At 45.9% G+C, this 61,282-nt stretch overlaps 1 protein-coding gene and 2 non-coding genes across 5 annotated transcripts; 2 read left to right on the forward strand and 1 right to left on the reverse strand.

Moving 5' to 3' along the window:
* Positions 1–4,650: 4,650 nt before the first annotated feature.
* Positions 4,651–22,612, forward strand: COMMD7 (COMM domain containing 7). Of its 3 annotated transcripts, none has more exons than XM_019748520.2 (9): positions 4,651–5,045; positions 10,943–10,996; positions 11,096–11,198; positions 19,757–19,813; positions 19,895–19,932; positions 20,410–20,500; positions 20,813–20,862; positions 21,248–21,296; positions 21,873–22,612. In XM_019748520.2, the coding sequence occupies exons 1-9, from the start codon at positions 4,962–4,964 to the stop codon at positions 21,947–21,949; spliced, it is 603 nt and encodes a 200-aa protein (XP_019604079.1). In that variant the 5' UTR covers positions 4,651–4,961; the 3' UTR covers positions 21,950–22,612. The 3 variants fall into 3 exon arrangements, with proteins under 3 accessions (XP_019604079.1, XP_019604081.1, XP_019604080.1); XM_019748521.2 differs by having other exon boundaries at positions 4,861–5,045; positions 10,946–10,996; positions 21,873–22,098; XM_019748522.2 differs by lacking the exon at positions 21,248–21,296 and having other exon boundaries at positions 4,858–5,045.
* TRNAK-CUU (transfer RNA lysine (anticodon CUU)) lies at positions 7,029–7,102 on the reverse strand. Its single transcript has one exon. It is a non-coding gene; the product is annotated as a tRNA-Lys (tRNA).
* A 1,113-nt stretch (positions 22,613–23,725) lies between the features above and the next one.
* TRNAT-UGU (transfer RNA threonine (anticodon UGU)) lies at positions 23,726–23,799 on the forward strand. The gene has a single exon. It is a non-coding gene; the product is annotated as a tRNA-Thr (tRNA).
* Positions 23,800–61,282: the final 37,483 nt, after the last annotated feature.

Genomic DNA, 61,282 nt, shown 5'->3' on the forward strand with positions numbered 1-61,282 from the left:
ATGCATAGTAGGTGTTCAATAAAGACATGTTGCATGAATAGACAAATGTATCCACAAGGCTGACTTCAAAATCTTCCTGGGCCATTTGGCAACTCCCACCCAAATGGACGGTACTGACCTAGCAATTCCATTCCAAGACCGAGTAACTCCATTCATAAGATAATCGGTATATGTAGGCACGTTCCCTCTAGCATTGTTTGTAATAGTGAAAACGTGGGAAACCCTAAGTATCCATCAATAAGAGCCTGGTTAAATTAGATAGGACTTATCCACACAGTGAAACACTATGCCCCTGTGAGAAGAGCTAGCAAGTCTGTAAATGCTGATAGGGAGAGAGCTCCAAGACAGACTGCTAAATGAAAAGGCAAGATGGTGTAAATAGTGTAAATAGTGTAAACAGTGTATGTCCATCATTCAAAAAAAAAAAAAAGGAGAAAGAAGTCTAATCGGCCATTCTAGAGTGACCCTGACAGCACAAGTGTTCTTACCTGCTCCTAACCAGCAAGTGACTTTGGGTAACACCTCTGCAAGTCCCATATCCCCTCCTACAAAAAAACAAGGATAAGAAGAAGTCCTCCCTGTGGAGTTACTGAGAGGATTAAAGGAGGAAAAAACATGGAAATGGCCAGCACCTCTCTCAAAGTGAATACTCAAAGACATATTAGTTAAAATAGAAAATTATTTTCCTTATGACAGGATGGGAACAAAGATCATTTACTTTTTTTTAAATCCCTTTAAAAATGTATTCTGTAATAAATTCAAATTTACAAAAAAGTTGCAAGAGTAATACAAAGAACACCTGTATATTATTTTACCCAGAGTCACCAATCGTTAACATGTACCATATTTACACTACCCCCTCATTTTTTTCTTGAACCATTTTATCCCCCTTTACTTAAATACATTCAGCATGTATTTCTTAAGAATAAAGACATTCTCTTATATAACAAGTACAATGATCAAATTCAGGAATTGAACATTGATACAATATTCCTGTCTAGGCTATAGTTGTGTTCAAATTTCATTAATTGTCCCATTATCTTTTTTTTCTTGTGGTGAAAAAAAAATAACTCCACATAACATAAAATTTACCATTGTAACCGTTTCTAAATGTACAGTTCAGTAAAGTACATTCACATTGTTGTGCCAGTATCTTTTATAGCAATTGTTTACCACCATCTGGGATCACACATTACATTTAGTTAGCTTGTCTGTTTAAATTTATTTTAATCTGGAAAAATTCCCCATTCTTCCTTTGTTGATGACTTGTATGACATAGATGTTTTAAAGAGTCTAAGCCAACTGTAATTTTGCATTTTTGTTACATGCTTTTATAATAAAGGAGCTAATATTGAATGTATGATTAGGATAATCAATGGAAACATTGAAAATATCCATCGTATTTTTTCCCCAGATTTTAGTAAAAGAGGACCTGGAGTTTGTCCCTTCTGTTAAAATGCCCTTGGGTAACATGAAGGATCCTTCTGTATCTCGACTGTTTATTTCAATGTCAATCTCCTAGCTGTGAGACTGTACTATAGCTTTGCAAGATGGGATCCCTGCATCGAGAGAAACTGAGTAATGGGGACAGGGATCTCTCCGTATGATTTCTTACAACTGTAATGGAATCTACAATTATCTCAAAATAAAAAGTTTAAATTTTAAAAAATGCCCTTTAGCATTTCAGAGCATGAAGGGTCAACCTTTCTCCTACAGAGAACCTGGCCCCTTGGGGAAATTCCCAGCAGGAATCCTTGTGCCTGAGAAAGGACTTAATGAACTCCTTTCACTTGCAGGGGTTGGGGGAAGGGGCCTCCTTTGCTTTCTACAGGGACATTTTAAAATGAATGAAGGGAGTAAGGTCCCTCATTAGGGCTGAAATGGGAGCTGCTGGGGGCGGGGGTCTCTAGAAGGGAGGCCTGGCCCCAGGTCTGCATTTCCTGCTACAAAGTTATCACATTAACAGTAATCACCACTTCTTTCATCCAACGGTGAATTGTAAAGGAGAACATTGGAAAGACAATTTTTATCTATTGCCTTTGTTCGTTGCCAAGTTCTTAATAAAATTTAAAATTTGTAAAGGCCTAAATAGGCAACCATGGGGATTAAAAATGGGCATTATTATATTCTCGTTCAGTAGAATATTATGCTGCATTTTATGACGATGTTTTTGTAGCATTGATAATTGAAGCCAAGAATGGTGTCTGAGATTTTAAGGATTTCTTTTAGAGTACTTGGAATACCACTTGGGCATGTGGGTTGTTGGAGAGCAGGGTCAATCTGTTGCCAGGTCTCTGTTCAGGCTGAAATTCTTATTTCTAGGTGTTCTCAGATCAGTTATCGTCTAGCCTCTCCGTACCTTGAAAGTTTGTCCATCCTGGTGCTACTCTGAACCCAGAAACTCTGAACATAATATATCCTTTGACCCTTCTAGGAATTTCTCCAAAAAAAAAATAAAAAAAAAAAAATAAAATGTGGAAAAAGAGTTATGTACAGGGATGCTTTTTACCATGTTCTTTTTATAAGATTGAAAAAAAATAGAATAATGACAAACATTTTACTGAGCACTTACCATGGGCCAGTTGTTGTGCTAAGTGTTTTACAAGCAATGTCTCATTGCATCTTTTCAAGTAGGTTCTAGTATTGTCTCCATTTTTAAGGTAGAAAAAAGAAATGGAGGTTAGTGATTTGCCAGAAACAACATAATTAGTTAAGTGGGGGAGACAAATGTGTAAAGGACGGCAATAACACAATGTGATAAACATTAAAATAGAAATAATATGAGCAATAATAGGTAGGCAATGCAAAATATTAACATTACACACGTGTGTATTTGGACGTTTAAAATAAAGCCCAGCACATGATAGGCATTTAAAAATGATTGTTATCATTTGTACCTCAAACTTGAATGTGCCCAGAATCACCTGGAGATCTTGTTAAAAACAAACGTGGATCTTGAAACAGCAGGTCTAGGGTAGGCCTGAAAGTCTGCATTTGTAACAAGCTCCCAGGTAATGTCCTCGCTGCTGGTCCAAGGATCAGAGTTTAATAGTTTAGGATAGCCCTGAATATGTAAAAACAAAACAAATCAAGAAACCCCAATGACCTGTCTTATAGAAAAAGACTGGAAGACAATAGTTACTGTCTCACCACAGTGTTGGGCTGCACTTGCAAGTGAATTTCTTTCCCTTTCTCTGTTTTCTGTCACATAGGCTAATTAAATTCCACAAATATTTATTAAGTGCCACAGCACCCGTCACTAGGAGCAGAAATAAAGGAAATGCAGTGGTTTCCTCAAGGATGTTTAAAAAAAAAAGGTGAAATAATTTAAAAGAACACTGTCAATGGGTGCATTTTCTTTGTATATAAATTATACCTCAACAAATATAACACTTAAAGATATGAATAAATATAATGCCCTGACAGGGATCTTTTTTAAAAGGTTAAAAATATTTTAAAATAAAAATTCCTGGATGGTGAGTCAGGGGGTGTGAGTTCAGTCCATGTCTGCCAGTGACCCAAAGGTTTACTCTCTTCCAGGTACCTCGGACTTGGACAAGTGCCCTATACACATTCTCAAAGCCCTTTGTACTTCTTGCCATCAGTTAATTTCACTCACATGAATTTCACATATGTATGTGTGCCTTCCTGACTAAACTCACTTCTCCCAGGCCAGGCACTGCATCTGGTTTTGTCACTGTGGTGTCCCAACACTTGTCATGCATGGCATCTGCCCCACAGTAGGCACTCAATATTATCTGTTGCATGAATTAAATAATGACTAAAGGGGAGGAGCTTGGCCTCTGGGTAGAAGACATTCTGTTCATACCCTTCCAGAAGGGATTTTTACGTTAAGGGTAGAAAAGAGCACCTGTCTGAGAAAGCCAGCCCGTCCTCCCCATAACTCCCTGACCCCAGGTTTCAAGGCATCCTCATCATACCCTCAAGGCTGGGCACAGGGGTAGGTGAAGCTCTAGACTTGGGGATCTGGTTCTAGATTGCAGTTTTCTCATCTGTCCAATGGAGATCAGGGTAATACTTACCTGGGGAATTCAAGGGGTCCTTGGGAAGAGAGCATAGGGTTAAAGCGTTTCAGGGGCTGCAGTGATTATCACTGTCCCAATAATCTTCCCTCATTGACCTGACCACCGCCCTCCCTGGCACTGTCACAGTACTTGCACTTCATTGAGCCACTTTCCTCCACTGCAGAGGTTCTCAAAGTGTGGTCCCTGGGAAGTTGTTGGAAACGCAAATTCTCGGGGCTCCACTTCAGGCCTTTCTAATCAGATACTCTGAGGGTGGGGCCCACCAATCGGCGTTGAAGCAATCTCCCCAGGAGATGCTGATGCAAACCCAAGTTGGAGACCTAGTGCTCCTAGCAGCAGGACATTCGGCCTGCTGCTGTTCAATTCTCTATCCCCAGGTATCTAGAAGGCATGCAATAGGTATCTGCTGAATGCATAATAATGATGATAATGATAGCAGCTAGCGATTCATTGAGGATCTCCTGTGTGTCAGGCTATGTTCTAAACGTTTTAGGATAAGCCACCCAGGAGTTCATTTTAAGGATAGTGAAACGGGCTCAGAAAAGCCAAGCTGCGCCCAGAAGTGGGCAGGCGGGAGAACCCATGGGGAGTCCGGCGTTTGACCACTGTGCTCCCCAGGGACTGGGCCCAGCGGCTGCGGTGTAGGCGGCTCCGCCAGGGCGCCCGGCCCCGCGCACAGGGGCCGGCATGTGTCCGGGTGTCGGCGAGGGAGCCCCGCCTTCATAGCCCGGACTCCGCGCGTGTCCGCGGCTACACGAGGGTGCCCCGCCCCACACTCTAGCCGGCCGTGGGAGGAGCGCAGCGACGGCTGGGCGGCCCGTGGCGAAAGTGCGGCTGCGGAAGCGCAGCGAGGCGGGCAGCGGCCGAGGAGGAAGCAGGGGGAGGTGGCAGGAGCTGCGGGGCCGGGAGGACGCCATGGGCCGCCTGCACTGCACGCAGGACCCGGTACCCGAGGCTGTGGGCGGCGACATGCAGCAGCTGAACCAGCTGGGCGCACAGGTGGGCTCGGAGGCTGCGGAGCCAGGGCCCGAGGTGGTGCCGGAAGGGCTGAGGCGGGTCCTGGAGGGTTAGACCGAGGGCTGAGCAGCGTCCGGTACGCATTATGGCGTTAGGGGGATGCAGGGAGGGGCTGATGGAAATTAGGGTCTGCGGGAGAGTTTGGGGAGCCGAGGGGTGTCGGGAAGCCTAAGGGCAAGCTGAAGGGTCTCGGGGGTTTGGGGACCCAGAGGTGGGACTGGGGGACTTCCGGGAACGAGTAGAGTCTGACGGGTCTCAGAAGAGGGACAGAGGGGAGTTTTGACGAGGCTGAAGGGAGTTTGGGGAGCCAGGGAGGGACTGAGACGTGCAGTAGTAGGGAGGCCAAAGGGGTTTGGGGAGACGGAGGCGGGTCCTAGCATCCCGAGGAGATCGAGGGGAGCCTGGAGTGGGGGCAGGTAATGCGGGGGTCGGATGTGAGGGTCGGTAATAGCCAGGTTAGAGAGGGGCTCTGTGAACCTGAGGGCAGGGTCTGGGGCGATGCTAGTGATGACATCCACCCTCCCCTTTAGGGAAATACCTGGTAGTGCCCAAAGAAAGAAACCAAGTATACTCTACACACTGTAAGGCTTGGCTTTGATGATGGTGGAGCAGACAAAGCCGGTTTGTCCCATTTCAGGCCATGGGTGTCAACCTTGGAGGCTTCCTGTTCCTGTGCTGGTTGGGATACCCCTTTCATGCCACCAAAGCAGGCAAAATAAATAGATTTAAGTGACACTTCTCACCACCACTGCATAGGTGCATTTCTTTCCCTCCTGGTTGTCATTTCCCAGGAGGTGGGGGCCTTTGCTTTCATCTCCCACAACTTAAAACAGTAAGCCTCTCCCACAACTTACTGTTTTCTCATAAAGTAATGGTGACCGTAATTACAATGCCTGTCATGTTCTCAGGCTGCTGTGTCCAATAGAAATAAATTGCAAGCTATAAGTCTAATTTTCAATTTTCTAGCAGCCACATTTAAAAATGAAAAAGAAACAAGAAATTAATTTTTATGTTTTCTTTAATCCACTGTATCAAAATATCCTTTCAACTTGTAATCCGTATAAAAATATCAATGAGATATTTTACTTTTGGTACTAAGTTTACTGATTCTGGTGTGTATTTTACATTTATAGCGTATCTCAAATGAGACTAGCCCTTTTCAAGTGCACCACGGTACAGGACAGCGCAGTTCTAAGTGCTTTTCTGTGTATTAACTCATTGAGTCCTTGCAACCACTCTACAAGGTAGTATTATTATTCGCATTTTGCAGATGAGGAATCTGAATCACAGATTCAGCTGGTTAAATACAAGTAGCTGTCATTTATTGAGTATGCACTATGTGCCAGGCATTATTTTAGGTGCTGCATGAGTAACAACCCTAAAACTTAGGTGCTATTTATTCCCATTTTACAGATAAGAAAAATGGTTCAGGGAACTAAATAGACCTGTTTAAAGTCAGACAGCCCGGAAGTGGTAGAGCCAGGAGGAATTCAGGACCGGATGTCTGACTTCAGATCCTAAGGAATTAAACACACTAGAATGGAGCTTTGTGGATGATCTCCTGACCCAGGTAGCTTAGCTTTTACTTCTTTATGTGTTGGCGTTTTCTGGAAGACTTCCATTTAGAGAATAAAAAGGGTATTACTGCAAAAAGCCTTTAAGCATATACCTGAAACTAATATAATATTGTGTGCCTACTATAATAATTGTAATAATAATAATAAAACCTTTAAGCTAGGATTGTATGATCCTTAATGTTACTTCCAACTTGGAAGTCATGGAAAATATAAACCACTTCGACATCAGAGTTTGACTCATTTTTTAATCTTGAAATATACTCTAAACCTTTACCTTTGTGTTTTGTTTTTATTTAAACTTTTATTTGTTTAAGTGTGTTTTTCCTGGACCCATCAGCTCCAAGTCAAGTAGTTGTTTCCATCTAGTTGTGAAGGGCACAGCTCACAGTGGCCTATGTGGGGATCGAACCCACAACCTTGTTGTTAAGAGCACCACGCTCTAACCAACTGAGCTAACCCGCCGCCCCTACCTTTGCTTTTAATACAGAAAGCTTTTTCCTGATAAGCAACTTACCAGAATCCTTTGGGCCATTTTCTCCCCTTTTGCTAGGTGATCAAACCTCCCCAAGTACCAACTCTATTAGCTGAATTTATTTTGAAGTCTGAGGCCCACGCCTCAAAGAGAAAAATAATCATTGTATTAATGTTGGCATCACCATTTATTGCTCATTCAGTGGATATTTATCTGACTGCCTACTATACACCAACTAGCCAGTAAATCCAGTAACATTTATAGTCTTAATGGATATGGCCTATCTGCTAGGGCAGATCAGAAAAATGGAAACAAGATGCAGTATTAAGTGTATCTGCATGTGCTATCTGATGTCCTAGGTAATGTGGAGCCTTGAAAATTGGTGAGATTAAAAAATAATCACTTTTAGAATGGTTATGAGAGAGGAAATTCAGAAAAATATAAAGAAGAAAAATAATGGTCTACAATCCTCTCACCTAACTATAAATGAAAGCAATACACACACATTCGAAAATTCAAACAGTATCCAAAGGTATAAAATTAAAACACCTATTTCTTCTGGTCCAGAAATCATCATTTTAATAGTTTCTTGTATATCTATAGGGAAAAAGAAAAGTCTGCATCTGCCATCATATTTAGGTATCCTTTAAAATTTTTTTTTACATAAATGAATCTACCATAATTTATTGAACCACTGCCCTGTTAATAGATACTTAAGTTATTTTCAGTGTTGTTTTTTTTTTTAATGAACAGTGCTGTCAATGAACTGTTTTGTGTGAATGTGTCTGGGTTTACCTTTTTGAACATATCTGAAAGGTATACTTGCAATGGAATTACTAGGTCAAGGGGTATGATCATTTAAAAATTAGATACAGATTGCCAAATTGCCCTCCAGAAATGTCGCCCTAGTCTATCCTCTCATCAGCAGTACGTGAGCATATCTGTTTCCTTGTACTTTCACGAGCACTGATGTCATCGTACTTTTATTTTTGAAGATCTGATAAATGGAAAAATGGTATCTCCCTGTTTTACTGATTCGCATTTCTCTAGTCCGGAATGATCTTGAGCATCTTACGTTTACTAGTAAAAATGGTTAAGATTCTGATTTCACAAATAGTTGGGCAGGTGAGACAGCTATGCAAGTATAAAAGCAAAGAATGGGGGAAAGTGTGCAGGGAAGATTTTATTCAACAAATGCTTACTGTGCCCTTAACAATAATTAAGGTGCTGTGACCATACAGAGTCTTACAAGGAACCGTCTCTGCTAAGACTTGTTCCTGTTCCTTATCAAGATTGAAAATTCTAAGTGCCCCCAGGTGAGGTTCCAAGAGGGAAACTCAGAAATTCAGAATCTGAGTAGGTCCCTTTCATGATAGGAGTGGCCTAGTATCTTGGCCTGTGCTTTGAAGGACAAAGAAGATTTGGGAAAGTAGAGATAGGGATGGGGTTCTGTAACAAACTACTGACCAGATTAGCTTGAGGCCCCTCTAGAGAAGAGAGGTAGGGGGTGAGCTCTCACAAGGAGGTTAAGCCTGAATGCAAAGCTGGGGCCTGGAAATGCAAAAGCAGTTGGAGGGCTTCTTAGCTGCCCCATTATTTTAAAGGCCTTAGGTGGCATAGGAAATGCAGTTGGCCAAAGCTGGGACAGTTCCACAGATTTGCAGCAAAAAACAAACAGAAGGTGAAGAAATAAAACCTCACAAATAGTTTGAGGACACATTCTCAAGCCAGTCCTGACCACCTGTTCCTGTTTTTACTACTATGTAGAACCAGAAGTTAGGCCAGGCTAATACCCAATATCATAAATACTGCAGAAAGACAACGCCTGGATCAGCATTGGTTAAAATGTTTCAGGGGGATATTGGTGAAGTTTTGAGAAGGCAGACACTTCCATGCCGTTGGCTGGTGGGAGTGTAAATCTACACAACTTTTTTGCAACATTTTCTCAGAACTTAAAATGCATATATCCCTTGACCTAGGATACATTTTAAGAATTTATCTTATAGACGTATATGTCACAAAGAACTATATGGGAGGATATTCATTGCAGCATTGTTTATAATAACACCAACAAAATACACACTAATGTTGATCTCTAGGAGGATAAATTATGCTAACTATACAGTCCAATGCCCTGCAATTGTGACTTATATCTGCTCACTTGATTGATCTCTGTTAACAAATTGAGTTTAAAAAGGCAAGGTGCAGGAAGTGGGTTCAGTATAATCCCATTTGTATTTCAAAGAGATTAAATGAAGATAAAATGTTAGGAAAGCAACAGAGGTAGTCAGCAATAACTGCCTGTGGGGAGTGGGACTGAGCTGGGGGGGCCAGGGGGGAGAGAGACATTTTATTTTATAATCTCTTATGCTGGTTGCATTTTTTCAAAACCTTGCACTTATATTAGTTTTATATTTTTAAAGACTAGTTTTAAAACAATACATTTTAGAATAATGTGCCAGGGGGTTGTATGGAGTTTAGTGGGTCATAGCAAAAGGGATGGGTGTGTTTGACAGTCATATTACATGTACAACTTTGGGGACTTTGAGCTAAAGTATCTGCATGTCATTTTTTTTTTAATGTATTGCTTCAGAAAGGTGGATCAAATGATACAGTGACTCAATGGCCATGGTAATTGCTACCATTTGTTTAGCCTCTAGCCTGGCACTATGCTAGAGGCTTTGCATACCCCACCTTTAGTATGTTCTGGATGCTATGTATTATTACTTTTATTTACTCTATGGGGACTGAGACACAGAGAGGCGAAGTGACCTCCCCAAGGTCACTTGGGTGGTTAGTAGCAAAACACTGTTCACATCTGGGTGTTTTAAGCTCTTAAGTCCTGGCTCTCCCCACTGTGCCACACACTATCCGTTGGGAGGAAACGTGGGAAAGTAATGATACAAGTCTCAATCTGCTTGGGCTGCCATAACAAAACACCCCTGATTGGGCTGCTTTAACAACAGAAATTTATTTCTCACAGTTCTGGAGGCTGGTAAATCCAGATCAAGGTGCCAACAGGTTTACTTCCTGGTGAGAGCTCTCTTCCTGGCTTGCAGTTGGCTACCTTCTCATGTGTCTCACACGACATGTGTCTCAGAGCAGAAGCTCTGGTGGGGTCTTTTCCAGGGCACCAGTCCTATGGGATTAGGGTGCTATCTTTATGACCTCATTTAACCTTTGTTACTTCCGCATAGGCTCTATCCCTAAATACAGTAATGAATTCAAAATACAAATTTTGGGGGACACAAACATCCAGTCCATAACAATACAATATCAGAAAAGAGAAGACACACAAAATACACAAAAGAATAAGAGACTGTCCTAATACAATGTATAATAAAGTGTTAAACTTGACTACAACTGGGAGTGCCAAAAAAAATGTATACAAGTGGACACTTTGGTCAACGTTGCTCAAGCAGTAGTTCACCGTAATCAGAAGTGTCTGGATGCCGATGGTAACCACTTTGAGCACCTCTTGTGATTGCAGAAGTCAAACGTGACTTGTATTCATCTTTCGTTTTCGTATATATTGAGTATTACAATTTTAATACAGTGTTCCTTTCTTAAAATGTGTATACATTTTTTTGGCACCCTCTATATATCTCCCAAGTATCCCATTAAAACATCCAAGTTTTCCAGAAAATATAGTAACACAGATACATTGACACTGGTGGTGGATATTATGAATATTTGTAACTTTAAGATGATCAAAACAGGTGTGAACACCTGTGTTTTATTCTTTTCTTAAGGGTCTATAGTTGGATGGGACGTAGGAACACTGAGAAGGAGTAGAATTTCACTGATGTTCTGTGTTATTTTCTTCACAGCAGTTCTCAGCCCTGACAGAAGTGCTTTTCCACTTCCTCACTGAGCCAAAAGAGGTAAAGTATTTTGTGATAAGGAGAGTTCCCCAGTGTGAGTCCTCAGTCCTGAGATGCTTAAAAAGTGAAGACCTGGTGTGTGCTGTTCCCTCTCTGCAGGTGGAAAGGTTTCTGGCTCAGCTGTCTGAATTTGCCACCACCAATCAGATGAGTCTTGGTCCCCTCAGAAGCATTGTGAAAAGCCTCCTCCTGGTTCCAAATGGTGAGTAGCCTCCCTCAGCAGCCAAGGTCAGAGACATTAGTTAAACATTCCCTCAGTCCACAGAGTCGACAGGCGTGCTCTGGGCACTGAGCCAGAGCTTTCAGTAGTGAACCAGACGTAGGCGGGACTCCCAGTCTAGGGAGGAAGCCAGGTAAACAGATAACCCCAGTAGAGTGTAATAGATGTGCAGTTCAAAGTGCAGCCTGCATCCCGGCTGCAGTCTCCAAATTGTTATCTGGTCTTCCACGAAAAGCACAGAAATAGAGAGTAAGCATTTAGAAACTTTTATAGCAATTTGACAGTCTCTTGAACCTAATCATTTTTTTTTTTAAATGGGGCTTGGGTTGGCTGGGTTAGCTCAGTTGGTTAGAGTGTGGTGGTGCCGGTGGAACCAAGGTTGCCGGTTCGATCCCTGCATGGGCCACTGTGAGCTGCACCCGACTTAAAAAAAAAAATAAATGGGGCTTGTATTTTTTTTAATGTGATTAAAATATACGTAACATAAACTTTATTATTGTAACCATTTGGGGCTGGTAGTTTGTATGTGTTTTTTCACTTCCTGTTTCTAGGAATTAATTTTCATTGTATTTTACAAAAATATTGGTCCATGATGGATTGAAAATTAAAAAGATTAGTCTTTCACCACAGACGGTTGGAGAAACGGAGTTTGCCTAGAGCAGTCAGGAACTTTCTAGCAAGGGGGGATGTGATCACAAAGGTTGAGATGTAGGGATGTCCGTCATAGCACTGTTTATGATAGAGAAAAATTAGAAACAATCAAATTGCGAGGCAGCTAGAGATTGGTGTAAAGAACCTTGGTCCATTTTCACCAGGGGACATCCTGGTGGTCAAGAATTCACAGTTCTGAGTTAGATGGACCTGGGTGTGAATCCCAGTCTGTCACTTGATAAGTAGTGTGATTTTGGCCAGGTACCCATCTCTCCCAACCTCTAGCCACAACCCCTCCTTAGCAGTCCCCCACCCCCATCTCAGCTTTTGTGTGTGGTGTGTGTTGGGGGGGCTTGTTTTGAAGATTAATTGAGATAATGTAAATAAAATGCCTAGCACAGTATCTCAGTAAAAGATTGCTCTTATTTTCCAAATTATGTAGTAATTTTAAAAGATGCTGTTGAAGAAAATGTAATGATACAGAAAACCTTTCGCAATATATTGTTTAATAAATAAAAATAGTAATTTACAAAACTTTCTGCCACAGTCCTGTTTTTGTAAAAAAAAGAAAAAAGAAGAAAGAATGTTAACTGTGGCTATATCTGGGTGGTAGGCCTGCAGGCTGTTTTAATTTGTTTATTTTTGTCTATGTATTGGCTAAAAGTTGCTATAGAATTAATGTGGCAGTTTAATTAAAACTTCATTTTATTTAAAGAGAGAAGTGACATTTGAGCCCAGTCTTAAAGAATGAATAAATGTCGACCAGGCTGAGAGGAGATAAAACAGCGTCCCTGATGTGTACACTTTGAAAATCCATGATAAGCTCATCTTCCCAAGATTTCAACCCAACTGTGCACTAAAAGTTGGGGGCTTAATTTGTTTGTTCCTGTCCGGTGCCTTCCCGTATCCTAGTACAGATCCTGCGCTTGGCTCTGTCCTGTGCTCCAGAGGCTCTGGGGGTTTGAATCAGAAGATCCCTGAGGTTTCCATCTGTGAAATTTTATGGTCCTGTTTCTGTGATTCTTGCATTCTTTGCCCTCATGGCAAGTTAAAGGCATGTGAACTACCAGGCTGGATGGGAACGTGCAGTCTTTTTAACATAGGAATAAATTTTCATCGCAGACTTAACACCATGCAGAGCTATGGCGAGTCAAAGGTGGAAATTCCCTTTCACTGTCATCCCACTCTTGTCTCTAGAGATAATCACAATAAGTGTGGTCCTTTTGTATTTTTTACATACACTGGCAGACATTCACATGTACATTCATGTAGTTTTCTTTTTCATCAATGGTCGTAAACCACAGAATTGCTCTGTAGCTTGCATTTTTTCATCCCTGGTACATCATGGAGACCTCGTGACATCAGCTTTATTCTTCTGATGACTACAGTGTACCTTGGACTGAAAGTATCTTCTTTCAGTTAATCCATTTCCCATTGCTGGCCATCTCGGTTCTACTGTTTCACTCTTAGAAACAATGCCCCAGTGAACATCCGTAGGACAGTTGTGTACTCACCATATGTGAGCATTTCTGTAGGCTAGGTGCCCAGAGTGCAGAAGCAGCAGTCTTTATCCTCATGGTCTAGCCTATACCTGTGGGAATGGGTTTGTCTGCAGGTGGAGACCTGTCTTCCCAACAGCGTTGTGGACACTGATTTTCAGGAGACCTCTGTCTGGTGTCCTGGCCACCATTCTTTCCTGTCTTTCTCATCTCTGCTCCCCACCCCACTCCATCTTGTCAGACCGCCTTTAGCCCTTCCCAACCCCTGGGCCCCAGCCCCTGTGCTGCCTCTTTCTGAAAGCCTTCCTAAACCACTTCAGTCCACAGGGGCCCTCCTTCCTCTCAGCAACCAAGATACGATTGTTTTTATCTGCAGCTCTCATTTTGAACCATAATCATTTACTTCTCTATTGTTTATACTGCTTGTATTTGTCTTATCTCGTGGCTCTAGTAGATAGCTAGTTCCTTGAAGTCAGGGGTGGGTTTTCTACCACATTCTGAAGCCAGGATTACGAGTAAACTGATGCCATAGAGCAAGTGCTTAGTACATGCTGGGTGAGGTGAACTGAGTTTGGGAGATCCTGTGACCCTCCCAGGGAATGTCGGGTGTACATTTTCCAAGCAGGATTGATTATCAGTGTCTATAGAAGGTCATTTTCCATAGATTCAGAGAACACGGAGGAACTCATAGCATGCCAATCCAGACATGGCCTTTGCAGATTCACTGGATTTGAATGTTGGTCACATCACCTAATGTACTCAGTTGACCTTGGACAACCAGCCTCTTGGAGCCTCAATTTCTTATCTGAAAGATGGAGGAATAAGAGCAGTTTATGGTGGTGACATTAGGAATAAGTGAGTTAATATATGTAAAACACTTAAGACGGTGCTTGCTAAATTTACTTTATTTGTTGATAGTTTAGTTAGTTTCAGTCCCAAGCCTCCATATCAAATCATGAGCATTTGAATTCACCTCTTCACTATTTAATGCCCCAAAGCTTTTCAAGCTTTTCAAGTTCTAGAACTGAAGTCTCAGGTTCACTGTACTTCTCAGTTAACTCTCAACAGTTTCTGTTTATTTTACTGTTTGTTTTGTTTTGTTGTTGTTTTTTTTCCTCATGCAATCTGACTTTTCTCTTCCTGCAGAGTGAGTTTTCCTGCTTGAATTCTCCATTTCTTCTAGAGCGTCTCCTAAGCATCTGACATTGTAGCTTGTAAATCTCTGGGGACTCTTCCTCATCCCTTGGCCTGGTGTGTCATTTTCCTTCCAGTCCCAGAGGCTGCTTGTCCCAGAGCAAGTTCTTGGCCCTTCAGGCCTCGTTGCAGCAGTAACATCTCCACCTCTGTTCTCCAGTTCTGATTCCAGTTTGCCCTGGAGTACACTTCTACAGTACAGCTTGGAACTTGCTGCTTCTCTCAACTATTTACTTTGCATAATGAAGTCTGTAGTCCTTAATTTAGCGTTGAAGGCCTTTCCCAATCGAATCTGAAATGTAAGACCCTCCCTCATCTTCTTCCACATTCCTCATCCTGGTCCTGCCTCATCGCAGAAGCATAGCTTATAGGCTGAAGGGGCCTCAAGAACCCTCCAGATCAGTCTTGGAGATTCGCACACATTAACATATCTCATCTCTGAAAAATCCTGCAGTAAAGAAACCTGCTTAACCAGTATCTGTGAAACAGTTAATCATGGAACCTTTGGTTGTTTTTTTTTTTCCTTTTTTTTTTGCAGAGAGTCAGGTAAAAGCTTTGTAAAGTGCTGATCTAGTCTAATCTTTGTCTTGCAGATAAAGAAATAGAGTCCTAACAGAAGGGAAGTGACTTGCTTTAGATCTTACAGTGGAAAAGCCAGTGCTAGAACTTCCCTTGATTGGCTTAAAGCCCAATGGATTTTTTTTTTTTTTTTTTATGATTTTCTTTTACTATTTAGTATGTAATTCTTAAAAACACCTGACTTCAATCATTATCAACCCATGGCCAAATTGTTTCATCTATGTGCCATCCGCTTCTCATTGCTTTCCAAACTGGATTATTTTAAAGCAAGTCTAAATCTCTCAGACATCATATCACGATGAATGAATTCCTAAATACCTGGTTATGTATCGCTAAAAAATAAAGACTTTTTCAAACCCTTATCAAAGTACAATGCCATTGTCATATCTAAAATTAAAATATGCAGTCAGTGTTCAGATTTCCCCCTCATTTCATGCATTTTGTTTGTGTATAGTTGGCCCTCACATTGCATTTGGTTGCTGGGTGGCTCTTGTATGCTTACTTGTCACTATGGCTACTTAACAGCCTTGAGACCTTGAGCCAAGTCACTTAACCTCTTTTAGGGAGAAAGCAGATCTAATACCATGTTCCACCGAAAATAAGACTGGGTTTTATATTAAGTTTTGCTCCAAAAGACGCGTTAGGACTTATATTCAGGGGATGTCATCCTGAAAAATCATGCTAGGGCTTATTTTCCGGTTAGGTCTTATTTTCGGGGAAACATGGTATTAGTAGCTCATACACTGTTATAAGGACGGAGAAAGAAAATAAATGTGAAGTGCTCATTTCACTAATTGGTAGCTGTGCCACTGCTAATATGATTGTCATTATCATTATGAGTTGTCTCCTGGACAAGATTACAGATAACTTGACTGTAGGGTCACTTTGTAAGCCTGGTTTTATTTTAATGCTTAGCAAGATGTCTGGTCCTTGTGGGTGCTCACAAACTGATTTTTAAGAAAAAAGTTTTTTAAGAAAAAATGATGGACTTTATAAACCATCCCAGATGGTTATCTGTGTTTAAAGAAGCACATTCTCAAATTTCACCAAATGACATGTTCTGGTGACTCCAGCCCTGGAGTTTACAGTTTTCTGTCTGGTATGTGGTCTAGGCTGCAGGTCTGTCCTGTGCTTAGGACAAAGGACTCACCAAAGGAAAATGTAAAAAGGAAGTTAAGAGCTATAGGCAACAATACTGGATTATAAATTTCAAAATTGCTAAGAGACTAGATGTTAAATGTTCTCTTCACGAAAAAGAAATCATAGTTATGTGCCATAGAGGCATTAGCTGACATTATAGAGGTAATCATATCGCAATATATAAATGTATTAAATCAATACCTTAAATTTCCACAATGTTACATGTCAATTATATCTCAATAAAAATAAATGGATGGATGGGTGTGTGGGTGGATGGATGGAAGGAAGGAAGAAAGGGAGGGATTAAGGGCTTGAGGCTGAGCATGATGCAAATATATTTTTTAAGGAAGGAAGGAGGGTGAGGGAGAGGAGGGAAGGAGTTAGTTAAGGGCTTGGGGCCTAGCATGATGCAGATATATTTTTAAGTATGGCTCCTGCCTATGGTAACAGCAAGATGGAGAGTTTGCGTTTTGATCCCTGTGGTTGGGAGCCTTTGTTGTCAGTCACTGTCGGGGCATTGCCTGGTATTGGTTCCCTGGGACAGCATCTCAGAATGACCTGATATAGAAAAAGCTTGGGTTTGGGGACCCTCTGGCCTATAAGCTCCTTGTCTTTGCCACTTGCCAGCTGTTGTGGCCCTGGGCAATTTATTTAACTTTTTTTTTTTTTAAGTAACATTTACTTTTTTAATTATAGAAAAGTACAAGGACGCACAATGGGTCACAATTTTACCATCGTCACATGAAAAAAACCCCTAGATGCAGCTAGGAAAGTTTTAAATGACAGAAAGGAAGAAAAGTCCCACCCAGTCCCTTTCTCCACAGATATCCACTCTTAAGTTGTCTGTGGATATGTTCAGAAAAAAAATGTATCTTACATCTGCAAACTTAGCTATTGGATGAGGATATAATTAAAGCTATAAATAAGGATATATATGTGTGTGTGTGTATATATGTATATATACTCATGCACACACATAGTATTCACATACACACATATATAGTATACTCTCTTTATTACGCAAAAGGGGTCATAATCCTGTGCAGACTGTTCCTTTTCTTCATTTAATTATATTTGCAAATTGGCACATTGAGAGCTACCTCACTTTTTTTTTTTTTTTTTAAGGAGGGCACAGCTCACCGTGGCTCATGCAGGGATCGAACCAGCAACCTTGGTGTTTATTTAATTTTGTTTTCTTTGTTGGGGAATATTGGGGAACTGTTTTTCTAGGACCCATCAGCTCCGAGTCAAGTCTTTTTTTTTTTTTTTTCAATCTAATTGTGGGGTCATTTTCAATCTAGTTGTGGAGGGCGCAGCTTAGCTCCAAGTCAAGCTATTGTTTTTCATTCTAGTTGTTGTGAAGGGCGCAGCTCACTGGCCCATGTGGGAATCAAACCGGCGACCTGGGTGTTATGAGCACCACGCTCTAACCAACTGAGCTAACTGGTCACCCCAACCTCATTCTTTTTAAAGACTGCTAACATTCCATTGTACGGATTCTTTCAGCATGTTTTTATTGAGTGCCAACCAATAAACAGAGCCAGACACTTTTCTAGGAGCTTGAGGCACAGCAGTGTGCAAAACAGACCAAATCCTTTCTCTCATAGAACTGATATTCTACTAGTGGAAAAATTGGCAATGGGTATATAATATAAAGTTGGGTAGTTATAAATGCAGGCAGAAAAGAAGCAGTGTAAGGGGGCAAGCGAAGAGCAGCGCCACTTGAAATAGAGTCATCAGGGAGCCTTGCGGAGGTGAGATTCAAGCAGAGGCCGAAATGAAGGAATGAGCTGTGCTCCAGTTTGAGGAAGAGTGTTCCCAGCAGAGGGAACTGCAAGGGCAAGTGCCCGGCGGTAGGAATCTGCCTGGGATATTATAGGGAAAGCTGAGTAAGCAAGGGAAAGAGCTTAGGGGTTGTGGAGGAGGCCAGATCGTGCAGGGCATTGTAAGCTTTGGATTTTATTGTAAGTACGACCAGACCTAGCAGAGGGTTTTGAACAGAGGAGAGACATGGTCTGACTTAAGTTTTAACAAAATCACCTTGACATCCAGGCTGTTGTGTGGATGCACCGAAAGCAGCCCACTGTCCCTAACTTGAATCTCTACTGACATTGCTAAAGAACTTCCCGCATATATCTCAGTGTATTTTGGGGGCATAGCTGTTGTGCGAATTCTTGGCAATTGTTGACTATGTGCCTTTTCCAAATATTCTCCCCCAAAAGTTTGATCTTTAGTTTCCTGGTAAATTAAAGGTTTCAATAATCCCACTTCAAAGTACTTTGGGATCACCAAGCAAAATGTTGGGTTTGAACTGGGGATACACAAAGGAGCGGTACGTGTGATAGTTATGAGTTAATTGGACTGGCTAGGAAGTGGCCTCCTTCTTGAAGCGCCTTTATGGCCAAGGTTTCCTGGGGTCTTGCCTTTTTTATTTCCCTGTGGCTTCCTTGCTCCGTCTGATTTTGGAGATAAAAGATTTCCTCCCTTTGTTTACGTGGTTTATTTTACAGGGGACAACAGCCTTTAGGATTGTTTTTCTGGAGTAAGATGGGGGTGGAGACTTGGGTTTAGGGTATTACTTCTGGGCTCTCCCTGGATATGTGGTAGATGTCTTCCTACTCTTTAATTAGTCATCTTCTGGAAGACTAAGAAGTGGAAAATTTGAAAGCGGTTGCCAAATTGTGACTCGTGCAGTAGCCTGCAGGTTAGACATTGGGAAGCCCAGATCGCTGGCAACACTTGGTTTTCAGGAATTGGAGCTGTAGGCAGAACAAAGCAGCCCCCACAGGTGTGTGTTCCAGGGCTGAGAGGAAGGTTTGATGGTCCCCGTGGAAGCAACATGTGAATTGTAAGAGGCCAAACTGTTTAGACCATCTGGATGTACCTCATGAAAGCTGATTTTCTAGGGCAGTGCTGTCCAGTAGAACTTTCTATGTAGATGGAATTGGTCTATATAATCTGCATTGTTCAGACTGTGGCCACTGGGCCCACATGGCTATGGAGCACTTGAAATAGCTAGTGCAAATGAGGAACTGAATTCAGAATTTTATTTAATTTTAATAAATTTAAGTAACCACATATGTTTAGTGGTTATGTATTACACAGTGCAGTTGTAGACTGTTGCACCTCTGCCCAGCCTGACATTGAGCTTCCCCTACTTTGCTCCAGGAATCTGTGGCCTTATTCTTTCCTCAGATCAAGTACTCCCATCCTCAAGTCCACAAAGCCTTTTCTTCTGTTTGCAGGTGTGTGTGTGTATGTGTGTTGTGTTGTACGACAAATGAAATGGGCTTGTCTTGTTCTCCACTTGTCTCAGACGTGCCTTTCCTCCCCGGCTAGACTGAGATCCTCACAGAACTAGCTCAGTTTCTGCGTATTCCTTTTGTCATCTGTGTCGTATAGATTGTGCCCATTAAATACTTACTGCCAACAGATTAATTGATTTGCCCTTTTTAACTGATTTCTCCCGTTTCCCAGGTGCCTTGAAGAAGAGTCTCACAGCCGAGCAGGTCCAGGCTGATTTCATAACTCTGGGTAGGTCATCGCCAAGGTTGCTCAGGGTGACAGGCCTTGAGACTCTTTATTATATTAATGTCTCCTTATGTTCTCTTATAGGTCTTAGTGAAGAGAAAGCCACTTACTTTTCTGAAAAGGTATCATAATTCCTCTTAACCAAGGTTAATTAAGATCGCTTGCTTTTATTTCATGAAAAGAAACAAATGGAATTTGCTGATTAAGGAAAAACCGTCAATCATTATGTGTCACTTCCATAGCTTAATGTTTTTCATTTGGGTTCATGCAAATGACACACATCCAGCTTTTAAGCAGCACTATTTAGTGCATCTCTAATTTTTGTGCATTTTTTTTTAGTGCATTCTTCTGATTTGACTAATATGAATGCCATACAGTTCTTCCAACCTGGATTAAATCTTGGAATGAAAGAAAACATTTATCTTGTTTTCTGCACCTCTATCTGCCTCCATCCCCCTATCTGTGCATATAGGCCCAGCCCTTGGTTTTGCATTCTTCCCGCTGTCTGTATAAATAACGAAACATTGCTGTGTTGGGGGTGGAATGAGGAGGGGGGATTCTCCCATAGTTATGACTTTGGCTTTTTGCTTTTGTTCCAGTGGAAGCAGCATGCCCCCACCCTTGCTCGATGGGCCATAGGTCAGACTCTGATGATTAACCAGCTTATAGATATGGAGTGGAAATTTGGAGGTAATTAGAGCCAGTCTCAGGTCCTCTGGGTGATGTTGCGTTGGGCTGTAGAGGCTTTTAGATAACTTCAATGGGAAAGAGGTGTCCTTGGTCCTCAAAGACTGTTGGGGCCAGCAGCTGCTTCTGTGTTGCTATCCACATTCGGCAGCTGTTTCTATCCATGGCTCTCACAATAAGTTGACTTCTGGAAAAGCACATTTTGCTGTCCTTATTCTCACCCCTACATGGCTTCTGCTGCATAACCTGCACAATTGGGGTCTTCAGAGTGTGTCCACAACCGGCCACTTACTAGTTTTCTGTTTTGTGTCATAGTGACATCTGGGAGCAGCGAACTGGAAAAAGTGGGAAGTATTTTTTTACAAGTAAGTCTTCTCCTGATCCTTGAAAATGAGTAGATTTTTTTGACTTGGTAAAAATTATTAAGTCAACATTGGGTTTCTTTAAATATCCATTTTAATGGATGTTCCACTGAATAAAGCTCAAGAGCATTGTGGTCAGCTAAAGGCATGGTCACTAACATGCTTATTTTCAGATCAACAGGATCTAGGTATTCTTAAAAGTTTGATCGTTCCTGTAATCATGGGAATTGTTAGAAGTTTTGGTGGTGGACAGTCCAGACTGCTCTTGTGTAACTGTCAGGTTAGAAACTGGATGCTTTGATGTTTAAGTGAAAGTTCAGGTTTCAAGAATTTCTTTGCCCAGTTGTCATTTTAATTTAAAATTTTTATTTCTTTTTTTAAAAATCAGTTAAAGTTGGTGGTTAAGAAAGGAAATCAAACTGAAAATTTGTACATAGGTGAGTCCAAATTCCCATTTGAAACTTTTCACTTTTTCTATGTTCTCTTCACTCAGTGGGCGCCTGTAGCCCACCGCAAATCATTTCTTCCAGAAAAAAGTCATTACTGAGCTGTGTTATAACCACTGCCTTTCCTCTCATAAAAGATGGTACAAGGATCATTAATAAGCCGTTGGCAGGTTGGAGACCCCACAGTTGAAGAGCCTTTTTGAAAAAGGGAAAATGCGGGGCGGGGGGAGTTGGGGGGAAAGAATGGCAAAGATTGAAGAGCAAGAGCTCCTGCTGTAGATGTCACCTTGAAATCCTGAGTAATGCCCTTTCATCTCTCTGCTGTGGAGTTAGGCCATTTTAAGTGCCCCTCCCCACCTTTTTTATCAAGCCGAGAACTTTCCCATATTCAAGGCTGTCAGTTTTTTTTTATTATTATGATGATCAATTACCCATCAAGAGCTGCTTGGATGTTGTAAGCCAAGAAAGAAAAAAAGAAAAAAAAATGTCTCTGGGTGGAAATTAATTTTCTTGGATGATTCTGTGGAGTTGGCAACATTTACCTGAAGCGGAATTTTCTCTCCCCAGAATTAACCTTGCCTCAGTTCTACAGCTTCCTGCACGAGATGGAGCGAGTCAGAACCAGCATGGAGTGTTTGAGCTGATTTCTGTCGCTCTGCATCTCCACCTTCCCCTCTTCCCTGCCTCCTCTTCACTGGGTCACTGCTCTGAGGGGCACCTCACTCAGGCCGGTGGGGCACTGATTTGGCCCTGCTTGCCTCTTGGGAGCCCAGGTGCAAAGGTTTCTGAAAAACAACAGGATTAAGTACTTAAGAGCCCTACGCCATTACCTGTAAACTCTTTGTTAAGGGAACCTCCACTACCTGTCTCCCAGGACACTTGTTAGATATTCAAACAGACTATTGCCTCTCAGATTCAGGGAGGAAATAAGCTAAGTCACCACCCCCCCCCATTCAAAGTTCCAGAGTAAATACGCGCTGATCACCTTCCCCCACAGAAAGCTAGGGCTTGTTTATGGCTGGGGAAGAGGCGGACTCTATGAATGACACACGTGGGGAGTCCACAACAGATTATCTATAGTCTATGGTCGCGACTAGCATTGCTAATCAGTTCTTAATGGGGCATCTATGTATAAATACATGCATGGCCTACTCTGAAAAGAACCAAGGCTAAACTCTCCCTTCATTTCCGGTTTTGCCCTGTTGTGTTATAATGAGGCGGGCCTTTGATGCTGTTTTCGCCTGTTTTGATTCAAGCTGACCACCTCTGTGGGTTAGATGGTGAATAAAAAATGGATCTGAAGAAAAGGTCTGCATCCAGTTGTCTTTATGAAAGAGTCATCTGCCTTTCAGCGAGCCAATGCTCTGATCTTCAAAAATTATCTCCCTGGTTTTGATGAAGGCTCTGTGTGTCTTCAGTGAAATTAGCTGTGGCTGGAAGTTGGAATTTGTAATTAAGGGAAGCTCAGGTTAAAAACATGAAAAGCCGAGCATCTCAGTCCTTTGCTTTCAGATGACCTTAGCGTCCACCCTAGCACGCGACTTCTCCTACCTCTTCCTGCTACCTCAGAAAGTTTTAAAATTTTTAAATAGGTTCAAAAGATACAGTGTTAAGTAATTCCTTCTCATCCCCATTTCTCAGTTACCTAGTTATCCTCCCCAAGGCAACCACTGTTACTACCGTGTTTCCCCGAAAATAAGACCTAGCCAGACAGTCAGCTCTAAGACCCTGTTTTATTTTACTATGATATAAGACCGGGTATAATATAATATAACATATAATAATAATATAATATCGGGTCTTATGTAATATAAGACCCAGTCTTATATTAATTTTTGCTCCAAAAGAAACATTAGAGCTGCTGGTCCGGCTAGGTCTTATGTTCGGGAAACACGGTTGTTTATTCTGTGTTCTTCTGGAGATATTTCACATGCATGTACATAAAGTTTGACTTTTCCCCCCACACAAATGGTAGTGTGCTGCACACACAGCGTCCTGCACCTTGCATTTCCTACTTAACTCGGACATCATTCCACATCAGATCAGAGAGAGCAGCCTCATTCTTTGTAACACATTTACCATGTTTCTTCCAATGAATGATTTATTTAGCCGGTTTCCTACTGATAGGTGTTTCAGTTGTTTCTATTCTTTTTCTCTTTAAAAGCAGTGCTGCAACTGAATATTTTTGTATGTATGTCATTTTGCATGCATGGAAGTACATTTATAAGGTAAATGTATGGATGTGGAATAGTTGGATCAAAGAATATATGCATTTATCAAAGAATATTAAAAAATAAATAGGTCCCTCTGCCCTGTTTCCCATTCACTCAGTTCCCATACTATTAGTTTCTTAGGTACCTTTCCAGGGGTTTTTCCCCCCACATATAAACAGTAGGAATTAAAATTTTTACTCTTGGGGTGGCCAGTTAGCTCAGTCGGTTAGAGCGTGGTGCTTGTAACTCCAAGGTTGCTGGTTCGATCCCTGCATGGGCCACTGTGAGCTGTGCCCTCCTTAAAAAAAAAAAATCTAAAATATAAATATATATATATATATATATATTTTTACTCTTTTTAGTTGTTGTTTACACAGGTGATTATACACGCTACACATAATATATCTTGGAAATCTTTCCATATCAGTATATAGAATCTGCATCCCTTTCTGTGGCTGCAGCATATTCAGATATGTGGATAGGTCATAACCAGCATTGCAATTTTGATAAATAATGCCGGTATTAGGGTTCTCCAGAGAACAGAATAAACACCGTGTGCGCGCACGCATGCATGCATGTGGAGAAAGAGATTTATTTTAAAACACATTTTTTGCGGGAAACGAGTAAACTCGTCATATCGCCTCTAGTTGGAACCGGCAAAAATTTTGCAAAGTACATAAATAGAGACCTCTTTTTAAACTAAAACACTGAAAGTTTCATAGAAAAATATCAAATAGATCGAAAGATATGAATATTTTACAGAAAGTCTAATTTTGGCGAGAAAATGTCAAAAAAGCCCCGCGTTACGACGCAATTTGGCGGGAAAATGCCCGCTTACAAAGTTAAGGATTGGTTCACAGCATTTTGGAGGCTTGGTAAATTCAAAATCTGAGCGGAGGCCCACAGGCAAGAGACCCAGGGAGGAGTTGCAGATACAGTCCAAAGGCAGTCTGCAGGCAGAAGCCCTTCCTGCTGGGGAAGGCCAGGGAGTTAGTCTTTGTTCTATTTAAGACTTTCAACTGATTAAATGGGGCCCATCCACATTATGGAGGAGAATCTGCTTTACTCTGATATGAAAGTCCACCAATTTAAATGTTAATTTCATCAAAAAAAAAACACTTTCACAGAAACATCCAGAATAATATTTGACCAAATATCTGGGTATAGTGGCCCACCTGATTAACCATCACAGTGCCGAGCTGACCTCTACAGAGATTGTTCCAATTTATGCAAGATTACTTCTCTCAAGTACCAAAGGAGAGCAAATCAGTGCCTTTGGACAGAGCATCCAAGAATGTCCGTGAGGTTTCTGAGGGCCTCATGTGCCTGAAACCATTAGAATCTAGTGTAAAAAGAATTCACAGAATGTCAGAACACGAAGGCACCTAAAATATAATCTAGTTAAAGCCACTCATGTTATACGTGGGGAAATGGAGGCCTGGAGACTGAAACTGTGGTCACTGACCAGTGGTCAGTTCTGCCCTGTAAGTTGTGGAGTCTACTCGGTTCAGAAATGGGGTCCTGAGAGACCTGAAGGAGATTCAGCTCAGCAAACCATCCAGAGCTGGTGTAAATACACGCTGTCAGAGTTCTCTGTAAGAGCTGCACGCATCTGGCCCCTGGACAGATTCTGACCCAGGAACCCCTTGTACTATCTAATTGAGGCCTTCCTGCTCCTGCTGGACCAGAGCAGTAGCTTCCTGATGGTCTCTCCCCTAGTGTTCAACCTCACAGCTTCTACAATCCAGCCTGTTTCTTAAGGAGCATTCTGATGGGTAAGTCTCACGTCAGCTGACAGATCCAAATACTCATGGCTCTACATAGTGTCCAGGGTACGGTCCAAACATGGCACACTGAGCCCCACAGTCTGGCCCTGCCTGCGTCTTCCACCACCATCTCCTCTGCCTCCTGGTGTATTGTATTGGAACATCTAGTCTACCAGACTGCTGACAGCCACCATGCCATGGGCCATCCACCTCTTCTCCCCTTGGGCCTGCAATGCTTCCCTGCATTTCAAGATGTAGCATCCAGGGCATTTCTGAGGACCTACCCGACAGCTCCGCACCATAATAAACATCTCTCAGTGTCCCTCAGACCTCTGCTGCCAGCCTCAGGAGTGTAGGCTCAGACCACTTGGGTTCCAATTCTGGCCCCTGTGCTTACCAACTGCGTGACCTCAGGCAAGCTCCAAGCCTCTTGAAGCCGGAGGCCAAACAAGTCTGGGGCTCATGCTGCCTGCGCTGCTCAGCTGATAGACCGACACAGGAGTTGGCTCATAGAATAAGCGTTTATTTTCAGAGCACCGGTGGTCTGAGAAGGCAGCGGGTTAACACCTCCAAAAACTGCCTTAATATTCTCAGACCAGCGTGAAGTTTTTAAGGGAAAATCTAGGCATTCCTCCAGAGGCTACGTGAGGGTTCCAGGGATCTGCATGGAGCCTTCCCTGTGGCCCAGTGATTCTGTGGTGGAGTCAGCAACCCAGGAACAATGATGGGATTAGCCTGGTAGATCATTGAGATTGTGATCAATAAGCTTAAGGGTATTAATCATAAGTTTCAGGGTAATTTTCTAAAACGGAACTGGGTGGGACAGGGGACATTCCGAGCTCTATCTACAGAGGGATGATATATTGTTAAGCTACAGGCAGGTCAAAGAAAGGTTGGGGCCAGGACCGTGGAGAGGCCTCTACTGTGGGGGTGCTAACGGGGCTCTGTTTCACTCAGATCCTTAGTTTCCCCATTTGTAAGCCGGGTATAGTTCTTGCCTCGTGGGGTTATTGGGCAAATCACATGGCATGATGCCTGTTCAACCAAAGGTGAGCTCTTCATTACCTAATTTTTATAATTATTCTTTTCCAAGATTCTCTTCCCTACTAGCCTGTGGACTTCTTGATAAGAGACTTGTTTTTCAGCTCAATAACCCCAACATTTGGCATCAGTCCGCTTCACTCCTCCCCACCCCCATCTGGTAATAGACCCTATTGTTACTGTGTTTCCCCAAAAATACAAGATTTTTCAGAATGACATCCCCTGAACATAAGCCCTAATGCGTCTTTTGGAGCAAAAATTAATATAAGATACGGTCTTATTTTCAGGGAAACACAGTAGTTAATGAAATGAGGTTGCTGGTAGATCCTCCACGCAGGACTGTTAACAAACAAACCTACCTGGCTTTAGAATAATAAATCTGGGGAATTTTGTTTGATTGTTGGTTGGTTTTAACATAGATCATAGATAAGTCTTTAGTGTAAGGCAGCCAGGCTGAGCACCCATCTTCCAGGGGCCGTCTTCCAAGAGTAGTGGAACACCTTGCTCCCTGATTCACATTCTTGGAGTGCCTCCTATGGGCAGGGCTCCCCTGGGCCCTGTGGGAATAGGGTGGTAAACTGTGTACGCAGATAATCAGCAGTTTGTCTTTTCAGGACCTTATTTCTATCAAGAGGAGATTATATCCTCACTCCCATTTTCTGTAGTTCAGACCCCATTATGAGCTCCAGGAACTATTTCAGGCCCTTTGTTGTATTGGAATGTTGTGACAAATACAATCTATTGAATAAGGAGCATTGATCAGGGCCTGTAGACTGTGAGGCAGGGATTTCGCTGCGTCGCTGGGGGATTTGAGCAGGTTCTTTCTGTTACCACTTCGTCTTTGCATCAATTCACTCTTCCTATTTTGCTTAGAAATATGCTGTCTGTTCACCTAGTCTTTGGCCGCAGGTAATTATTTTATATTTTATTGACTTTTGAAGCATAGTGTTCCTTAAGATGGCAATGGTCAGGCCAAGAGAAGATCAACCAGAAATACCTGTATTCTTCCCCTGGAGGAAAAAGGACTGTCCTGGTTGGGGCTGGGGGAAGCGTTCACTGTTCAGTTCTGACACTGTTGTTTCTTTTTCACTCTGGTGATATTTTTTTTTAAAAGGAGAAAAAGGCAGGTAGGTGACGACAAGGAAAATTCCCTAATAGTCCAAGTGGTCAGCTGCCCCGCAGTGGGATCCGCTGCCTCACACGTGAGCATTTGCTGCAGTGTAGCAATGGACTTTCCAAAAGGCAGGTAGCCCAACAACTAATATTTTCTTGAGCATATTTGGTCTTTTCTGGATTGTATTTTTTTGTACGTATGTCATATTTCACAAAGGTATTTCAGAATTTCTATGAAAAGTGCTACAGATAATGTCTGATGGGTGACACCTTATATTTTGACAGCGCTATACTTTGTTTTTTTGAGGCAAGTCAAGTTTATTAAGGCATAATTTATATACAGTAAAATTCACCCTTTTTAAATGTACAGTTCGATGAGTTTTGATAAATGTATAATTGTGTAACCACCACTACAATCATGATGTAAAATATATCCATCACCCCAGAAATTTCCCTCATGAGTCTTTAGTCAATCCTCTCTCCTTACCCCCAGAATCAATGACCTGATTCTTGCCCCTGACTTTAGCCTTTTCCAGAATGTTGTATAAATAGAATCATTCAGTATGTAGCCTTCTGTGTGTGCCTAGCTTCTTCCACTAAGCATAATGTTTTTCAGATTCATCTATGCTATTGACCTGTTCGTATTTTTTTTCTTTTTTAAGCCTGGCTCGTGTTCTATAGTATGGATGCATCCCATTTTGTTTGTTTGGTTTTGGTTTTCCTCTGTTTGCCTGTGACCAATGGACTGAGTTGTTTCCTGCTTTGGTGATTATGCATAAAGAACAGCCCTATAGTTTCTGGCATTCATTCCTTCACATATGTCATCTTCTTTGAAGCTCAGGACACCCTGAGAGTTGGGTGTTGTTACACCAGCGTCTGAGAAAAAGGACACACCAAGGTTACACTTGCATGAGGTCACATGGTGATAACTGGAACTTTGATCTAACTCCCAGCTAGGAAGGGTTTGGTTTTTTATTGAGATATAATCCACATTCCATCAAATTCTAATTAGGAACTTCTTAACAGAACTCATATAAATTAGGAAGCATTACAAAATCGACCCACCAGAAACATTTCTGAGAAAATTTTATTTTTCACTCTTTGTTAAAGCAGGAGGAATCTTAAAATACCATTTCTTGATTCATATAGGGTTCATAATGCGTGTGGGGACAGAGCCCCAGAGAGCAGTTTCCACGCTCTCGGCCTCATGTGGAAAGGTGCTGGCTCGGGTAGTAGATGGCTGTCAGCTGTGGCTAGTTGGCTATCAGCTGTAACCCTTGAGCCATTGGCCACTAATACAACTGCCATGGCTGCGGTGGGGAGTCGAGTCAGTTGGTTGGCAGAAAAGCGGACAGCAGGTCGCACGTCGTATGAATCCAGCCTCCAGTGAGACTACAGTGGTATGACTCCCCTACCTATGGCTCCGTGGGTGTTCCTTTTTGGCCTCACCATATCCTGCGTTCTTATGTGGGGAGCGGGAGCAGAGACCCCGCAGGCCGCCCCGCAGGACAATGGGTAACCCTATGATGAATAAAATGTACTAGTCCAAATAAATTAAAATTTATATTAGCTAATAAGTGAAAACAACCCAGTATCGAGCAATAGGGAATTAGTTATATGCATTATGGTATAGGTATATAATGGAATAACATTAGCCATTGAAACTAATATTGAAGAAGACAGTATTATGAAAAGAATCATGATTATGATGTGAGGGGAAAAACAAAACAAAACAGGTTACAAGACCGTAAGATCAAGGTGAACCTACTCGTGTAAAAAATGTTTACATAGAAATTAAGTAGATAAAGTGGATACAAAGGAAAACGTTATTGGTGGTTATTTCAGAGCCATAGAATTACAGGTTTTTAATTTTTTCTTTTGCTTATCTGTAGTGTCCAAGTTTTCCAATATAAGCATAAATTACTGTGTTCTATTTATAGATATAAATACATGAAGGGTACACAATAAAACATTCAAATAGAACTGAAAAAAAGATAAAAAGTAAAAACAAATTCCTTTCTTGCCCCCCTGTAATGCAGGGTCTCAGCTCCTGCTCCCCGCACAAGAACACAGGATATGGTGAGGCCAAAAAGGAACAACAACTGAGACATAGATAGGGGAGTCATATTCTCGCTGGCGGCTGGTTGAGACATAAAAGCAAACATCCACCAGTACCCCAACAAGGGGCCTTCCTGCACCCCAGTCTCGCTGGCGGCCAGGCGAGACATGGGAAGTAGTATCAACACTATCCGCAATCTGCAATCCGCTTCTCTGCCAACCAACCAACCCCCCTAGCGTAGCCATGGCAGTTATATTAGTGGCCAATGGCTAACCGGTAACAGCTGATGGCCACCCAGCCATAGCGGATGGCCATCTGATTACAGCTGATGGCCATCTGATTACAGCTAATGGCCATCTAATAACCGAGCCAGCACCTTTCCACGTGAGTCTGAGAGCCTGGAAACTGCTCTCTGGGACTCTGTCCCCACACCAACTACCTCAATTATTTCTAGATGCCTTTTCCCCTAAAGAGGTCAGGATGATTCCCTAGGGCTGATCCCAGGTGGGCGTCTTCAATCCCTCAAGCCAGTGGTCCCACTTCTCTCTCAAGGCTCCTTTGGAACCAGCTCCTTACCATTTGTTTTCATTGGTGCTCCCATCTTGACAGTATCTTAGATTCAGAAAAGCTTTAGTTATATCACTACTTTCATAAAATCCAGAAGGAAGTAACGGAGGCAGAGGGGAAAGAGAGGAAAAAGGCTGGAGGGGAACGAAGTGGGGGGAGAGGAGAGAAGGAAGGGAAGAAGAGAAGAAAGGAAGGAAGAGAGGGAGGGAGGGAGGGAGGCAGGGAACTTTTAGTCCTTTCCCTTCCAGAGCAGGCATTACCTTTGTGGGGTCGGAGCCCCAGAGAGCAGTTTCCAGGCTCTCAGCCTTCACGTGGAAAGGTGCTGGGTCTGGTAGTAGATGGTCATCAGCTGTGACTAGTTGGCCATTAGCCGCTGATATAACTGCCGTGGCTGGGCTAGGGGGTTGGTTGGTTGGTTGGCAGAGAAGCAGACGGCAGGTTGCAGATCATGTGGCTCCTGCTTCCTGTGTCTCCAACCCAGCCGCCAGCGAGTCTATAGTGATGTGAACCCCCATCCATGGCTCCGTTGGTGTTCATTTTTGGCCTCACCATGTCCTGCGTTCTTGTGAGGGGAGCAAGATCAGAGACCCCGCATAAGACCCTGCATGACAGGCACCAAGCCCAGTTCCTGCTTCAGAGTGGTGCCTCTTCACCACTGCTACCTGTCTTTGGGTTGTTAGTTCTAAGCCACAGTATTCGGAGAGAAAGAAAAATGAAACAAAATCATTAGCAGTAGATAGCTACTCCCCACCCCTGAAATTTTCACCTCAGGACAAAATGAATGGCTGGTCCCACAGCATCAGCGGCAGCTGGGAACTCATTAGAAGTGCAGATTCTTGGGCCCCAGTCTAGACCTGCTGAGTCAGGAACAGTGATCTGGGTTAAGTAGCCTTCGGAGGGTGATTTTGATGCATGCTCCAGTTGGAGAAACCTGGGGCTATCGTTCCCATCCCCTGCCTTTGAGAGACCCCTAAATACGTCTTTAATAAATACAGAATAGGACCAGCCCAAGAGGGGACTCTGCCGAGATTCTACCTCGAACAGAGATGCTTCTGGATTGTGGGCTGTGAAGTTAGGGACACCCCCTAAAACACCCGAGCTTTCCCTTGAATTGAGTGACGAGTTTTGCTTATTCACTTGGATTAGGGGTTTCCTCAATTTCTTCATCTTGCTGTAGGAAACAGGGCAGGTTTGAGACTTCGTGGAGTGCTTTGTCTGGGTGGCTGTGGGGACAGAGTCCCAGAGAGCAGTTTCCAGGCTCTCAGCCTAACGTGGAAAGGTGCTGGCTTAGGTAGTAGATGGCTCTCAGTTGTGTCTAGTTGGCCGTCAGCTGAAACCAGTTAGCCAATTAGCCACTGATATAACTGCCGCGGCTGCGAGAGTTGAGTCAAGGGGAGTTGGTCGGTTGGCAGAAAAGTGGACAGCAGGTCGCACGTCGGGTGACTCCAGCCTCCAGTGAGACTATAGTGGTATGACTCCCCTACCTATGGCTCTGTGGGTGTTCCTTTTTGGCCTAGCCACATCCTGCGTTCTTATGTGGGGAGCGGGAGCAGCGACCCCGCAGGCCGCCCCGCACGACAGTGGCAGAGGGGGGACAGTCTTCCCTTCATACCTGGTTGTGGGGACAGAGCCAGGAGTGTAGTTTCCAGGCTCTCGGCCTCACGTGGAAAGGTGCTGGCTCAGGTAGTAAATGGCCATCAACTGTGATTAGATGGCCATCATCTGTGGCTCGTTGGCCGTCAGCTGTAACCAGTGAGCCATTGGCCACTAATATAACTGCCATAGCTACGCTAGCAGTAAATGGGGGCTAGCAAGAAGATGGTGGCTGGCAAGCGCGGATTGCAATTAGCACGGTGGAGTGTGGGTTGCGGACAGTGTGGCTCCTGCTTCCTGTGTCTCCAACCCTGCCACCAGCGAGAATATAGTGGCATGACTCCCGTATCTATGGCTCCGTGGGTGTTCCCTTTTTGGCCTCATCATGTCCTGCATTATTATGTGGGGAGCGGGAGCTGAGAACCCGCAGGCCGCCCTGCATGACACTGGTACATTCAGTTCAACCAGTGGTCCGTTGAGCGGCTCACTATGTTTACGGTAGCCCCAATTTCAATATACTGTCCCCCTGAACCTTAAAGAACGCTTATACTTGTTAGGTCTTTTCCATGGGTTTCTGGTTTGGAAGTAACTGTCCCTGTAATTGTGTACCAGGCATGGTACCAGGGTGCTGGGGGCACAATGAATTAGGAGACTTGACCTCTCATCCTCAAGGAACTTGAAATCAACTTCAAGAAACTTGAGCAACACACAGGAAATCGTAAATCCCTGTGAATGGACTGTGCGTGGTGGACAAGTAAGATGCTGGTTATATACAGTGCCTGGTGAGGCGAAGCGGCGATTGATCAGGGAGGCCTCGCTGTGGCCTGGGCCAGAGGCAGGGAGTGGATGCTTTGCCCTGAGAGGCCCGAAGAGAAGGACTCTCAGGGCCACACTTCCCCTTCCCATGGCCCCTGTGTTGAGGGAGATCAAGAAGCTGCCTTTGGCCTCTTTGGTGATACCCGTTTACCTACTGTTGACTAAATAAAGGCTTAGAGAGGCTTATGGAATAAGAAAGCTTTCACATCAAAGGGCTCTTACAAAACAGCCTGGTGATGACTTAAGTACAAATGAATCAGAAACAGATGGACTTAATTTCCTAGAAAATACCCCTGGGCTTCAACAAGAAGAGGGAAAGTGCTCAGCCAAAGGCATTGTGGGTTTTTGCTGATCCTAAAATATGCTCAGCAATTTTGCCTGAAACAGAGCCGAGATGTCAGGCTCTGAGTCATTAGAAACTCCAGGCTGGAGTCCTGCCAGCACATCAGCTGATTCCCAGCAGCCCCCTCACCAGCTCTTATCAGTTGGCCCTCATGCTCTGGGTTTGCAAGGGCTGGATAGAAGTGTCAGTGAGGCCTTCCTCTTGTCTGGGTTGCATCCCTGGCTACAAAATGCAGGCGTTAATGTAGATAATCTCTAAAGGCCTTTTCAGCACAGGGTGTTCCATGAATTATAATAACAATAATAATTGCCAACACGTACTGAGTGATTCCTTATACTAGGCCTGGTGTTAAGTGCTTTATATACATTGGCTTGTTTTACAGCTTGTAGCACCCTGAGTTAGAACTATAATGATCTCCATTGTACAGATGAGGAAACTGAGCCTCAGAGAGGTTAAATAGCTTGCTCAAAGGCCCATTGCTGGTGTACAGTAGAATGTGGATTTTAAGCAAGTGATAAGGCATCTCTTGGTAATTTCTAGCCTGTCAATTCCTGGATTTCCATTCTTGTGGCAACCTTCTAGTCCTTGGGTTGGCACTGAATAGTCAGTCCCCTCTCTGACCTGCCTGAGGTTCTCTATTCTCTAAGAAGTCTTTTGCACCTGGCCAAAGTTACCTGAAAACACAACTGACCCTTGCTTACCCTCTGCTCCCCCAGATTCCTCCAGGCCTGTGTTAGATGTTGGGAATACACAGCAGTACTCTCAGGGAGGTGGACAGTGACTCCAGGGCAGTGTGACAGATGCCCACTGGAGGAGGTGTGCAGGGCACGCCCTAGGAGTCCAGATGGAATGTATCTGACTGACTAGGACCAGGCACCAGCAGGAACCAGGCACGTATGTGGGAGGAGGTGACGGTGCTGCTGGAGGTGGGGGAGGCAGCGTTGCCTTTGTGGGGAGGTAGGAAGGGGCATGGTGCTGGTGGAAGAACTAGACAGATTAAGATGACAGAGGCCTGCGGTTTGTGTTGGGGAAAATGACAAGAAAGGAAGCCAGGAAGATAGTCAGGGGCCAGAGCCTACCAGGTGAGCCTTGGTGCTTGGTCCTAGAGGGCGTCATGGGTAGGCGTTAAGCAGGGCAGTGACAGGAGCTTCTGTGCCCTGCCCCCTCGCCTTGCCCTCCTCCTAGCTGTCTCAGCTCGAGTGGGAGCGAAATCCTCCAGGTCAGGGGATGTGTCCAGCACAGCCTATAATAGGTGCTCAGTCAGGTTTCACCAGCAGTACAGGTGATGGCAGTTGTATGGCCTTGACCCTGGACATGCACTGCCCACAAGATCCAGGTCCTCTGACTTGGGGCAGCTAGAATAATCGAGAAAGCACATCTCTGGGCAATGGTTGTTAACCCTGGCTGCACTGTAGAATCACCTGGGGAATGTTGGATCTCTGGTAGCAGAGGGGCCTGGCATCAGTGTGTTCAGAAGGCACTCAGGTAGTTCCAGTGCATGGCCAGGGTTTGGAGTCACTGACAGCCTTTGGTGTGTGTGTCAGTCTGCCTGGGCACGTGCCTCACCCCAGCCCAGACCTGTGAAATCAACATGGAGTGGAATGGGGAGAGATCAGAGCATCTACCATGTTTCCCCAAAAATAAGACCCAGCCGGACAATCAGTTCTAATGCGTCTTTTGGAGCAAAATTTAACATAAGACCCGATATAATATAATATAATATAATATAATTAATATAATATAATATAATATAATATAATATAATATAATATAATTAATATATTTAATATAATTAATATAATATACCAGGTCTTATATTAATTCGTGCTCCAAAAGATGCATTAGAGCTGATGGTCTGCTAGGTCTTCTTTTCGGGGAAACAAAGTACATTATTAATGTACATCCAATATTGAGAACCAACCCTTGATCCTAACATTTGAATATATTTGCCTTGGCTTCTAATGTAGTCTAAGTCCTGTTGGGTACTTCATAAGTGCTGATTAGAGATTGATCAGAAGGGTGACTCAGACGCAGCTTGAAACCCTTTTCATAAAGTGGTGAGTGTTTGATGACTCTCCGCCACTTTTGGAGGCAGAGAGAATAGAAATAACAACAGTTTGCGGAGTGTCTTACAGAACGCCTTCATATACCATCCATGGGCCCTGCTGCCAGGGCGCTTAGCCGGTGGTGGGCCAGAGTAGCCCTGCACCTGGGCTCCAAACTCCTGGCTCCACCCCCGCCTTCCAATGCTCTTCTCAGCCTCTCATGAACATCAAATAAGAACGATGCATGAAGAAGATGTATTTGATTATTTAGCTGGTCAGCTTGGTATGGTCAGAGGATAGAGCGACAGAGCCTGAGGGGTTCTGATCATGTACAATGAGAAGTCATTCAGTTTTCATATAACAAATATTTACTGAGGGTCTGTTTTGCATCAGGCATATGCTAGGCCTTGGGATACCGTGTGAACAAAACCCAGCTCGTGGGCTTATTCTACATGTGGAGACAAACAGTAAATAAGTACAGAAGTACATAATACACTTGTAATATGGGTTAGGCTAGGAACTGTGGGGACAGAGCCAGGAGTGCAGTTTCCAGGCTCTCGGCCTCACGTGGAAAGGTGCTGGCTCAGGTAGTAAATGGCCATCAACTATGATTGGATGGCCATCAGCTGTGGCTAGTTAGCCGTCAGCTGTAACCAGTGAGCCATTGACCACTAATATAACTGCCGTGGCTACGCTAGCAGCAAATGGGGGCTAGCAAGAAGATGGTGGCTGAGCTAGCAAGAGCTGATTGTAGTGAGCATGGCAGATTGCAGCTAGCGAGTGAGGTTGGTTGGCAGAGAGAGAAGTGCTTGCGGATAGTGTGGCTCCTGCTTCCTGTGTCTCCAAATCAGCCGCCAGCGAGACTAGTGATATGACTACCTGTGGGGACAGAACCCCAAAAAGTAGTTTCCAGGCTCTCAGCCTCACATAGACAGGTGCTGGCTCAGGTAGTAAATGGCCAACTGTGATTGCATGGCCATCAGCTGTGGCTAGTTGGCCGTCAGCTGTAACCAGTGAGCCATTGGCCACTAATATAACTGCTGTGGCTATGCTAGCAGAGAGAGGAGAAGAGAAAGAATGGGGGCTAGCAAGAAGATGGTGGCTGGGCGGCAAGCGTGGATGGCGGTTTGCGGACAGTGTGGATCCAGCCTCCAGTGAGAGTATAGTGCCGCCAGAGAGAATATAGTGATATGACTCCCCTACCTATGGCTCCGTGGGTGTTCCTTTTTGGCCTCACCATATCCTGCGTTCTTGTATGGGGAGCGGGAGCAGAGACCCCGCCTGGCACCCTGCACGACACTACCCTATCTATGGCTCCGTGGGTGTTCCTTTTTGGCCTCACCATATCCTGCGTTCTTGTATGGGGAGCGGGAGCAGAGACCCCGCCTGGCACCCTGCACGACACTACCCTATCTATGGCTCCGTGGGTGTTCCTTTTTGGCCTCATCATGTCCTGCGTTCTTATGCAGGGAGTGGGACCAGAGACCCTGTGTGACTCCCTGCATGACAGAACTATTTTCACGCAAGGATAGGGAATGTGTGAGGGGGGCTTCTTCTGGTCAGCGGAGGTGACAAGAAACATAGTTCTGCAGGATGAAAAGAAGCCTGACATATAATGACTAGAAGGTAGAAGGGTCTGGCATGTGCAAAGGCCCTGAGGCATGGTTGGTGTGTTTGAGAAACGTGGCCAGTGAGAAGGAGAGCAAGGGGGAGTATAATGAGGGCAGAGGTTAGCAGGGTCCAGGCATACAGGACTAGCTAAGGAATTCAGTTCGTTAGCCAGAGTGCAACCTGCAGTTTATCTCCCAGTAAGAGTGCATCAGGATTTGAGTGATGGGGAATGAAAAGAACAACGTGGAGTATCATCTCCATTTCAGGGACATGGGCTTCAAGTTTGAACTCATGTGTGACCTAAGGCAAGTCCCTTTCCCTCTGCAGACTTCAGTTTTCCTTTGTGAGAGAATTTGCCCAGTGACCTATGTCTAGTGAGGTGTCCTGGGAGTCTCTAGCTATCCATACATAAACTGAAGATAAAGTGTCCACCTCTGGCGTGGCCGTGACAGTGAAACCTTTTGGAAGCCTTGTCACTGACATTTGCTCATAACTGAGTGAAGTTGTTGTTTGTGACTCTGCTGTTGTCCCCAGGGCAGGCAGCCAGTAAATACTGATTAACAAAGGCTGAGCTGGCCTTATTTCACAGTGCTTTCATTCGTCTTTATCCCAGGAAAAAAGTGGCAAGTGGCTGGGGCGAGGCAGGAGGGAGGGGGCTGGAGGCAATGTGCTTATGTAGCCGGCCGGGGACTGTGCTTGGGTGAGGCTGGGAGCTGGGTGCTAGGAAGGTGTCATGTTTTATGAATGATTTCCTGACAGGTAGAGAGGCTGACTCAGCTGGCAGCCTCCCGTGGGCTGGTGTGTGGGGCCTGCTTTTCCGGAGCTGAAGACTAATCTGCCTGGGGCAGCTGGCTCAGGGAAGGAAGGGCCTCCAGCTTGGTGGGGAGGGCAACTGTGCATCTTTGGCGGTTTTTCTCCCCCGAGCTTTTCTTAGCTTGTCCAGGGTGGGCTGTGGGGGAAAGAGCAGGACCCACCCGCCTCTCTCCTCCTTTCCTTTTTTTCCTCCCCTTTCCTCCCCGCCGTGCTGCTCCTCAGAGGCTGCTGTCAGCAGCTTTCAGCTCCACTGAGCCTCATGGCCTCATGCCGGCACTGCCTTCAGCAGACCTGTCTGTGTGTGTGTGGGGTGGGGGTGGGGGGGCAGGCGGAGCGTGAAGCCTGCTCCCCAAGAACCCCTTTGCCCAGCTGGCTTCTGTAGTCAGGAGGTTCTTGGGGAGGGGGGCTGAGCTGTCAGGAACCTGGGAGGCAGAAGTGAAGAGGGATTCTGCCTTCTCCATCCATGCGCCAGCCCTGGGAATTCCCTCGCTGGCTCTGTTATCTCCCCCAGGTCACAGAAACCATTCCAGAGAGAAGTCCTGTGCTTGTGGCCAGCATGGGAGGATTTCCAAGCCTGTGTCAAAGCCTGGGCAGAAGACATGTGTTTCTGAGCTTTGGTGTATTTGTCACAAGAGGGAGAGAGGGAAGGGAATCTGTGGAATGAATGTCTGACTTCCTACTAACCATCAGGAAGGCCTGTCCTCCCCTGTCAGGGGCGTAGGCGGAGCTTTCCACCATCTAGGGGTTATTTCATTGAATTCTTACTAGATTAAGAAGCAGTTATTATTTCCCCCATTTTATAGATGAAGAAACAGGTTCAGAGAGGGAAATTCATTTGCCCAAAGTTACACAGCAATTAAGTGGGAGTGAAATTTCAAAGCCAGTCTGCCCAGCCCCCAAAGCTATTCCTTAACATTTCAGTCCCTCTCTGTTGGAGGGAAAGCCTGTGAAGAAGGTGAATTTGGAGGAAGAGCCCCTCTTATGTGCCAGAAGAGAAGTAGGGGGTGGTGGAGTGAGGAACTTGAGTCGGACCTGCTGCATGACCTTGGCCAAACCCTGCCTTTTTTTTTTAGGTCTTCCGTTACCCACTCTACCAGGAAAGGTTTAAACTAGATGCTTTTGAGATCCCTCCTAGGACCAACGTTTTCCTTCTGAAATTACCTCACCAAAGCCCAGAGCTATGAAGGGGACTGGGCAATGGCTTACCTGAGAGTCCTGACCAGCTGTCCTTACTAGAACACCTTCCTGTGGGTGTTCTTCCACTTGCCCTCCAAGGCTCACTCAGCTCAGCAAAGGACAGGTGCTGCTGGTAAATGGAAGCCCAGCTCTAACCCCAGGTTTGCTTGGAAGGTCTGCATGACCTTGGGAAAGTCACTGGCCTGCCCAGGCCTTAGAGAATGGGTCCATGACTAACGTCTGGCTTCATCCTAAGGAGAGAGAAGGACGCTAAGTGCTCTGGGGCACCCAGTTTCCTCCCTCTCAGGTGTTGATTAGATTGGGCCTGCTGTAATTATCAACACTTGGAAGCAATTTGCAGGCAAGCTGCAGGCGGTGGGAGCAGGGGGAAGAGGCAGCCTCTGGGGGTCCTAGAAAATCTACTTGCTGAGGAGCATCTGGGTCAAGTCTGCTCCTCCCAGGCTCATCTGAAGGCTGATTCAGATCTGCCCACTTTTCCTGGTCTTTGTGCCACAACCCTGGGAAGAGACTCCACCCTGCTAGCCAAGAGGGGCCAGAAGTAGCAAGGGTGGCTGGTGATGCTGGAAATAAGATGAAACAAGTTGGCAAGTTTAAATACATGGGGCTCCTGGAAGCCCTGTCAGTGTTACCTTGGAACAAATATGCGGGCTCCCTCCTTCCAGACCTACCCTTACTGTCTAGGGGCCTGTGGACAAGTCACTCACCCCTCTGTGCGTCAGTTTCCCTATCTCTGAAATGGGAGCAATGACAACTCCGGGTTGTTGGGGGCGTTCATGGAGCCAAGTGTGTGTTCTCGGAGCCTCCAGGGAGCCAGCCTTCGCTACTGGGGTGGTTGTTAGTGTCACTGGCGTTATACCTCACCGAGCCCCACTCTTGCATTATGCTGGACACTGCTCCACGGAGGCGACCATCTCCTTTGTCCCCCAACAGTATCCTGATGGGACTTCCAGCTGAGCACCTGCACTGTACTTGCCTCTTTAAGCATCTATCTCGCAACTACTATGTTTCCCCAAAAATAAGACCTAGCCAGACAATCAGCTCTAATGCGTCTTTTGGAGCAAAAATTAATATAAGACCCGGTATTATATTATTATATTATACCCATTATATTATATTAGACCCGGTCTTATATAAAACCGGGTCTTATAGTAAAATAAGACAGGGTTTTGTATTAATTTTTGCTCCAAAAGACACATTAGAGCTGATTGTCCGTCTATGTCTTATTTTCGGGGAAACAGTAGGTGGTGAGCTCCTAGAATTCTAGGGCTGTGCACCCCACAACCGTGAACACCCTAAATTGTTGTCGGATGGATGTTTTGACAGTCTGAGCAGGCGGAGGAGGGGAGGCAGGGTTCTTTCCTCTGCTTCGAAACCCCAGTGTACTATTCTGCTCTCCCCCCACCCTCTACTCAGGTTCCTCTTGGAACCGTGGGTGGGTGGGGGCATGTGGTCATTTCAGAAACCCTGTAGCAAGCAGCAGGAGAAGCGGAATGTTGCCCAGGCTGCTTGGAAAGGAGCCAGGATGCAGATCACGCACTTCCTCTTCCATTCACACCTGCCACATCCTGAACTGGTGGTTTCTACTCCTCTGTGAGAGCTGATAAACAGGCAGGGGGGCAGGGGACCGGGCAGTGGGGGGGATGGGGGGAGGGGCTTCCAGAGCCACACCCCTTCGCACCTCCCCCAGCTTAGCTTTCTAGAAGGCCCCAAACCTAGGAGGTACTTGATAGGTGGTTGCTGGATGCATGCGCACGGGGTGGAGTTTTCTTCCCCAGGCCAGCTAAGTAATATCCTTGAAATTGCCAAAGACACCCTGAAATGCTGCTCTGCAAGCTTCTGCCATTGAGGTTTGAGCTAGTCCTGCACTTAGATGGATACAAACTGGAGGTGAAGCCAACGTGAAGAGCTGGGCTGAGAGCTCTTTGCAGGCATGTAATGCTCTCAGCAGATAGCAGAGGTCCAGAAAAGACTGTGGGTCCAGGATTGGCTCTACCTATTGGGTTACACTCGCAGAGCTGTGTGGCCTTGGGCAGTGTCTGAGTACAGCTACATGCTCTCTGAGCCACTACCATTTTCCGGGCACTGGGCTACATCCTGGCAACACCAAGATCCAAGTCAACGATGCTCATGAGTCCCAAATACATGCCGGGCACTGGGCCCCTGGGATGGACATGAGGCAACCGCTGCGCTGGGAAATCCCAGGCTGGATACATGACACATCCCAGTGATTCAGAACCATCTGAACAAAGGATTGGGTGTCCTGGGTGGGGGCACGTAGCAAAGGAGCATCTAAGTAGCTGCAGGGCCACATTCAAGTCACCTGGTTCTGTGCCTCGGTATCCCCACCTGTCAGACAGTCCTGTGTGATCCAGCCCCTGCTTCTCTTCCCTCTTCATCATCCCTCTGCTGCTCTGGCCTCCTGTGGCCTCCTGGGCTAACTCTTCCTCATTTGCCTTGTCTCAGCACAAGTGTCGACTCCTCTGAGAGGCCTCCCCTCCCATTGTTCTTTATGACACTTGACATCAGGTGCAACAGTAGGCTTCTACGAGGTCAGACAATTAAATTCACAAACTTGTTACAATGACGTTGCTAACCTTTCTTGATATCAGAGGGATTATTCATTATGAATTTGTACCAACAGTTAACCAAGTTGACTATTTGGAAGTGCTGAAAAGGCTGCATGAAAATGTTAGATGACCTGAACTTTTCGCCAACAATTCATGGCTCTTGCATCACGACAATGCACGAGCTCCCACAGCACTGTCTGTGAGGGAGTTTTGAGCCAGTAAACAAATAACTGTATTGGAACACCCTCCCTACTCACCTGATCTGGCCCCCAATGACTTCTTTCTTTACCCGAAGATGAAATACTGAAAGGAAGACATTTTGATGACATTCAGGATATCAAGCGTAATACGACGACAGCTCTGATGGTCATTCCAGAAAAAGAGTTCCAAGATTGCGTTTGAGGGTGGACTAGGCACTGATGTCGGTGCACAGCTTCCCAAGGGGAGTACTTCGAAGGTGACCGTAGTGATATTCAGCAATGAGGTGCGTAGCACTTCTTCTAGGATGAGTTCGCGAACTTAGCTGTCTGACCTCGTATGTTACCCCTTTATCGTCTTCCTGTCCCTACCCCAGAGCTTGGCACTGACTAAATGATTGTTGAATGAGTGAATGAATGACTTCATTAATGAACAGGTGTGCCAGGTCCCTTGGGGCCCTGCTCACCACACCAAGTGCTGCTCCTGGAGGATGGGAAGGCCAGAAGGATTTTAAATGAGGCAACAACACCACTACCAGAATTGTGTTGTTAAAAGGCCTTCCTGTCACCCTGTGAGGGGTGAAAAGAGAGGAGGGCGGGAGACCAGACTAGATCCTGCCTCAGTCTCTTTCTTCTCTCCCTCCTTCGCCTCCAGGTCTCACCCCTTCCAGAATGGAGTTCTGTCAGCTCAAAGCCCAGTTCCAAATTGTCATTGTAAACAGCCTGGAGGCCAGGAAAAAGATTCTTTTTTTATTCTTCTCCTTGAAAAACTAGCTAAATGCAAAGCTGCTGCACTGGGGGTAGAGAAGGGGAAAGCGCAGCACGCCTGAGCTGAGAGGGGCGTGTGGGTCCTCTAGACTGGGAACAGAGTCCCAGAGAGACCATGCCAGCACCGGGAGTGTCCCCATGCACCCTGGGGTGGGTGCTGATGCACATGTGATTGGAAGGTGTGTACTGTGTGTGCCCGCAGAGTCTGGCCCTCACTGGAAAGGAAGGTGCAGCAGGAAGCACACTAGGCCTTTGGTGGGGGTGGGGGGGTGGGGCGTGGGAGGAGACAGGACAGGAGGGAAACTGAGAAACAAGAGTACCTTGTGGGAGACTGGGTCCTGTGAGGAGGTGTCTCCACTTCCTGTCGCTTGCCAGGGCAAGCAGCGGGTCCTGCTATGCACTAGCTTTAGGCAAGTCGCTGCTTTGCTCTGAGCCTCCGTGTCCTGGCCTTGCTGTGGTTGGGCCTTTAGCAGAGGATGTCGGGGTGAGAAGGAAGCTGTTGGTTGATGACATCTTCTAAGCCCCTCCAACGGAGGTGAGGAACACTTACCTGGACTCTAAGGTGGAGACACTGGTGTGTGTGGGTAACGGGCAGGGTGGCCTACCAGGAGGACTGCAGATCAAGGCAGACAGAGGATATAGAGGGGCCCCAGGGGAAACAAGAAGTGACAGGCTCACAGGAGACGGGAGGGAAAGATTGCATTTAGAGACATGGAAATAGGTGAAGAAAATGCAGAGAGCAGGGGAGGCAGCAGGAAAAGTTAGAGGGTTGAGAACACATCTGAAGCCCGCAGTCAGGGCTTATCTCATTTATTGGTTACTCTGGGCCCCCAGGTTTCTCTCATTTCTCCCCGTCAGTTTTATGGCCTCGGCTTTGCAGGGCCTCAGTTTCCCCACCTCTTCATAGGAATAATATGATTTATAGCATCCGTTTGTCATGACGCCCACCAAAGACATTATACAAGTCAAGTTCCAAATTCTAATGAACTGAATTCTGCCTGAGTTGCTTTAAGGGATGAAGAACTAGACAGAAATAAGCCCTGCAGAACAATATAAGGATTGAAGAGTTAGAATTGCCTTTTTTTGGTAAGGGGCATTGTTTGTGAGGAAGGGCAGCGAGGATGCAAAACTTGTAGATATTGTCTACAACAAAAGCTTCAAGGCTGAGACAAAGTAAAAGAGTGGCACATTCTTTGAGAAGGGCTGGGTATTGTCATTCATTTGCATCACGTGTATCCTGGCACTCGGGGCTAACCTGACGAAGCCCCTGACCTAAAGGCACCTCTTCTAAAAATACTGAATGTTTTCCATCTTGCTTTTTCTCTCCTATTAAAACAATGTACTGTAATTTTTCCCCGAGTACCAAACTAATAAATGCCAAGTACAACACATTTTCTGTAGGAAAAATTCCTAGAAGAACAAGGGCTGGATTTGTGGACACGAGCACTTTACATGTATGCAGGTTACACTTAAATCTCTTTCCAAAAATGTTTGCACCAATTCGCACCCCCTTTTTGGTTTACTTAAGCATGAACACCAAGAGGAGACTGGATGGATCACTTCCCCACAGTGTCCTGTCCATAAAAGAAAAGGGCTGGGTTAGAAAAAAGAAAACATCAGGAATCCAATCTTCTCTAAAGAGCATGGAAAGTGCTTTGCACTCACAGGGGGCGTGGTCAGACCCATCTAAAACTGAGCTGGCAAAGGGTGGGAGTGACAGCCACTGGGAGAGACAGCAGCTGGGAAAGGCCTGCCAGGCAATGACCTGCCCAAGGTCACACAGCTAGTGGGTCTCAGCTGTCTTTGCCTTCCAAACCTGTCTGATCTCCAAACTCTTACTGCCCCCCACCATTGTTCATTCATTCCACCAACAGACAGCTCTGAAAGGCTGCTGTGGCCAGGCTCTCTTGGTGTTGGGGACGCCACAGTGAGCAAAAGCAGATGTATCCCCGTGCATGTGAAGAATCTCACAAATAGATGTCTAATTGCAAACTGAGCCAAATGGCCAGGGCAAGAGGTACAGATGGGTGCAGGGCAGGGGGTGGGGGTGGAGGTAGGGGGTAGGGGATCTGCCTGCAGTTGGCCAGGCATAGCCTCTGTCCATATCCTGAGAGCATGGGTGAATGTGAGGTGACTGAGTAAAACATCAAGTGGAAAGATCAGTGTGCGCTTTGGAAGCTGCTGTCCACATCTCCCTGTCCCTCACAGGCCCCACCTGGGCCCCTGGGGCGCAGAACCTGCAGTGGCTCCCCAGATGTGGGGTGTGTGTGGCCGTTGAGCCCACTTCTGGCAGCTAGGTCTGAAATGCTGGCCACTTCCTCCCTTTGCTCTCCCTGTGGTTGGCTGGTGGGGCTGAGACAGCTCGGGCCAGCAGCGAGGGGAATGGGAGGGGGCGGCTAGACTGTCCCAGGAGGGGCTGAGGGCCTCCTAACTCCCAGCTTGTCTCTGGTTCTGAGAGCCCAGCTCAGCCTCTTCCTGCCATTTTCCCAGCCTTGGTCTTATCAGGAGGAAATCTTTCCAGAGCTTTTCCCCACCCCTGCCTCCCCACTTCCTCTCCCCATACTCCCTCCAGGCTGTGAGTTGGGACAGAGAGGTACCCCGCACTCAATACAGAGGGGTCTTGCAGCTACAGTGGGGGAGGGAGGGAGGGGGAAGGGTTGGGTGGGGGGCACTTCTTAGGGATACTCCTTTTCAGCCCTGTTGTTTCTGCTGATTTCTATTCTTCCCCTTCTCAAGTCCTAGGTCTCCCAGGCCTCATGCTTCCCCATGTCTCAGTCAGAATCCATTTTCCACCCAGTAATATTTACTAGACTTCTACCCAGTACCAGTTCTGGTTAGATTGCGGGTACAGAGGGTGAGACATGCCCAGCCCTCCAGAGCTCACTGCTCAGTGGGAAGACAGCAGAGCGTGGCCAAGTCCGTGAGAGAAGCATTCTTCTGGAACTGTGTGTGCAAAGTGCTGTGGACTGGGGGAAGAAGAGACAGGAGGGGCGGTGCTCAGAGGAAGTGCATGGCTTCCTCCCCTGGACTTCCAAACACAAGGCCTGGTGCATGCCGTGAGAAATTAGGGAGGGGGAAAAAGAAAGAGAGTAAGCGATAGAGACACACACACTATGGTTAATATTTCCCCGCAGAACTAAAGCTATTTAATTTGAAGAACTATTCTTTATTCTGAGGTGATGACCTTTCTAGTTTTAGGTGTTTTAATGTCCTTTCCGGAAGATAGTATGTTGTTTGTTTTTTTATTGTGGTAAAAAACAGATGACATGAGATCTGCCCTCTTAACAAGATGTTAAGTGTGTGGTACAGTATTGTTAACTAAATGCACAATGTTTTACATTTAGAACTTATTTACCTATCGTAACTGTTCCCATTGACCAACTCCCCATTTCCTCCTCCTTCCAGCCCTTTGCAGCCACCATTAGACTTTCTGTTTCTATGAATCTGACTACTTTAGATGCCTCATATAAGTGGACTCAAGCAGTATTTGTCCTTCTGTGACACTTTTTTCACTTAGCGTAATGGTCTCAAGATTCATCCATGTTGTAGCATATATTAGACTTCTTTTTTATGGCTGAATAAATTCCACATTTATTCATACCACATTTTCTTTATCCATTTATCTGTCAATGGCTGTCTATTTGTTTCCACCTCTTGGCTACAGTGAATCATGCTGCAATGAACATGGGAATGCAGATATCTCTTTAAGATCTTGATTTCAGTTCTTTTGGATAAGTACCCAAAAGTGGGATTGCTGGATCGTATGGTGGTTCTAGTTTTAATCTTTTTTTTCTTTATGGGAAACTCCATACTATTTTTCTTAAGCAGCTGTACCATTTTACATTTCCAACAACAGTGCACAAGGGTTCTCTTTTCTCCATATCCTCCAATGCTTGACTTTCTTTTTTAATTGGGGAATATTGGGGAACAGTGTGTTTCTCCAGGGCCCTTCAGCTCCAAGTCATTGTCCTTCAATCGAGTTGTAGAGGGCGCAGCTCAGCTCCAAGTCCAGTCGCCATTTTCAATCTTAGTTGCGGGGGGCGCAGCCCATCATCCTATACGGGAATTGAACCAGCAACCTTATTGTTAAGAGCTAGTGCTCTAACGAACTGAGCCAACACTTGACTTTTTGATAATGGCTATTCTAGCACACATGAGGTGATTTCTCATTGTGGTTTCGATTTGCATTTCCCTGATGATTAGGAATGCTGAGCCACTTTTTTATGTACCTGTTGGCCAATTTGTATGTCTTCTTTGCAGAAATGTCTTTTCAGGTCCTTTGCTGATTTTTTAATCACGTTGTTTTTGTTTTTTTTTCTGTTGAGTTGTAGGATATATATACATATATATATATATATATATATATATACATATATATATATACATATGTATGTGTATATGTATATATGTGTATATATGTATATGTGTGTGTATGTGTGTGTATATATATATATATATATATATATATAATTTTTTAAAAGATTTTTATTGGGGAAGGGGAACAGTGTGTAGTTCCAGGATTTTATTGGACTTTTTTGGGGAACAGTGTGTTGTTTTTCCCAGGACCCATCAGCTCCAAGTCAAATTGTTGTCCTTCAATCTTAGTTGTGGAGGGCACAGCTCAATTCCAAGTCTAGTCACCATTTTCAACCTAGTTGCGTGGGGGCGCAGCCCACCATCCCATACGGGAGTCGAACCGGCAACCTTGTTAAGAGCACATGCTCCAACCAACTGAGCTATCCGGCCGCCCAGGAGTTCCTTATATTTTTTGGATATTAATCCTTTATCAGATATGTGGTTTGCAAATATTTTCTCCCATTTTATAGGTTGCCTTTATTATTTTGTTGACTTTTTTTTGCCATGCAGAATCTTTTTATTTTGATGTAGTCCCACTTGTCTATTTTTGCTTTTGTTGCCTGTGCTTTTGGTGTCATATCTAAGAAATTGTCAAGACCAATGTTATGAAGACTCATATGTTTTCCTCTAGGAGCTTTATAGTTTCAGGTGTTATGTTTAAGTCTTTGATCCATTTTGAGTTGATTTTTGTGTATGGAGTAAGAGAAGGATCCAATTTCATTCTTTCGCTTGTGCATATCCAGTTTTCTTAGCACCGTTTGTTGTTTGGTTTTAAGGGCCTTCGTTGTCAGAATAACACATTTTTCAGTCCTTTGCAGGTTCCCCAAAGCTTCTTTAGAAATGTTACTTGTCTGTGAAATCCTACGAATGAGTCTCTCATAACTTCGTTATAGTGACAAATTATATTTTTTAAACTAGGATGTGTGGTCCAGTATACAAATGGCTATTACGAGAGCAGTGAGTCCGTCAAGAATGTTCCAGAAAATCTGGGGCCGTAGGGCTCATGTCCTTGGAGGTCACATCCCAATCAGACTGTGAGCACTTTGGAGTCTAGGGCTCCACAGAGTAGGTGCTCAGTTAACATTTGTTCACTTCCATGCAGTCAGGGGTGCTGAGAACAGAGAGATGAAGCCCTTTGCCTCACACATCACAGAACAGCTCAGGCAGAGGTGGGCCCAGCCCAGGATTTCCCAGTTCTCAGGCCAGCACTGTTTTGACTGCCCTGTTATCTGCATATGACTCTCAGCCTGCACTGAATAAAACCTTCCTCCCCCTACGTATGGCACAGAGTGTTTGAGAAAGTGGTTTGAATCCATCTTAGTGGGGCTTGTTCCATCTTAGTGTCTCCCCAAACTGCCAGCCTGGCGTCTGGCACGTGGGTAGAACATGGCAATGTCTGAAGGCAGGATGACCAGCAATTTCAATTGAGAGGTGATTCCATGTAAGAGCCAGAAATTAGAAAATTTAGATTCTGCTTCCTGCTGTGCCTCAGGCTTGTTGTGTGACATTGGACAAGTCCCTTCTTGTCCCTAGTGTTTAATTATCTCATCTGTTAATAATAGCAACAACAACAATAATAGATATGGTGTAATGAGTGCCTCCTATGGGTCAGGCACTGCTCTAAGCACTTTTAGAGGTATAAACCCATTTACTCCTCTCAGATATAGAGATTATTAATGCCTCTAGCATACAGATGAGGAAACAGAAGCCCAGAGGGGTTAAGCATCTTGTCCAAGGTTACACAGCTAGTTAGAGGAGCAGCAGGGATTCAAACTCAGGCAGACTGGCCCCAGAGACCACCTAATCACTATGTGATAGTAAGCATCTAGAAGATTTATTTTCTTTCTTGCCTAGAAATGCAGTGATTCTATGAGGTACAGAAAATAGCAGCCGTTTTAATTCTAGGCCCTTGGCAAAATGTTTCCGGTTGAGTTCCTTTAGGCTTTGTTAAATAGCAACCATGCAGATCTCTTCCTAGAAGGAAGGCAACTGTCAGGACAGGATTACTTAGGAGGAATTTTGGCAGGGGGAAGGAAAAAAAAGCAGAGAAAAAAGGCAAGGCCTGTCTCTCTGTTTTGCTGCCTCTGCACGACCGCCTCAGTGTTCCCTGCAGCCACACTCAACAAGGTCCAGGCCACCCTTGGCTGTCACCTGGGCATCTCGCTGGGCAGCCAATCTCACCTGCTCTGAAGCATTCCAAGTGGCACCAGAGTCTGCCCTTAAAGACAGCCATCGAGCACATCACATCCCTGCTTAAAGCCCTCCCATGGCTTCTCAAAACTCTTTGAGTAAAACCCAAGGTGACCCCTGCCCACCTCTCTGAGCTCATCTCACACGTCCTCCCGTGTGCTCACCACACCATAGCTCTAAGCAGTCCCAATCAGTGGCCCCTAGCCATATGGGTTTGCCAAGCACTTGAAATGAGGCCAGTCCGAATTGAGATGTGCTTGTCCATATAAAATATACACCGGGTCTCAAAGCCGTAGTACAAAAAAAGAGGGTATAAAATATTTCATTCATAATTGTTACGTTGATTATATGTTCAAGTGATACAATTTTAGATATATTGGGTTAAATAAAATGTATTGTTGAAATTAATATCACCTGTATCTTTTTACTGTTTTATTGTGGCTGCTAGAAAATTGTCAATTCCCTGTGTGGCTCGCATTCCATTCCCATTGCACAGTGCTATTCTAGGCGCCCTGCTTTCCTTCAGTTCCTGGACCAAGCTCTTCCCAGCCTCAGTCAGGGCCTTGCAGCCCTCTTCCCACAGCTCTTCTCACCATCCCTTTTCAGTTACCTCCCTGGCCCTCTGCCTCACCCCCCCACCCCCCTATATCAGTCTCTCTGCTCTTGGCCCAGCACCTGGCTCCAGGCTGACAGGGAAGGGCACATAGTCAGTTAGAGGCCCTGGGGGAGGGAAGGATGGGAACTGGTACGTACGTACTTACGTACTTACGTACACTGTCCTCAGCCTGGATCCGTGGAAAGGGGTCTTCAGCCAGAGGGCTCCACCTGCTGTTGGCCAGGGTTTAGCTGAAGCAGGAATAGTGATCAATGACTGAGCAGAACACTCGGTCTGTAAGAGAGGGCCTTTGGGCTCTGCTGTGTCCATAAAACCAGGAGTGCAGCGCCCCCCAGGTTTCATCATAAGAACTGATTTGGCCGCCTGGGTCAGTTGCCATGTGTGCCAGGCCCCCCGGGAAACGCCAGTGCAGCAGAGGTAGACTTGGGCTTTGCTGAGGCATCCCAGAGTCCATCTCGGCCCTGCTGCTCACTATGGTGACCTTGGTGGGTCATTCAGCTCTACTCTAAAAGAGGGTCGGTGAGGACCCGAGGGAGGGCTGTGTGTCCAGCATCAAGAGGACACAGCGCTGGAACACTGCCCAAGCCATCTAACGTCCCCTCCCCACTGTCAGCCACCTCTGCAGAACACTAGCCACAATGGGGGCAATTCCTGAACAAGGGGCCCCGCTACAGGAGGACCTCCAAGTCACTCCCTTGTTCTCTGTTTTCATCCTGGGACCCCAACTTTGGCAGGATCTGGAGGAGGAGGAGCTACCACCATTTATGTGAAAAAGGCCTGTGGGTTTTAAGTGACGGCAAGCTCAGAGTGAGCTAGCGAGTGACCTGATTGCTAAAATAGCCCAGGAAGAGAGCAGACGCTTCTAGGAGCAGGAGGAGGTGGCTGGGCTCTCCAATGGAAGGAAGTGAAGGCACCACTCTTGGAACGCTCCCATCTCCGGCTGGCTCCAGAAAGCAGGGAGCCCCCACCTCTGCAGAGGTCCACACCCTACGGGTGAAGACCGGGTGGGCTGGGAGGAGGCTCTCCCCAAAGGCAGAGATGGATTCCTCCTGGAGCATAGGTTCTGCCCTTTTCCAAACACTGACCTTAAATGGGCCCAGACAGCTTTTCTGAGACAGGGGCCAGCACTCCTGGGCCTTCACCTCTCAGGTTAGAAGAAACCTGAAACGTTGAGGTTGGAAGGGCCCAGGGAGACCGGGTGCTCGAGTCCCGTGGAAGGAAGCTGAGAGCCTGCATGAGGCCCATGGTGAGAGGGTGACAAAAGCCAGCTCTTCTCTGGGCCTCCTGCTGCACTCAGCAGCTCTGAAAGAAATGCAAGGAACACAGAAGATGACTTTTCTCACACATTAGATAATGAATGTTCTGATCTCAGTCTTCAAGAGGCTCATCTCCCCATGTCCCCAGCCAGGAAATTTACAGGCGGTAATTGACCCTTCCAGAGGGCCTGGGCTCCGAGAGGGCAGTGTCCCCTTCCTGGTTCCTCCATGGACAAGGATGGCTGATGAATCCCTTGACCTCTGTGTTGGCTGTCCTTGGCCTCCAGTGCCCTGGCCAGGGTCCCTCAGGCCTGGCCACGGCTGGGCTGGCCAGTGGGCCCAGCAGCTGCCCAGCTCAGTGTGGAGGGTAGGGTGAGCTTGGGGAAGGGCAGACCCCCTACTCTGCTTGTTTATTTTATGTGTAATTATAAAACCAATTCACAACTCATTGTAAAATCTGGAAACTACAGAAAGGTAGAAAGGAAAAAATGAAAATCATTTGTCATCCCACTTCCCAGGGAAAACTGTGGTTGCTATTTTGTTCTATTTCTCTCCAGGCCTGTTTTTCGATAAGGATCATACATATGTATATATGTGTATATTTTAATTGTAATCATACTCTGTAGTTGACGTCCCCCCACATTACATTATATTGGGAACACTTTCTCACAGCATTAAGATTAAAGTTATTCAATGGCTATGTTCTATTAATAATTTATTTAGCCATTCTATTTTTTTTTTTTCATTCTCCTATATTTTACCAAGGGAACTTAGCAGTTTTTAAAATTTCACTGAATATATGTCCAGCTTTTTGGCTGCAGACGTGGAGCTGTTATGGGGTATCTTGTCTGCCATTCACACTGAGAGGGACCCCTCAGTTGAACATTTGGGATCGCGACAAGGTTGAGCATTTGGAAAAAACAAAAAGTAAACCCCAGTCCCACTGGGGAGGCTCAGGAAAGGAGTTTCTCTTTGTGCCCGCAGCTCATGCTGGGCCCTGGTTGGAGGGCTGTCTAGTGTCACCAGCATGGGTTGTGGATATGCCCATCCTCCTGGGTGGCATCCTGGGACATGAGCTGGTGGAAAGGGTCAGGCAGTCCTCAGTTCACATTTTGCAGAGGCCACGAGTGGACAGTGTGATCTTGCGCAAGTCCTTTCACTGCTCTATTTGCAAGGCTGTGAAATGGACCTTATGCTGGAGTGGCTGGAATCCAAAGCCCTAAGGCTGCCTCTGAGCCAGTGCTGCTGTCAGTGGGGAGCAAGGAAACTAAGGCATGTGGAGTCTGGTGGAAGAGTCATGGAGCTTCCCCTGGCTCGGAGAGTCTCTGATGTGTCCCCAGCCCCAGGGCTCTGTGGCTCCAACTTGATTGGCTGGTCCTTGTTGGCCTTCCAGAGGTGCAGACTGGATGACCCCACGCCCCTTCAAACAGGTCTGTCCTCCCCAAGGCCCTGATTTAGTCCCTAGGGAAGGCACTAATCAGGTTTCCTACCCTTCCGGATCCCTGCTCAGTAGCTCAGAATCAACCAGGCCCGAGAATGACTGATGGAGGACCCCTAGGTCGGCTACATTCCCCTAACTGTTCCAGAGAAAGTCCCCATTGCATTCAGGGCTCAGGGTGGTGTAAGCAGGGTTTCTGGAGGTTTAGGGCTGGACACAACTAGAATATATGCTTCAGGAGGGCAGGAGTCTCATGCTTCTCATTTACGTGGTGCCCTCAGTGCCCAGTACTGGGCCCAGCCTTCTGTAAACCCTCAGTAAATGCTAGCAGACCCAGGCAAGTAGTGGCCTCTGTCTGCCTTGGTTTTCCTTTCCTTCCTGCCCTGCTAGGCCGTGAGCTCTGTGAGAACAGAGATGAGCCTGATTTACTTGAGTCCTCAATGCCCAGCAAAGAGACTGGCCAGTGGAGAAGGTACACGAATATGTAAATGAACAGAGAACAGATGGATTGAGGCGTAAGTCATATCCCAAGAGAGTCAGAGCTCACGATGAAGGTCCTCCCTTCTCCCCGGGTTTTGGATGGTCCTTCCTCAGTCACTCCTTGGTTGAAACTGGTTACCAGGAACCTCTGAGGCTTTCTGACTGTGTGACTTTGAACAAGTCACTCGACCTCACTGAGCCTCCATCACCTCTTCTGTAAAATGGGGCTGACACATCGGAAGGGTTTTGTGAGGGTTGGTACAAGATACCTGGCACAGTCAGTGACTGGCAGGTGGTGGGCACTCGTGCGAAAGTAGCCCTGCTTGTTGGCAGTGGCCTGGCCCTCTGTCCATGGTGCGAACTCTCGGATGAGCTGACTAATCGATTGACTGATGGAGGGACATGGGATGATCTTGGGTTGGGAGAGAAGGCAGTGGAGGGTTATGGATCCCCTGAGACCCTGGCAGCTGTCCCTGGCACCTTGCCCTTGGCTTTGTCATTTGGTATCCTTTTTCCCGCTGGAAATGCACAAACTGTAGCTGGGGGGCTTGGCCTGGAGGTGGGCCCAGTTCCTCTGGAGAGCTGCTATTCTGTCTCCCCTGCACCTGGAAAAGGAGCTGACGGACCTGCCTCCAAGAGCTGTCACACCGGGCTGCCTTGGTGCCGGGCAAGGCCAGCAGCTGCATAATGGAGGCTCCCAGGCCCTCTCAGCCTGTCACTCAATTCTCTATGCCTCCAGACTTTAAAATGGAGGAAATATGGTTGGACCGAATACTTATAGGTCTGATGAGAGGAGCAAATGAGATGGTGAATATGACAGTCCTTTGGCCATTGTCGCGCATGGTCCCAAGGTTATAATACAGTAACTATATTAACGCTACTAGGAGCCAGTCCACAGAGGTAAGGGACATGCCCACAACCCCTTGCAGCTGGGAGAGGCCGCCTGGCCCTGGCACATGGTTGCTGAGGTAGGTGGACAAGTGACTCTCCTCTCTCAGCCTCAGTGTCCTCATCTGCAAAACGAGGGCAGCCACCCTCCCGGGTTCCTGGGAGGAGTCACTGAGGTCGTGAACTTGAGGGATCTGGCAAAGTCCAGCTTCAGAGATGGAGACTACTCCGGTGTCTCTGCTTTCAGGATCTCACCTGCCCATCTATACTCTGAAGATGGTGACCCCACCCATCACTCAGGTCATCAGGACGACTCAAGAAAATGAAGCATGCAATTTACCCAGCATGAATGCCAGGCATGTAGAAAGTGCTCATTCAGCTCGTGTAAGGGGGTTGTTGCTGGTAGTAGCAAAGCCAGCCAGGATGAGAGCCTGCCCCCACCCTAACCCACGCCCCTGCCAGGCGTCTCCTCCTTGCTCACAATAGAGACTTGTACAGATGGGAGCAGAGTGACCTCCATCAAGCTCACTAGGCCAGAACCGCATTCCCAGTGTCTTTGGAACACAGGGCCAGGTGGGACAGTTCTGCTGCAGCAGCTGCCACCAGAAAGCTGGGGTGGGGATGGGCCTTGGGATCTCGGCGAGGCCCTGGGAGGCCAGGCAGGCAGTGAGCCTTGGTCTTCTGAAAGTGCCCCTGTGCCATCTCCCCGCTGCTTCAGTTTCAGCACAATCTACCTTTCTGCTCACTTAATGTCAGAGCTCCAAGGGAACCCCCAAAATACAGCAAATAGCTTTATTGTTTTTTTCTGGCTCTGAGAGTAATTCTTACTTACGGCAGAAAAAAATGTGAAAATTCAGAAAAATACCCATTAAGAGCACCCCAAATCCCAGACTTCCAGGTGTTTTTGTGCACATATACATATAGCTATAGGTTGTTTTTACAAGAATAGTTTTAAAAAATTGAAATGAGTACAATTTATTTATTTATTTTAAAGATTTTATTGGGGAAGAGGAACAGGACTTTTATTGGGGAACAGTGTGTACTTCCAGGACTTTTTTCCAAGTCAAGTTGTCCTTTCAGTCTTAGTTGTGGAGGGTGCAGCTCAGCTCCAGATCCAGTTACCAGTTGCGGGGGGCGGAGCCCACCATCCCTTGTGGGACTCCAGAAGAGTTGAACCGGCAACCTTGTGGTTGAGAGCCCACTTACCCATATGGGAATCGAACCTGCAGCCTTCGGCATTAGGAGCACGGAGCTCCAACCGCTTGAACCTCTGGGCCAGCCCAACATACTTTATTTTTTAGACCTTTCTTTTTATCATAAAATATGACACATACCGAAAGACCATATATGATACGTATATGTCTATTCAGATCATTTGCCCATTTTTAAATTGGGTTGTCTTATATCATTGAGTTGTAAGAGTTCTTTACATATTCTGGTTAAAATTCCTTTTCAAATACATGATTTGCAAATATTTCCTCCCACTCTATGGATTATCTTTTCACTTTCTTAATGATGTCTTTTGCAAAACAAAAATGTTTTATTTAGGTAATGTGCAATATATCTTTTTTCTTTTGTTAGTGTGCTTTTGGTGTCATTTTTAAGAAACTAATTCTAATGCCTCCTCTTAGGTCATGGAGATTTATGCCTATCTTTTCTTCAACACTTTTATAGTTTCAGCTCTTACATTTAGGTCTATGATCCATTTTGAATTAATTTTTCTGGAGTGTCTGAGGAAAGTGTTCAGCTTCCTTCTTTTGCAGGTGCATCCATACCCAGTTGTTCCTGTACCATTTGTTGAAAAGACTGTCCTTTCTCCATTGAATTGTCTTGGCAGCCTTGTTGAAAATCGTTGACCATAAATCTGAGGGTTTATTTTTTTGACTCTCAGTTTTATTCCATTAATTTATAGGTCTACCCATATGTCAGAACCACGCTGTTCTGATTACTGTAGCTGTGTAGAAAGTTTTGAAATTCGAAATGCGGGTCTTCCAACATTGTTCTTTTTTCAACATTGTTTTGGCTATTTGGAGTCACTTGAATTTCCATATGAATTTTAATCAGCTTGTCAGTTTCTGCAAAGAAGCAGGTTGGAATTTTGATGGGACCGTGTTGAATGTGAAGATCAGTTTGGGAAATCTTGCCATCTTAGCAATATTAGGTCTTCGGACCCATGAACATGGGGTGTTTTTCCATTTATTTAGGACTTCTTTAATTTCAACACTATTTTGTAGTTTTCAGAGTATAAGTTTTATCCTCTTTGCATGAAATTTAGCCCGACACATTTTATTCTTTTCGATGCTAGTGTAAAGGGAATTAGTTTCTTAATTACATTTTAAAGTGCCCATTGCAAGTGTATAGTGATACAGTTGATTTTTGTATATTCATCTTGTATCTTACAAGCTTGCTGAACTCATTTATTAGTTTTAATATAGTTATAAAAGGGGATTCTTTAGGATTTTCTGTATACAAGATCATGTCATCTGCAAATATAGTTTGACTTCTTCCTTTGCAATATGGATGCCTTTTTTTTCTTGCCCAAGTGCCCTGGCTGGAGCCTCCAGTACAATGTTGAACAGAAGTGGTGAGAGGAGACATCCTTCTTTGTCTTGTTCCTGATCTCGCGGGGAAAGCACCCGTGTTTCATCATTAAATATAATACCTGCTGTAGAAGGCTTATTTTAGGATTTCCTGAAAGGTTGGCTGGTTAGCACCTTACTACGAGCTGCATGTGAGAAGGACCCCAGTGCCATCGCCCCTTGCCAACAGGGTAGCCCCAGGTTTTGGAGGTGAGAAACCCAGGAACAGAGCAGAAGTACTGCATGCCTCATTATACAGCCGCTCAGCTGCCTGCCATCCAGCTGTCCAGTCACTGGGGAGTGAGCCTCCTGGACACTTAGCCTTCCCTCCTCTGGTGGGGATGCCTTGAGACCCACAAAGAGCAGCCACTGGTGCAGAGCGAGGTCTGGGTTCTGTTCTGGGCTCGGCCACTGACTCGCCGTATGACCTTTGGCAAGTCACTTCCTCTCCAGGCCCGGGTTTTCCTAATTGTGCAATCGGAGGGGTGATCCATTCTGAAGTCCTCCAACTCTGATCACCCACCTTTAAACCCACAGCTGCTTCTGCCACTGCCTAGAGTGGCCACCAGAGGGCGCCCCAGACCAGCATTTGGCCCAGCTTGTGCTCAGGGACCCTGGGGAGCCTGAGGCAGGGTGTGTTTTCCAGGAGCCACTAGTTTTGCTTGCATGGGCTTCCTTGTTGCTAGACGTGCCCAGGCCCTCTGGCTGAGCGCTGATCTCCAAGGAAGGAGGATGGAGACATTGCCCCCAGTGCCAACGACCTTGCTCTCCTTGCCCGCTTTGGGTTGGCTGCCTAAGGCCAAACATCCCAGAATCAGGGCCAACAGCCTTGAGTTTCTGAGCCTTGAAAGGCTTCCCCTGTTTTGGGGCCTCTTACAGGCACTGCACTCCTTCCTCACTGCAGTGCCAGGCAGTAGGAAGCCCCCATCCTGGTGGGTGCCTGGCATCTTGGAAGGGGCACATTACAACCCATTTTGGAAGTGGAAGGATTCTTGCTGGGGGATCCTAGACAGTATAGTCTCTGAAACCACAGCGTCCCAGATCCTTAAGTACCTCAAGTGGCAGAGCCCAGAACCACGGAAGCAGGTACCATGGACACCAGGGACCACCTGGCACTTTCCAGAGCAGAGTATCCGACTCCTTTGTGAAGGGCTCAATCAGCCCCATCCAGGCTCCCTCAGGCTGATTTTACCCTCCAAACAAAAGCGGAACCCTTGCTGTGCAAATCGAGCTCCAAGACAAAACAGCATTTCTCAGCCCCTTGCTTGGAGGGGTGCCCGAGTACCCTTCTCCCCCACTAGATGCTTACTGAATTTGCCTTGCATTCCCATTCCTTGTGTGTGTGTTTTCTCTTCCCTTCCAAACTGGGTCCCCTTGAAGGCAAAGTGAGTCTCACATTCTGTTCAATTCCCTCCATGTTGGCTGGTTCAGGACTTGGAGTCTAGTTAGACGGTCAATACATGTCATCATGGGAACCCCAATCCCATCCTCTCCTCCCGCTCAAGGGTCCTAGGGCTGCCTCTGCCCTTTACTTCGTTGTATGCCTAACTTAACCACTCTGAGAATCCACTTTGTTTTCTTCTTTGTGGTTCTACGTTTTTCAGAAGTTTGCCAGAGTCAAGGAGGGGGTGAGAGCTTTTTGACATGTTCTCCCTGTGTCTAGTAATTGTCCTCAGCGTGCAGGGCTATAGCTGCAGAGGCCACATGGAGGAGAGGTGGGCGGTGGCCATACCCGCCTGAGGCCCTGAATTGTCAAATTACAATGGCTGACATTTCCCAACCTGTCCTATGGACCAGACACTGTGCTGAGTACCTCACCTGGATTATCTTCTTGATCCCCTCAGTGACCCTCCGAGTAGGCACCATTACTATTCCCAGTTTTGCAGATGGAGAAACCGAGGCACAGAGCAATTAGCTACCTTGCTGAAGTCACACCACTAACAAACGCTGGGGCCAGGACTTGGACCCAGGTGTCTGGTCCCTGAAGCCCTTGGTCTTAGCCACTGAGCCTTTCGAGCTGACACAGGGCAGGGACAGGCAGCTCCAGGGGTCAGAGAGCATTCACTCTCATCTTCTCTTTTCCAGACTGGAGTGCTGAGGCCAGAAGGCATGCTGTCTCTCTGTCTCTCACACACTTCACACACCAAAGCAGCCAGGGCCAAGCATCGGGTGTTATTACAGCAGGGAAATTGGGTGATGCCTAAAGCCCCTGAAAATCTCAGAATCTGTGATTCTCAAAGACATCTTGGAGCCTCTTTCCCATGGTCGGCCTCCATTTTGGTTGGAGTCATTGTCCAACTTTGGGGTCTTGGAAGTGGGGGCGGGAGGCAGTACCTCAAAGGCTCAAAATGATGCCTACCATCCAGCTCAGATGCAACACCGACAGGCGCCTCCTCCCCAATCCCATGGCCCTTATCAGGAAAACAATTTGGGTGGTGGGGAGGTGAAGTCCTAGGCCCCAGGCTCCAGCAAGGTGGGTAGAAGAGACAGGGAAGTGGGGAGGGGGCCAAGGGGCCCTGCTGGGTGGGCCTGAGGATGGAAGGCATGCCCAGAGCCAGCACAGTGGAGAGCTATCACCAAGCGCTGTCCTTGGGGGCCTGGCCCCTCCACAGGGTTCCAGCGCTGCTCCTATCTCCCATCCTTGCCAGGCAAGACGCCCGCACCTTTAATTAGCAAGCAGCAGCCTCTCCCGATTCATCACCGTCACTGTTTAATTAGCCGCACACAAACGCCCCTACCCCCAGCTCTGGGTTGAGCAGCCTGCCTCTTTCACCGATGCTGCCACCACCTCATGGTGTCCCCTGTCCCCCCCTCCATATTTATTCTGCTCCCCAGATTGGGGGATGGGGCAGGCATGCCTGGCTGAAACCGTATGGAGATTCTGGGCACTGACGCTTGCACTGAAGGCACCCAGCAAACATTATTAAGGCCTCCAGGCTGCACCAGGCTGGTGCTGGGCAGAACTCAGGCTGGATAGGGTGGCTGGCGTCAGTCCTGTCCAACAGCTTGAGAATAGCTTTTCCCTTTGGGAGGTGTTGGCATATCGCTCCAACTGGTCCCAGGGTATTGGGAAAAGACAGTAATAATCCTCCATGTCGCTCTCACCTCATATCCAGAAAGGAATGACCATTTCTTCCTTTTCCTCCCTGTCTCAGAGCCCCGCAGGGTCCCCTAAGAAGGCTGCATCCTCCTGGATGGAGAGGGCCCATCCCCCAACCTTGTCTCCCTCAGCGGCCAGATCCTGGAGGCCCAGGCCCAGGCTACAGGCAAAGGAGGTGGTGGGGGTCTCCATCCTGGTCCATGTTTGCAGGGCCCTAGGAAGTTGGGGGCACAGGAGTGAGCCTGCAGTCTGTGGCAGAACCAGCTACCCTCTGTTTCCCTGAAGCAGGGCGGGGCTGGTGGCCCTGGGAGAGGCATCCCACACCCTTCTGGGCAGAGCCAAGGCAGCCACTGCCTGGGGCAGCCAGCTGGAAGCAGGAGTCTCATGTTGCATCCCAGCCCTACACTCAGTTCCATCCTGTGGCTTCAGGCAAATCAGCTGCCCTGGGGCCTCAGGGTCCTAGCCTAGGAGGTGGCTGACCCCCCCTTCTGACATGGACTAAGGCTGTGGATGGACTGGCATCTATTCTGATACCTGAGGGAGGTGCCAGAGCCCGTCTACTCAGGCACTGACCATCTGTGTGGACTTGGCCAGACACCAAACTCTGCTGTGCCTCAGTTTCCACACAATTAGTAGCTGCCTCATGGGTTGTTGTAAGGATTAAAAGATTTACAATGTTTAATGCACTCAGAACAGTCCCTAGCAGAGGGGGTCCTCAATAATCATTGGCTGCTCTTGCCATATTTCCCCTCCTTTTACCCATCACTATTGGTTGCCAGGTATGTGGGAACTGGTGGTGAGTAAGCGAGGCAAACTCCCCGCTTTTCAGTTTGCTTTCCAGTTGGGGAGGCAGCTGAAAACAAGTAAATAAATAAAGGAAAAATACAATTTCATCTGAAGAAAGTCTGCAGTTAATGGTAAGGCAACCAGCATTAATTTCTTAGTTTTGACAAAAATACCATGGTTAGGTCATGGGCTGACAGGAAAGCGGAGTGCAGGGTACACAGGAACCCTCTGTTCTGTCTTTGCAACTTTTCTGTGAATCTAAAATTATTCCCCCCAAAAAAGTTTATTTAAAAAATACAACTGTGGGTAATTGTACAAACCGTGAAGAAAATAAACGGGCAAGAGATAAAGAGGATACGGGGGCCATTTTAGAGAAGGTGGTCTGGGAGGGACTCTCTCAGGAGGTGACACTTAAGAGAAACTAAGTGATGGGAAGGAGCCAACCTCAAGGAGATCAGAGGTGAAGCTGCTAGGAGGAGGGAACAAGTGCAGAGGCCTGGAGACAGGAATTGGCTGGGGAGGTTTGAGGTCCCTGGGCAGGGTGGGAGGGAAGGGGCTCCGCGGGTGGAGATGAGCTCTGAGAAGCAGGCAGCTGTTCTTCAATATCTTTGCCCTTTCAAAGGACAGGAAGTGGGAGGGAGAACTCTGGGCCAGGAACTGTACCCAGCACTTTCCACAAATCAGTACCTCATCTTCGTCCTTACAGTTACTCTGTGGGGGCGGTACCATCATCTCATTTACAGGTGCTATGGCAGAGGAGCAGCCATCAGCCCACGTCTCCTGGTAAGTGACCTCATGGCCCGTGAGGCTGCGCTGGGACCTTTCTGGGAGACAGGGAGTGGGCTAAAAGGCAGGGTCTGGACAAGGCCTAGGTGTGGCTACAGAGAGGTGCGCCACACTGGGAATGGGGACACCCAAGAGATGGGGGGTCTCTGACCAGCATGAGACCATGTGTCAGGGCAAGGGAACATCTCTGTACAAGTTATAAATCAAGTTCGATAATGGTAATGTTACACGTATGTCATGCAAAATTCTGAAGGTACAAAACAACATATAGGGACAAGTTAGGGCCCTCACCACTCACTTTACCTCCCCAGAGTTGCCCTTTACAACCCATTTCTCATGCATCCTTCTGGAGCCAGTCTGGATGGTAGCACCCTGACCACAACACCAGGAAACAAGCAGCAGGCCCCAAGGGCCTGCAGGCACCACCTGCCAGAAAGCCCTCGGTGCTCGGTTGTCTCTTAATCTTCTACTAATGCTTGCTGTATATCCATCAGGCGCTCTGTTTTAAATCGGAGTAAACTGAAGCACTGACAGGTTAAGTCACTCACCCAAAGTCACACAGCTAACAGGATTTGGACTCAGGGACTCTCTGGCAGCATTGTATCGATGAGGAAACTAAGGCACAGAGAGGTTGAGTAACAGCCCCAGGTGAACCAGCAAGGAGGTTGAGGAGCCAGGACTTAAGTCTGATAGTCTCGCTCCAGAACCCACACCCCTGGCCACTGCACTGTAGTGAGAGAAAGGACTCCAAGTTCAGAGTCAACCAGACCTGGGAGTGATGCCCACAACTGCC

Source organism: Rhinolophus sinicus, linkage group LG13 (assembly GCF_036562045.2).
Source record: "Rhinolophus sinicus isolate RSC01 linkage group LG13, ASM3656204v1, whole genome shotgun sequence".
Classification (NCBI taxonomy): domain Eukaryota; kingdom Metazoa; phylum Chordata; class Mammalia; order Chiroptera; family Rhinolophidae; genus Rhinolophus; species Rhinolophus sinicus.

Excerpts from the sequence above, each read along its gene's own strand:
- COMMD7 (XM_019748520.2), top strand. The coding sequence starts at position 4,962 with ATGGGCCGCCTGCACTGCACGCAGGACCCGGTACCCGAGGCTGTGGGC. Across the intron at positions 5,046-10,942 it reads TGAACCAGCTGGGCGCACAG|CAGTTCTCAGCCCTGACAGA; the intron begins GTGGGCTCGGAG and ends TTTTCTTCACAG. Across the intron at positions 21,297-21,872 it reads AACTGAAAATTTGTACATAG|AATTAACCTTGCCTCAGTTC; the intron begins GTGAGTCCAAAT and ends TTCTCTCCCCAG.